This window comes from Girardinichthys multiradiatus, chromosome 4 (genome assembly GCF_021462225.1).
Source record: "Girardinichthys multiradiatus isolate DD_20200921_A chromosome 4, DD_fGirMul_XY1, whole genome shotgun sequence".
Lineage (NCBI taxonomy): Eukaryota > Metazoa > Chordata > Actinopteri > Cyprinodontiformes > Goodeidae > Girardinichthys > Girardinichthys multiradiatus.
Genome location: NC_061797.1, coordinates 1,241,889 through 1,299,249, shown reverse-complemented (window position 1 = coordinate 1,299,249; position 57,361 = coordinate 1,241,889). Strand labels below are relative to the sequence as shown.

The window sequence follows — 57,361 nt, the reverse complement described above, 5'->3', positions numbered from 1 at the left end:
AACTGGCTCAGAGTTTATCTGCTCTTTCTTTCTAGATGAAACAACTAAAGGAGCTACATCCATTAACATTTACTTTTCCTTCCCATAGAAAGTACTCCTGGATCAGTGCTTCTGTGTTCTTTTTGTGTCTCTGCTTTGTTCTTTCAAACCCCCAGTCGGTCGTGGCAGATAGCCGCTCACACTGAGCCTGGTTCTGTTGGAGGTTTCTTCCAGTTAAAATGGAGTTTTTCCTCTCCACTGTTGCTATATGCATGCTCAGTATGAGGGATTGCTGCAAAGTCAACGCCAGGGACTGTCCACTGTCTCTACATGCTCATCCAGGAGGAGTGACTGCTACAAGTCTCTGACTCGATGCAATCTGCTGGGTTTCCTTAGATAGAAAAACATTTTATTCAATTTGAATAAATAACTGAATCTGACTGCACTGTTCAATGGTTAGGATTAATTGAAATGTATGTACCGGACTTCTGTGAAGTGCCTTGAGGCATGTGTTGTGAATTGGCGCTATATAAATAAACTGAATTGAAATTGAATATAAAAACGTATCTGTAAAATATTAATGGATCTAATGTCAGTAGACACTACTGAAATGGTGGAAATAATTACAGGTCCTTCTCAAAATATTAGCATATTGTGATAAAGTTCATTATTTTCCATAATGTCATGATGAAAATTTAACATTCATATATTTTAGATTCATTGCACACTAACTGAAATATTTCAGGTCTTTTATTGTCTTAATACGGATGATTTTGGCATACAGCTCAAGAAAACCCAAAATTCCTATCTCACAAAATTAGCATATCATTAAAAGGGTCTCTAAACGAGCTATGAACCTCATCATCTGAATCAACAAGTTAACTCTAAACACCTGCAAAAAATTCCTGAGGCCTTTAAAACTCCCAGCCTGGTTCATCACTCAAAACCCCAATCATGGGTAAGACTGCCGACCTGACTGCTGTCCAGAAGGCCACTATTGACACCCTCAAGCAAGAGGGTAAGACACAGAAAGACATTTCTGAACGAATAGGCTGTTCCCAGAGTGCTGTATCAAGGCACCTCAGTGGGAAGTCTGTGGGAAGGAAAAAGTGTGGCAGAAAACTCTGCACAACGAGAAGAGGTGACCGGACCCTGAGGAAGATTGTGGAGAAGGGCCGATTCCCCAGGTCAAGCCACTTTTGAACCAGAAACAGCGGCAGAAGCGTCTGACATGGGCTACAGAGAAGCAGCACAGAACTGTTGCTCAGTGGTCCAAAGTACTTTTTCGGATGAAAGCAAATTCTGCATGTCATCCGGAAATCAAGGTGCCAGAGTCTGGAGGAAGACTAGGGAGAAGGAAATGCCAAAATGCCAGAAGTCCAGTGTCAAGTACCCACAGTCAGTGATGGTCTGGGTTGCCGTGTCTCCTGACTTGAACCCCATAGAGAATCTGTGGGATATTGTGAAGAGAACGTTGAGAGACTCAAGACCCAACACTCTGGATGAGCTAAAGGCCGCTATCGAAGCATCCTGGGCCTCCATAAGACCTCAGCAGTGCCACAGGCTGATTGCCTCCATGCCACGCCGCATTGAAGCAGTCATTTCTGCAAAAGGATTCCCGACCAAGTATTGAGTGCATAACTGTACATGATTATTTGAAGGTTGACGTTTTTTGTATTTTTTAATACACTTTTCTTTTATTGGTCGGATGAAATATGCTAATTTTGTGAGATAGGAATTTTGGGTTTTCATGAGCTGTATGCCACAATCCTCCGTATTAAGACAATAAAAGACCTGAAATATTTCAGTTAGTGTGCAATGAATTTAAAATATATGAATGTTAAATTTTCATCATGACATTATGGAAAATAATGAACTTTATCACAATATGCTAATTTTTTGAGAAGGACCTGTATTAGTGTACAATGGGTGGAGGACGTTAGAACTCAGGGTGATGATATGCACAGACTCAAAAGCAGTAGTAGAAAGTATTCAGTCAAAAGGAAACCATAGAAAATATCTAGTTCTAGAAATCCATCAGAGTTTATTCTGTCGGTCGGTCGGTTTTGTCGGTTTTTGTTTTTTTTACCAAGTCCTGTCCGGCAGAGTAGCACTCAGAATTGTTGTCTGAGTGCCAAGAAAAAGCCCAACAGATTTACTTTCACAAGTGGAGCATTACAACTAATGCTTTACAGCTCTGCTTGATATTCATAAAACACTGTAGGACACTGTACAAAAAAAAAAGACGCACAAAAAAGAGAAAGGGGGGCAAAAAGGAAAAGGGGAGAGAAGGAGAATAGAATGGAGGAAAGAAAGAGGGATGAAGAGAATACAAGATAACACCCTGCTTGCTTCTACACCTGCAGAAATGTTCGTATTACCAGCTTTTTTACCGAAAGGTGCACGGTACTTATGAATGCAAGATGTATTTAGTGGTAAATGCGGCTCAATATAGAACATTTGCGTATCTGTTAACACCTGAATCTAAACACCTGTGAGTCTGAGTGTGAGGGTGCATACAAGTTTTCTCCATAAAAATATGCAATAGGGGTCCAGGCCCCGGCAAGCAGCTACCGGGAGTGAGCCAGCACACGCCAAAGCACCCAGCCCCGGATACCGAGAACCACAAGTACACAAGGCGAGCAGAGATACCAACCACCGGCAGGTAGGGTGGCGGGGAGGGAATAGGCCCCACATTCGATGGGGACCTAACTGATCCAGGAGAGGGAGCAGCCCAAGACCCAACCTGACATAGAGAACAGGCACACACAATCACAATCACGCATTCCCACCCTCATGCGTACACATAAAAACACACACCCACGCACCCAACGTAAAGACAAACAACAATGGACGTCGTATACTCACTCACACTCCCCATATATACTCTATACTCCCAGATCCAGGTGCCAATACCCCTTTGGGACAACCAGCCCCTAGAGCCAAGAGGTGGTCCCCTTCCCTCCGGGGGTGGGGACAGGCAGACCGCCACAGCACCTGAACCAGACCCCATCTCCCCACCCCGACCCCAGTCCCCAATCGCACCCATACTCATCCGGGGAGGGGGCCGTGTACAAAAGAGGGGTCTACATGGTATAAACAAGCACACCAACCAGAGCTGCCACAGAATAAAATAGTCCCAACCCCCAATGAATTCCGAACCCAACCCCATGAGCCCACAGGAGAGCTTCATCCCTGAAAAGCCGACGAAGCCACACCCACACAGCGCAAGCGCAAGCTCCAGACACAGCCCGCTCCAAGCATCCCCGCTGCGTCCCCCCCAAGACCTGAACCTCAACCCCAGCCCAGATCCACAAAAGAAGGCCTGCTCCCTCTCCCGGCCTCCAACCCCAAACAGCAAACAGGGGTGTGAAAAGACCCCAAGCCTACCTCTGCCCGCTCAAATGTGGTGTTGATGTGTGTTGTTGTACTGTGCATTTAAAAAGAAAAATATGTGGGGAAGAGGGTCTGCCTTGCCCCCCCCCCACCCCACCCAGAACCCTAAATGTCTACATGCAACTTAACCCTTAGAGGTGAGCGCAAGCACCAAAGGTTAGGGTAATAAAATACCCTGCCTCTTAGTGCCATTGAGCACACTCACACCCAAGGCCCTACATGTGAATGCCATGAAATGTTATAAATGAGTGTCTAAGTTGTACAATAAAATTGGGGCACAGGCTGCCATGGGAAATCCCTTGATGACCCCAATGATGCACCTGCACCTCAAGGCCCTACATGAGTGGTAGTGTGATGAAGTGGGCAGATGGAGGTGTCTGGGGACGGGGAGGGAAGGACTGGGGGGCAAGATGCCCTCCCATGGAGCCAGCTCCCCAGCTGACCCCAATAGGCACCCCTGTTCACCGAGTTCCAACAAAGGATGGAGGCATAGGCACATCCATTGGGTAAAAGACTAGGTACAGGGGCCAGGCCCCGCGAACTGTCCGGAAACCAGGACCAACAACCCCAGCCCCACCCGGAACCATCCAAACCCTCAAACCCCGATCCCCAGCCCCGACACCAGACCCCTGCCCAAAGGAGCCACCGACCCCCAACAAAAAGGAGCCAGCTGAAAGCGTGCACAGCATCGACGAAGAGTGCAGCCCCATCATAGAAAAAAGAGCACACCAGCTGGCCCAGCGCAACCAGCATACACCACACAAAGGAGGGCACATGACCAACATGCTTAACCACCCCCGAATCACGGGACAGAGCCAACACAGTGCCCAGTCCCCGATGCCCGACACCAGACCCCAGCCACCACCAGGCAAGCGGGGCCACAAAACACATCCCACACCGACACCGAGGCCACCAACAAGAAACACCCAACCTAAAATGGCAGGCCCACCCAAATGCAAGCTCTGGGCCAGCACAGGCACATGCACGCCCCACAGAGAAATGAGCCAAGACCCCCCGGGGCAGCCAGGCAGTCAAGCAGACCCCGCGATGGACCACCCCGCCCAACGTGCCCAAGGGAAACCAGCCTAACAAGGAGAAGGGCAGCACAGAAAGACCACTGCACGCACAGCACAGATGCCGTACCCCCCTGTCCACTGTCTCTACATGCTCATCCAGGAGGAGTGAATGCTGCAAGTCACTGACTGGATGCAATCTGCTGGGTTTCCTTAGACAGAAAAACTTTTAATCCTTTTTGAATAAATAACTAACCCTGACTGCACTGTTCAATGGTTAGGATTAATTGGAATGTATGTATCTGACTGTTGTGAAGTGCCTTGAGACAACATGTGTTGTGAATTGGCGCTATACAAATAAAACTGAATTGAATAGAATTGAATATTTTTACTTTAGGTATAGTCTATTAAATTAAGTAATCTGTGTGCATTTGTGGATGAATGCCTCCTTTTTATGAAACCAGTTTGGTCAGGATGCATTATGAGAGGTGTTACCTTTTTTAGTCTTTTTACGAGGGCTTTACAGATTATTTTGAGATTGACATTATTAAGAGATATGGGACAGTAGGTGGTAGGAAGTGCTGGGTCTTTTCCTGGTTTTAACAGGAGAGTGATGTTGGCAGATTTCATATTTAGTGGACGCATTCCATTTTCTTTGGTTTCATTGATTATAAAACTGTATTCCCTGTCGAGTCTTTAACAGCAAATATAGTTGTTTTTTCTTTATTTATTTTTTACTGGTTAGCTAAAAAGCTATGTGATTTATTGCCATGTTCAAAGTTTTCTATTTGAAGTCTTTGCACTAAGAATTGGGTTTTTTTGTCTATAATTTAATTTAATTCTAGTTTGGCTTTATGTAGTTTACTCTGCATTTCCTCTACCTGGGAAGCTTCTAACAGTTTAATGGTTTCTTCTAATTCTTGAATATGTTTGTTTTTTTCCTCTGTGATGAAAATGAGATTATTTTACCTCTCATCACAGCTTTCCCTGCCTCAGTCAACAACGAGCTGCTGACTAAGAAATAATCCAGACGGGAGTAACAGACATGTGAGAAGAAAGTATATTCTCTGTGATTAGGGTGAAGAGATCGCCAGGCATCGCAAAGTCTGTAATCACTCATGTACTGGTGATGCAGCACTAGCGCCAAGATGACGGATCGAGAGCATATATTAACGACATTAAGACATATATAAACTTTTTAATATTACCTGGCTTTGTACCGTAGTTTATTGGTCTGTTTATTTGGCGCTAGTGCTGCTGCTTCTTCTTCTTCTCTTCTTCTGCTGGCGGTTCGCAACAAATTCAGAGGTGCATACTGCCACCTACTGTACATCATTGTATAACTCCACCCACTATATTCTGAGCCTGAGATCACGTGACACCAAGTCGCTGATATAAATATGAATTCTCAAAGAAAAGAAATCGTATTCACAAACTGTTATAGCATATTGTATTCATAATGAATAAACCACAACTGTAAACTTGAACTTTGTGTTTGTAATTTCTTGAAGCTGTAACATTTTATTTTGTATTCTTATAGAGAAAATATACAATACCTCTTTTGGATTTTCCTTGTGCACAACTATTGACTAATATGCACACATTTCCGTCTTTACATACACATTGTTTTTGACAGCGTTCTTACCCCATAGTTTCCGCCTCAGAGTTTTATGACTCTTTGTTCAAGATTTGGGGCAATCAGCTGCTAGTGGCTAAGAGCACAGCTCACCTTCTACCAGCTGATCGCTGCAATCGAGACATCAGCACACCAGGAGGGCTTCTCTTTTCATTTAACCCAAATTGCACACTTTGTCCATAAACTGCTGGTTTGATCTTCATAGACACTCAATGCGCATATATTTTTCTTTTATTATTATTGTTAGGTAGTCGTTTTTATCCCCTTTGTGTAGAATAGTGGTTGTTGAAGGTTTTTGGATCAGAATAATGGCATATCAGAATTATATGGCTTCAATGAATCTTCATATATATAATTAAGAGAAGCTTTCCTGTTTATTTCATGAAAGAGTGAGTTATCCATCAAAACAAGGTCGAAGTTCCCCCACCTTTGGTGAAGAGGATGAATAAACAGTGACATTTTGTGGTTTTGATTAATAATTTATCTTGTTATTAATGATTGGCAGAGGCCGCTCCAAAAGCTTTGTTCCATTACCAATTTTGCCCATACACCGGTGGTTTGACTTTCATAGACACTCAATGTTTTATCTTTGTTTGGTTAGTTATTTTACCCCTTTTGTGTAGAATTTTGCATGCTTGTTTAGGTGAAGATTATTGAATCAGAATAGCACAGTGTATCATGGCTTTTTATTTAAAAAAATTTCACGTTATTTTGTTTATTTTGAGCAAGAGTGATTTATCTGTCAAAATAAGGTCAAAGTTCCCCACCTTCAGTGAAGCAGAATAATGGAGTCCCTGGGAGGGGCACTATCCAGCACCCCCGACATGGGGGACAGGAGCCCCCCAGCTCGAGATAGCTGAGCTGGGGGGGCAACAAGCAAACCCACCCCAGCCCACCGCCTCTCCCCGTGGGCCACTCCAGAGTAGAAGAGAGTCCAACCACTCTTGAGGAGATGGGTTCCAAAGCGCAAGCTGTGCGTGGAGGCGAGCCCGACTATTTCTAGTCGATATCTCTCGACCTCCCACACAAGCTCAGGCTCCTTCCCCCCCAGCGAGATGACATTCCACATCCCTAGATCTAGCCTAAGCCTCCGGCAATCGGGCCGCCGAGGTCTCCACCTTCACATAAATACAGGTTCATATTTTTTAATGCAACCTTTGATGCCAGATGTAACCCTGATTGACTAAAGTCAATCAAGCAATAGGATACCATTTGGCACAAGTAGGTAACTGTAACGTTTCTGATAAATGAAGAAACTTGGGTTCTTTTGACTGGTTCTTTAATGATCACTGCAGCGAGGTCAAACAGCGTTCTTCGTGCAGCAGATGTTACAACTGTCTCTAATCAGCTACAATATGCCTATGGGTTCTGCATGATAAAAGTATATCTGCCCTCTAGTAGTAGGAAAAATAATGACAAATATCACTACATCCCCCTTTCTTAATTAAAGTTAAGCTATACCTGACTGTATTCAACAAAATACAAAGTACCTTGCTGTTCATAACCCTCAACAAACAATAGTTAAACGTTTAGCTTCCCTCTATCTTATTACAATATAATTTTTTTTCAAAACGTTTTACTATATATTTAAAGACATCATTTGACAACAATTCAGTTCAATTCAGTCTTTAGTCTGAAAAGGATAAACATTCCATTCATAGGTTCAGTCTATCAGGAGATCTGACTTTGCAAGTTGATCTTCTCAAAACAGACGGAGAAGGTATCTGCTCAGGTGCTTGGTTTTGTTCAGGTCCCATCAGTGGTTCAGCTGTATTAGTGTTAGCAGATTTTTCTTCCACTGTTGGTTCTTGAACTTTCAGATTTTCTTCTTCTGTTGGTTCTCCAACTTTCTCATTTGTTTTCAACAAGCTTCGACGATTCCTCCTCAGAATCTGACCATCTTCTGTCCTGACTGTGCAGGATCTTGGACTTACTTCTTCTAGCACTGTGGCTTTTTTACTACAGATGTTAGAATCTTGAACTCTTACTGTGTCATGTTTTTCCAGTGGAACAAGAGGTGTTGATGACTTATCATAATATGCCTTTTGTCTCTTTTGCAGATTGTTTGGTTTTTGTATCACCTCTGTGAGTTTCCTTTGTTCCACAGCATTGGGCAGTGTGGTGCGAATGTTTCTCCCCATCAGAAGTTCTGCAGGACACTTGGCATGTTCAAGAGGTGAAGCTCGATAACTCAGTAAAGCCAGATGTGGATCAGAGTTACTTTCTTTTGCTTTCTTAAGTAATTGCTTGACAATTTGAACTCCTTTTTCTGCTTTACCATTGGATTGAGCATACAGAGGGCTTGACGTCATGTGAAGAAAGTCATACTCTTTAGCAAAACTTTGAAATTCTTTGCAGTTATAACATGGTCCATTGTCACTGTAAACAATTTGAGGAATTCCATGTCTTGCAAAGATCAATTTCATGTGCTCTACCACACAGGTTGCAGTCACGTGAGGTAGGAAAATAACTTCAGGATAGTTGGAAAAATAATCAATCACCAGTAGGTTATTTATTCCATGCAGGTGAAACAGGTCTGTCCCAACTTTCTGCCATGGTCCTTGTGGTGTGTGACTGCCATTGGATCTTTTGGCTGGTTTGCTTGATACTTCAGGCATGTTTCACAACTTGAAACCATTCTTTCGATATCTGCATTGATTCCTGGCCAATAAATAGCTGTTCTGGCTCTCCTTTTACATTTTTCCATACCCAGATGCCCTTCATGAAGTTTTTGAAGCATCTCTGGTCGGAGTGACTGAGGAATAACAATTTGGTTCCTTCTGAGTAAAAGACCATTAACAGAACTCAGTTCAGCTCTGACATTGTAATACTGTTTACAGTCATCCATGGCCAACCCTCACTTAAATTTTTGATGACTTTCTGTAGAATCATGTCTTTCTCTGTTTCAAATATGATCTGTTTATATTTCCTTTCAGACACAGGCAGTGACTCAGTTATCAGGTTCACATGAAGTTTCACATCACTCTCTGCTGAAGTCTCAGTCTGTCCTTCACGCAGAACCGTTGCTCTCGACAAAGCATCAGCAAGTACAATGTGCTTACCAGGTGTGGAGATCAGGTCAAAATCATAGCACTGTAGCTTCATCATCAGTCTTTGAATTCATGGTGACATTTCACTGAGATTCTTCTTGATGATGGCTATCAATGGCTTGTGATCTGTCTCTGCAATGAGATTTGATAAGCCATAGACATAGTTATTAAACTTTTCAAGGCCATACACCAGTCCTAAGCACTCTTTTTGCATCTGTGCATATCGACATTCAGCTGAGGTCATCACTCTTGATGCATATACAACTGGCTTCCAGTCTCTTCCATCTGACTGTAGCAAAACAGCTCCAAGTCTATTTTTTGATGAATTTGTGGATATCATCGTCTTTTTGGATGGATCAAAGAATGACAGAACTGGTTCTAATGTGAGAACTTTTTTTTTTTTGTACCCATTCTTCTTCATGTTTGTCTGTCCACTTGAATTCACATTTATCCTGTAACAGTTGTCTCATGTTTACAGTTTTTGCAGAAAGATTTGGAATGAATTTTCCAACAAAATTAATCATTCCAAGCACTCTCAGCACACTCTTTTTATCATCAGGTTGAGGCATTGTTAGTATTGTTTTCACTGTACTCTTGTCTGGCTCAATACCTGCATCAGACATTTTGTCTCCCAAAAAGGTGATATATTTTACTCCAAATTGGCATTTTGCTCTATTGAGCTTTAATGCATACCTCTGAATTCGTCGAAACACTTGGATAAGTCTCTCGTTGTGCTGCTCCAGTGTGGAACCCCATAGAATGATGTCATCCACATACACTCGAACCCCCTCAATGCCTTCTATAATGTGTTCCATAGACCTATGAAAAATCTCAGGAGATTCCAAATGGCATTCTCAGAAAACTGTAGCGACCAAAGGGTGTATTGAATGTACAATACTTTGTGCTTTCTTCATGCAGTTTTATCTGCCAAAACCCCTGAGATGCATCCAGCTTACTGAAAAACTGTGCACTAGCCATCTCACTTGTGATTTCCTCTCTGGTTGGAATCTGATAATGTTCTCTCTTTATGCTGCCATTCAAGTCTGTAGGATCCATGCACACTCTCAAATCTCCATTTGGCTTTTTCACACAAACCATAGAATTTACCCATTCAGTGGGCTCTTCCACTTTTTTAATTACTCCCAGAGACATCATCCTATCCAGTTCTTCTCTTATTGCTGCTGGAACCTGCCTGGGAGCATGGACAACAGTTTGTGCATTATCTTTTAACTGCATCTTATAGGTGAACGGTATGACACCAAACCCTTTAAATATGTCAGGATATTGATCCACTATATGCACTAGACAGCTCTGTGGAGTTGCATTTATGCAGTAAATCCTCTTGACTAAGCCTAATTTTTCACATGCCTCAGCACCTAACAGTGACTCATGTCCATCTGGCACAACTACAAACATGAGGTTATGTTCTTTTCCATTAACTCTCACTTTGAGCCTGCACTTGCCTTTTGTGTTGATGGGTTGTCCATTATAGGCTTTGAGTGAGTATGTAGAAACATCTGAGGTCTTGTCTTCATTGCACAAATTTCCCTCTCATTTATTAAGTTAGCTTTTGCTCCTGTGTCAAGCTTAAAAGGAATGACCAATTACCTGCAAAGGAATGACCAATTACCTGCAAAGGGACCGTCCACCTGTCCTGCTCATCTCTGTTCACTGACTGTTTACTTTTACTTGGCTTTGAATCTTCTTGTGTTACAACACTCACAAAGAAAGTGTCACTGAGAGGAGTCTCTTTCACAGCATGAACACTTTTGTCTTTATTTTGTTGCTTCTTGGAGAAACACTGCTTTCCAAAGTGATTCTGTCCTTTGCATCTTTTACAGATTTTTTCATGTCTGGCTACTGGTGCATGTCGACTACCAAACCTTTTACAATTAAAAGTCTCTGTGTCCTTTTGATGTTTACCCTTTCCATCCTCTTTTTGTATGTTCCAGAAGATATTGTGGAAACTGGCACAACAGGGTCCCTTTGTGCATCTCCAAACATCCTAGCATGCTGAAGGGCTACTTCACTGGCATGGTACATGCTCACGGCACCAGCTAAGGTCAATTCAGTCTCTCTCAGCAACCTGTCTCTCACTTTGTTATCATATATTCCGATCACAATCTGATCCCAAATCAGTAAATCTTGCAGTACACCAAAGTTACATGTTTTAGCTTTCAGTTTTAAGTCCATTAAGAAAATATCAAATCCCTCACTGGGCTGCTGCAAACGTGAGCGAAACACATACATTGGTTTCATTTTTCTTTGGTGAACAGTGTTCATGAAACTTCTTAATGACTGTGTCAAACTTGTCTTTATCTTCTTCATCCGAGTAGACAAACGTGCTTTGGACTTCAAGCTCCAAAGCTTGAAGTCCTGCGACGGTAAGTAGCAGTGCATTTTTCCTTGCATCAGGTTTGTTATCCAGCCCGATGGCTTGCATATACAGCATAAAACGCTGCTTAAACGTCCTCCACTCACAGTCCTCATTTCCAGTCCAGTTCACAGGGTCGGGCGGCTTCAAACTTTCCATGACTTCTGTAGCACTCTTGGTACCATGTAACGTTTCTAATAAATGAAGAAACTTAGGTTCTTTTGACTGGTTCTTTAATGATGACTGCAGCGAGGTCAAACAGCGTTCTTCATGCAGCAGGTGTTACAACTGTCTCTAATCAGCTACACAATACCTATGGGTTCTGCATGATAAAAGGTATATCTGCCCTCTAGTGGTAGGAATAATGACAAATATCACTACAGTAACCAGTGTCTTTAATTTGGTATGCCGCAACAGGAAAAAAATTATATTTAATTCAATTCAGTTTTATTTATATAGCGCCAATTCACAACACATGTCGTCTCAAGGCACTTCACAAAGTCAGCTACATACATTCCAATTAATCCTAACCATTGAACAGTGCAGTCAGATTCAGTTATTTATTCAAATTAGATAAAACGTTTTTCTATCTAAGGAAACCCAGCAGATTTCATTGAGTCAGAGAATGGTAGCACTCACTGCTCCTGGATGAGCATGTAGCGACAGTGGACGGTCACTGGCAACTTTGAAGCAATCCCTCATACTTGAGGGGAATATGACTTAATCTTCAGTTTTCTTAATTAAGTGGCAGGCACTGATGGTCCAGGCTTCGATGGTCAAACAGGAACTTTGTTGTTATATGTCTCTGAAGACAGTAGTGTCCAGAGGCTGAAGAGTTGAAGGAAACCCGGAGACATAAATAAGGTTGATTCAGGACTTCCAGAAGCCTGAAACTTAGAGCAATCAGCTGTTCACCGATCAAGTTCACTTCTGTTGTCTGGATAAAAAGGCTTTAGATGCAATCAGATTCTTAATCTTGAGGCACAGTCCTTTCTGGGCACACGGGTTGATCTTCTTTTTAATGCAGTCCTACAGTTGGGCTGTATCTCTGTTCCTTTTCCATCTAAGCTTCTTTTCTCCGTTCGATCTTGTTCGCTGGTCTTCTGTGAGGAAAACAACCGCAGTTCCCTCCTTCAGCATTGCTTTTATGGTGCTTGATGCTTTAACCAGTCAGCCCCTTATTAGGCTTCTCAGTTATTGTGCACCTATTCAGCTCAGCTTCTTGGTTATTGCTCAATACTTTAGTCATGGTCATCGTGACCTACTGATGCTGTTTTCCGGCCTTGGAGATGCTGGTAATAGCAGGGTATAGTCGCATCCTCCCTTCTTCCCGTTAGCCTTCAAAAGGATCGCTGTCAGCATGCAGCTGGCTCTTGTCACTCCTAGTCATCCTACAGTTCTGTCCCTAATCTGCTCAGTTTTAAACTTAACACAGTATTGCACATTCCATTCATCAGCTTTCAGCATTTACTTTAAAACACAGTTACAAAACCATCACTTCATTCTTTTTATTCATGCTTTACAAATGATTAATGTTATATCTCTTTCATATATAGCTGATTGAAAATGTCAAACCTTAATGTTTTTTACTCTAATTCTCAGTTCTTACCCACATTTCAATCATACATCTTTTAACTTGTTAATCAAAGGTTACTAATTTCATTTAATACATGTGAAAGAATGTAAAATCATCATACATAATTCCTTTGGATATACTTGTTTATATTTTTGAAAAAGATAAGACAGATAATATGTGGCAGATAATATGTGGCTCCACACAGGCCTCTCCAGAATATGAGAACCTGCTTGTTTCACTCTCTACTGCTTCAACTGTGTATTTTAATAATTATTGCATGGATTACACATAAGGATATAAGGATATTTATTGTAACGTTTATGGAGTTAACTGTGAGCAGTTACTAAATGTTGCATGTGAGATGGTGTCAGCAGGGCTATGCAGAAGCAAGAGGATTGGGGGTAAGGGCAAAGGGGGGAAGAAGGGTTGAGGAGGGATTGCCGACATGACCTCGGCCAGCAAGCCATCAGACAGCTGGGGAGGACCCGTCTCCTCTCGCATGGAATCACCTGTTGCAGAAGTCTGGGAGACTAGTTCCTCCAGTGAGGCAGGCTGGTGTTGCTCTTCATCATCACCGGCAGAGGTTTGAGGTCTTGGTGGTGACCGAGGTTTGAGTGCTGCCTTCTGCAGTAGTGATTGACACCTGGCATCTTTTGACATCGGTGCCTGGAGGAGGCGAATCAGGGGAGCTATGGGTGCCAACAGCAACAACCCTCCCATCGAGTAGATGGAGGGTAGGCAACCAGAATCAATCTTTAGGATCTTCCCAGATGTAACTGATGATGGGGAGATACATACCCCCTTGCTGTGTCTTTATCCTTAAATTGTGCGCAGCAGCCCCGAAGGCCGATGTCCAGGTCACCTTGTATCATGTCGAAAGAGATTGGCTCATGGTCATGGAGATATAGGGAAGATCCCCAGGATTTTTCAGGAACATAATGGTGACCCTGGGTAATCACCTCCAGGGTTTCTAGCGGGCGAAAATCAGACTGCAGTGCTAGACTACCTCTCTGTTCTGTCTGTGGGTGGCCAGCCAAGGGGAGCAAAAAAGTGGAGGTTGAGTGTCGGGAGAAGCAGTGGAGTAATGCAAGAGAGCTGCAAAGGTCATAAGCCAATCCATAATGGCTAGATCAGAAGTGAGTTGCAGCCAATAAAGTAGAGAGAGTACTCCCCATCCTAAGCTCCAAGCCCCCAAACTAGCTAATTTTGCGAGCCAAATCCATTTGCCTTGTCCTTTGTAAGAGAGAGTTAATTGCCCTAAATATGCGATGACGCCAAAAGCTAAGAGTGCCTCCATTATTGCAGTTACTATCTTAGCAGGCGCTCGACGGGTGGCATGAGGTCCGCTCAGCAGTATCTCAAGCACTAAGGCAATGGTGTTGACACAAAGCCACAGTGCTACCATCAGGCTTCTCCTCCAATCAATGCTGACCCTTCCCATAAGATAGGACGCAAACAGAGACAACGCCACTTCCCATCTGCATATCCAGAAATGGCCAAAGATTAGTTTAGCATATCCTTGAAGCACGATGAGAAACCATAATGGTTGGCTGACTGACAAGGACTCGGTGTGGCAATAGCATAGCCATCCACAGAGAAGCGCATAAAACGCCACTGTACTCACTTGGACAGGCTCAGAGATAGTGGTGGAATTGGCAGTCATGATGATAAGCGACTGCAAAAGCTTAGGCTCAACTGCTGTCTCCAAACCCGGAACTCAGAGTGACTCAAAACTCCCCAAGCCCTGGGTCTTATACCCAGGGTGGCCCCTCCCTCAGGGGGAGGGGCTGGTAGAAATTGTTGCGCAAGGACTTTACATATTATTACTACAATAATTATTCCTACAGCAGCAAGCAAATAAGGCCAAATCATCGTAAACAAATTAGCGATCCAACCTTCAACTACTGAAACCTCTTCCCCTATAATGTGCCCGGCCTCCTGGGCAACTGTAGTAACTACATTACTGACTGAATGTCCTAATGTCTCATACCAACTACAAGCATACTGCTATGCTCCCTCCCCACAATTCTTCCAGGTTTCTTTAGGTGGCTTACATGTGAGGTTGGAGTAGAAAAGATTATATCCTACCCAGTCTAAAACCTTTTCTATGCTGCCAGAGCATAAATGTTGTCGGAAAGCATACAATTCAGCTAGAGCAATTACTGAATCAGGAATGAAAGGCACAATAACATCCATGATGCTTTTCCTATGCCTGAGATTGTGTCCCGGTACGGTCTCGGCACAGGTCGAGCCTCCACCGAGAGATCTACTCCACACTCCTCCAATTTTCTTCCACACAACTTCATGTGCATAGGTGTTGTACTCATTATCATAATGGGATTGGCATAATTCAGTCCAACCTGTGAGCTCTTGGCAAGGCCTATGGTGCACTGAGTATGGGCAGTGTTAAACTCTATACGCCAGGATCTTGGGTGAACAAATCTTTCTGGCCAATAGAAGGGTTGCGGCCAAATGTCTCGCTCTTTGGAGTAAATTGTTGCTAAATATTGGTATTTAACCCAGTAGTTATCAGTCTGAGATAAATAGGGAATAACCCATTCTTTAACTTCATACTCCTGCAATCCCCACCAGGTTTGGGTCCTTCAGCCCAGGCCTGCAGGAGCATCTTTGCTGTTTTGATTTTATTTAGGACAGAGCAGTCATATCGCCATGTTGACATGACTGAATTGTCAGCTTGCCACAGGTCACATCGGGGGGAAGCTCCATTGCTTGACCACAGAGATTTGTTAAGACTGTCAAAAACATGTGCCACACACTGGTCAATTTTATGAAAATCTCCTGCCGTTACATTCAATAATTCATCTGGCTTAGGCAGTTTTTGGACATACATATCTGCATAATAAGGTCCTTTCAAACCTTCATGTGTTCGGTTTTCACCCTCTGGGAAGTCTCCTTTGAAGTGGGGAACACCATAAGCCTTCCATACCCAGGGAAATGTCGTGTTTGTCATATTGGTTTTAACGGATTTGACCCACATGCAGAAAGCAATTCAGGAGACAAAGTTTTTCGGTGAAGAGTTTATTTACAGTGTAGTGACATGGGCAGGGAAACTGGAACTGGGAAACCAACTGTAAAATAAACAGGATCAAAAACTAAAGAATAATAATTCAGCCTTACTGGGATGATGGAATGATCCGCCAGAGGCTGTAGGAGCAGAGAGACCAAATAGTTGTTTACCCGTGAGGTAGATGATGGTGGATAATGGTGTGCCAGAATGATAAGACGGTCCAGGGTTTTCAGAAGTTGGCGCAGTGGAAGGAAGAGGGTTCTTGAGTGGTAATCCAAGGAGCGAAGAATTCAGGGGGCTGCCAACCGGTGAGGTCCAATGAAGTAACAAGTGGTTAGAGTCTTTGCTCATGGAGCTAGATAGCTTCTTTCCAGAAGTCGTTAATCCAAGTAGAGTTCCACATGACAAGGTCAGGTTCTGGTAATCCTGCAAGGTAACAAAATTCAAATTACTAACAGTTCAAGACAAGAACAAGACAAGGTAATGTGGCTTGAGCTGTACCACTAAGGGACATGACTCTGGCAGTGAATTGTGGGCAACCTCCTCCTAATATGCTCCTTAGTAGGTAATCAAGGGAATGAAAAATACCTGTCACCTCTCCTCCAGGTTCCACGCCATCTACGGGCTAAGTACAGTAAAGGCACCAAACAAACAGACAAAGCACAGATGCTGACAGTGTTCAGCCATTCTTCATGTTCAGTCCAGATGGTTTTTGACCAGGAGGTTATGAAGGAGGGGTAGACTCGAGTGTAAAGAGGGGCTAAGGGCAGATAGTTCTGAGTGCGGCATTGAGTGAATATGTTCCAAAAACAGCTGGGCAAATGTCTGAGCTGGGTTTTAATACATTCCTGCAGGGCTTCTCAATTCCGAAACGCCAACGGGTCATTTGTACGGTTTATGGTTGACAAAGTGTTTTTAGGCCTAGGAGTGTCAGGAAGGCGTGTGCGATTCTGTGCTGTGGTGTTGGACCCTCTTGCGGGGATGACAAGGCCCCAGTTGGTGTGGTTGCTGGTGTGCTGGGATGCGTCTGGTTTAGTGGACACATTCTCGTCACAATTTAACTGATATTTCCCCCAAAATTCCCAAAGGGGAAACCAGCCTGGGCAACTCACAACTCTTGAAGGAGCCTTGTGGATAACTTCAGGCTCCCAATAACCGTGGCCTTTAAACTGTACCAAGGGCCGACAGGCCCAGTCGCAGTGCCACTCCGGGACCCCTTGATCAGGGTGAATCCAATTGCAGCGAATTGTACGGCGGATGAGTTGGTGCAGAATTCTCACCCATATTATTACTCCTTCGTCAGTTAGTTCAAGGTTGGAGATAGACCAGGTGTGATTGACAAGTTGTTGGGTCGTGGAGTCGTTTATCCATGCTGGTTTTCTCTGTAGAACCTTCTTCAGTCTGGTGAAATTGGTTGTTTGGCTTTCACAAAAGAACACAGACTGGTTCTTTAGGGGAGGGTATTCTGTCCAGGGCAAAAAGACGTTCAGAGAGGTTGTGTTCCAGCAAGTTTGATTGGCATATTTTGAAGAACCATGAGCGACCTTAACATGGGTTAAGTTCCATGCTCCCACTCCAGCTTGGTAAAATATAAATAACAAAAGAATAATGCTGACAAGCAAAGCAAAAAGCCTAGGCAAGGTCTTCAAAGAAGACGCTTTATCCGTAATCTTTATCCATTTCCATAGCTTGGGTCGAGTAGAGGGACTCGTGTTGTCAGGGTCGTCAGGAGGCTCTTCGTCTTGGGCATTAAAAATAGCTAAATAACTGAGAGGAATCATGTCTGAATGAGTCTCTGGCATCGTTATCCTCGGGAATAGCCTGCTAATTCCAGTTGATCTGCTTCTTCAGTTCTGTCCACTCGTCCTTTGAGCAGGGTTTGATAAATGGGTGATGGGTAAGGCAATCCAGGTTCCAACCCCTTCCACACCCACGTCCACTGGTAGACTAGCCAGTAATCAGGTTGTATCTGTGGTCCTGCAAGGTTATATCCGTCTATGGCCCGCCTTTGTCTATAGGTCTCATAAACCAACCCCACTTCTGACAGGGTACAGATTGACGTGTACAGTGGGTGGCTGTGAATCAGGAGTTCAACCCAACGACCTGGCCGAGCCGGAATGGTACAGTGTGGGTGTAGAGGGTTAGGGTAGACCGTGCTTTCTCTCACTGAAATGGGTAATTGGGTGTTGTTGAAGACATATCTGCCAGGTTGGCGCTCTTTTCCCTTGACTTCTTTTGACATAGAAGGTGATGTGGCCCAAATTACAGCTCCGGCCATTGAAACTTCATAATACATGCCTTGTAATGGTTCTTGATAATGTGGTCCCCATCTGATTCCCAGAACTGCTCCGTTTACTTCAAGTTGGGCTGTATTGAATATCCATGGCAGGCTTTCAGGCCCCTCTGGTGAGATTATAACTTGGGTATCCAGTGGGTGACGCCATCCGTTGCCAGGCTAGGACATTTTGCAATATGAGAGGAAAAAGTTACATTCCATGGCAAGGCTTGGCATTTTCTAGCATGGTCAGGCTTTTGCAGATATGCTTTTCTATGATACTCTATATTGGAGACAAAATAACTTTCTGAGGATGGATAAAAAGGGGTACAATCCACTCTCAGTCTGTCCAGTAGAACTAATCCTAATGGCAGTTTTAGATAGGGGATTCCCTGCATCAGGCCATTCAGGTGTTAGGTCCAATTTTAACTCTGTCATCAGTGTAGGAACCCAATGGGGAATAACGTTCTTCCTTTTGTGTTTTTCTTTTCCTTTGACGCTTGTCAACTTTTGTCCCTTTTCCTTGTGGGTCCGTCAATTTTTGTCCTTTCTTGTCCATTTCCACTTGTGATTGGAAGTATTGGACCAAGTATTGGACCTACCTTCAGATCCTCTGCCTGCACTAAAGATCTCAGAGGAAGATGTAAATAGGCTCTTTCAGCGCATGAAAACAAAGTAAGCTGGAGGACCTGATACCGTCTCCCCATCATGCCTGAAAGCCTGTGCAAATCAACTTGCTCCGATCTTCACAAGGATCTTCAACAAATCACTGGAGAAATGTGAGGTCCCCTCCTGCCTCAAACGATCCACCATCATCCCGGTGCCCAAGAAACCCACCATCCTAGGATTAAATGACTACAGGCTTGTAGCCCTGACGTCTGTGGTCATGAAATCCTTTGAGCGGCTGGTGTTGAAGCACCTGAAAGACATCACAGGCCCCCGGCTGGACCCCCTGTAATTTGCTTCCCAAGCAGATGATGCTGTTAACTTAGGTCTACACTTCATTCTGCAACACCTCGACCACCCAGGGACGTACGCCAGGATCCTGTTTGTAGACTTCAGCTCGGCCTTCAACACCATCATACCAAACATCCGCCACCAGAAGTTCACCCAGCTCAATGTCCCAGCCTCCACTTGTCAGTGGATCAACAGCTTCCTGACGAACCGACAGCAAAAGATGAGACTGGGGAGCATCTTCTCCCGAACCAGATTAATAAGTACTGGTGCCCCCCAGGGGTGTGTTCTATCCCCACTCCTCTTGTCCCTGTACACAAATGACTGCACCTCATCGGACTCGTCTGTGAAACTCCTTAAGTTTGCAGATGACACCACTGTCATTGGACTGATCCAGGACGGTGATGAGTCTGCATATAGACAGCAGGTGGATCGGCTGGTACACTGGTGCAGTCAGAACTACCTTGAACTCAACCCACTCAAGACTGTGGAAATGGTGGTGGACCTTCGGAGAACACCACCCCCATACACCCCCCTCACCATCCTCAACAACACTGTATCGGCCGTGGACCACTTCAGGTTCTTAGGAACCACCATCTCTGAGGTTCTGAGATGGTCTTCACACATAGACACTGTTCGAAAGAAGGCCCAGCAGAGACTGTACTTCCTGAGGCAACTCAAGAAGTTCAACCTTCCACAGGAGCTGCTGGTCATCTTCTACACTGCCATCATTCAATCTGTCCTGTCTTCATCCATCTCAGTGTGGTTTGGCTCATCCACAAAACAGGACAGGTGCAGACTGCAACGAATAATCAGGAATGCAGAGAGAATAATCAGGGCTGACCTTCCCTCCATCCAGGACTTATACAGGTGTAGGGTCAGGAAAAGAGCTGCTAAAATCTGTGCAGACCCCACACACCCTGCACATAAACTGTTCAGAGCTTCACCTTCAAGCCGCCGCTACAGAGCACTGTTCACTAAAACCAGCCTCCACAGAGACACTTTCTTCCCCCAGGCTGTTTATCTGTTGAACATTCAGTAGAGTACAAAATAACAGCATACAGATGTTGCAAATGCACCTCTTTATTATATATGTGTATATTGTACATTGTAAATATGTATATTCTGTAATACAAAAACAAAACCAAAGAGCAAAGTGTACCGGAGTCAAATTCCTTGTTTGTATGTACGAACTTGGCAATAAAGCTGATTCTGATTTTGATTCTGATATGAAAAAAGGGCTGAACAATGGAGATCATATACTGAGAGGTTTAATTATTTTGTACTCCCCAACAATATTGACCCTGATGTCATTGTACCAACCTTTTTAGCGGTCATGGGTGGGAAAACTTTCAACCTGTTGCAGAGATTGGTGCAACCTGACAAGCCTGGTGACAAGTCCTACGACGAAATAATTCAAATATTAGGGAATCATTATTCACCTAAGCCACTTATTATTGCAGAGAGATTCAGCTATCATAAAAGGAACCAAGAGGAGGGTGAATCTGTTGTACAGTTAGTAGCCGTATAAAGACGTCTATCTGAACATTGTGAATTTGGACTTTCACTAAATGATACTCCACAGGACAGGTTTGTGTGTGCGTTATGCATCGAGGCTCTCCAGAAAAGACTGCTAAATGAGGCTAACTTGACACTAGAATAGGGGCATCGAAGTGAGTACTTCAATGGAAATGGCTGCCCGAGAAGCACAGCAGCTAATTGCATCTACACAAGTACATCAGTTGTCCTTTGAACCTAAGAATAACGCTTAAGGGGACAAGTTGTGTTACCGCTGTGTAAAAACAGGGCAACAAGCTAATGACTGTTGGTGTAAAATCCTAACCTGTTGAAACTGTGGTAAGATGGGCCACATTGAGCGTGCTTGGAAAATTAAGAAAAGTCAGACACAAAAGCAACCTTCACAGAAAAAACAAACTGGATATTTCCCGAACAAGAAAGAGACAAGTGAATAAAATGGAGCACTAACTGAATGACTATGATTCTGATGAAGATACTGTACATGTTTTAGCTGTAAGTCACAGTGATGATGAGTACTGGGCCACAGTTCCACTAGAGGGCCATCCAGTATGGATGCAGGTGTGTCAATGGTACCAGAATCTGTATAAGGAAAGGCTGCATCACCTCTCTTTGCAACAGACAAAGTTAAAACTAAGAACCTACACTGGTGAGCCTGTTCCAGTGTTGGGGCAGGTGAATGCCACAGTTTCACACAACAATCAGGAGGTGATGCTTCCAATTGCAGTAAACAATATAAACACGAGCCCCCTACAGGAGATCTTAAAGAAACATTCAAAAGTATTTGATGGAGAAATAGGAAGCATGAAGGACATTACAGTTAAGCTGACAGTCAAACCAGGAAGTTCACCAAAGTGTCTAAAAGCCAGGCCTGTACCATATGCCATTAAGCCTAAGATAGAGGTAGAATTAGACAGTGAAGAGTGGAATTTTGGAACCAGTGAAAACAAGTAAAAGGGCAATATCCATAGTTCCAGTCATGAAAAAAGATTGCACTCCAAGAATCTGTGGTGACTTTAAACTGACTGTCAACCCTTTCTTGACTCCAGAACAGTATCCTTTGCCCCTTATTGATGACCTCTTCTCAGGGTTAGCTGGTGGACAGAAGTTTAGTAAAATAGATTCATGTCAGGCATATCTACAGATGCACGTTGACACTGAATCACAGGAACTGCTGACCATAGTGACACACAAAGGTTTATATAGATATAAAAGGCTTCCATTTGGAATAACCTCTGCTCCAGCTCTTGAGCGATGGACCAGATTCTGAGTGGTCTCTCAGGTGTCCAGTGCTACCTGAATGATCTGCTCATCACTAGACCAGACGAGGAAACGCATTTCCGGAATCTGGATGCAACATTGAAGAGGGTGGAAAATTTTGGTCTAAGAGTCAGGCAAGGTAAGTGTGAGTTTTTCCAACCATCAGCTGAATATCTGGGTCACATAATCAACAGCTCCAGACTTCACAAAACACCATCAAAGGTGAAACTATCGTAGAGGCTCCAACCGCAAAGAATGTGAGCCAGTTAAGATCCTTTTTGGGGTTGCAGACACATTATGCCAGATTTGTGCCCAACCTTGCAAACAGACTGAAGCCACTGCATGAGCTGCTTAACAAGACCAAGGCAAGGAAATGGACACAGTAAATGGCCTGAGCTTGTCCCTATAAAAACAACTACCTCTGAGAGAACCATCAAAGACTTAAGATCCATCTTTAGCCGTTTTGGTCTGCCACAACAGCTTGTGAGCGATAATGGTCCACCATTAGTGTCTGACAATTTTAAGATCTTCATGGAAGAGAATGGTATTCAGCACATCAGATCTGCACCTTATCACCCTGCAACAAACGAGCTGGCTAAAAGGTTTGTACAAACCCTGAAACAAGTGCTTTCAACATCTCAAAACACACATTCTCTTAAACGACACCTGTGCACTTTCCTCTTGTCATTTGAGAATACACCACATGCTACCACTAAACTCTAACCTGCCATGGCCATGATGAAAAGACAACTCTATACTCGACTCAACCTCCTGAGGCCTTTAAAGACACGGGAGCATGTGCAACATCACCAAAGAGCACAGGTGAATGGACGAGCAAAAAGAAAGCTCTGCACCTTCACAGCTGGAGATAATGGTTATGCTCAAAACTACACCAAATGAGCAAAGTAACTGTGAGCAACTGTGATTGCTTAAACAGTCCCTGTGTCATACACAGTTGAAACAAATACTCATCTCATATGGAGGCGACATGTTGATCAACTTCTCCAAAAATGAAAAGTATAAGTAGTACACAACAAAACTGAAGTAATACTTTTTTTTGGACTAAAGGAAGAGTGTTTAAAAGTTAGCACACAGCTTCAGATAATACAGCTAGAAACCACCAATCAGGCTCAAAATCTGGGTGTAGTGTTGGACTCAGACCTGAGCCTTCAGAGGCACATAAAGACGGTAATAAGGTCGGCCTTCTATAACCTAAAGAACATCTCCAGGATTAAAGGATTAATGTCTCAGCAGGACCTAGAAAATCTAATTCATGCATTTATCTTTAGTAGAATTTATTACTGCAATCGTTTCTTCACAGGTCTGCCAAAAACATCGCTGCAGTTGATCCAGAATGCTGCTGTCCGTGTCCTCACTAAAACTAAGAAAGTGGGGCACATCAACCCAGTTCTAAACTCCTTACACTGGCTCCCCGTATCTCAAAGAAAACGTTGACTTTAAAGTATTTCTGTTAGTCTATAAATTACTGCACCAAAAATACATTACACTCTTGTTGTCAGTGTATCAACCAGCCAGACCTCTCAGGTCTTCTGGCTCAAATGAAATCAAACATGGAGAAGCAGCGTTTACTTCTCATGCTCCACTAATCTGGAATAAACTACCAGAAAACTGTAAAACCGCTGAAACCCTAAGTTGCTTTAAATCAAGATTAAAAACTTATTTGTTTAGAGTGGCCTTTGATTGTGCTATCTAAACATTATTAGTAAATTTTTCAGTCCACCTTTTCTTTCATTATCTTACCAATCATTTTATCATTAATTACAGTGTGAGTAATTTTATTGTATTTTAATATCGTGTTAGAATTGGTTTAGTTTGCTTGCTTTTAGTTGAGTTTAGCTTACAACTACTTTTGTATTTCCTTACATTTATTTTATCCTTCCAATGTTGGCCACAGATTAAAAAGACAGGATGGCCATTTAGCAGGTAGCAGGTGAAGTGGATCTAGCTTCAAAGGGAGACTAAAGCAAACTGACATACCCATTGCCCCTCTTAGCGAGGATGCCCAGATACTAACAGGCAATGCTAACAGCAACATGAAAGGAACTTCCAGGGCCATCAGCAGACCCAGTACAGCTGGCAAACAGCAGGAGAGCAGCACCAACAGAGCAGTAGCAGAAAAAGTAACCAGTGTTAGGGCAGAATCTTCACCAGGAGAGAAGGAAAGGGGCAGATACCAGCTCTCTGACCCCCTAAGTAAGTACTCAACCTGCAATTCAGTCCTTCTTAGTACTTGGTAGAAGATTTTCTGGTGGCTTTCTCCATTTAGAAAGCTGTGCAACAGCTTAATAACTAAAGTGTATGGGATCCCTAAAGACCACGAGGACTCATGCTGAGTGTTTCTATGTTATACGTATTTCAAAGAAAAGACTTTAATTTTGAGTTTAAATTTTCTTTAGTTTATTTTATAACTTTTAGCCTTCATTTTGCTTTACTTTATGCCAATTCACACTCTATTAAAATTACAGTTGTCTTCTCCACCTTTGTCTTAAATTATTTAAAGGAATATTCATCTTTTTTTTCTATGCAAGTTAGGTCATTTTGACATTGACTGTCACCAGTTTATTCAACAGATGCATCTTGTAAAAAGAAGTGGCTTATTGTAAACATTAAAGGGTGTGTCAGTGAGAAAGTTGTGCCTCAAAAACCTTTTACCTATCACAGCTCAGTTCACAAAGTGCATCACAGACTGCACAGTAGATGTTACAATGTAGTTACAACTGTTTAATGTGCAGTTATGCTGTCAAGATTTGTAACGTCCACAGTGTTAAAACTGACAGACCTGAATTTTAACTGGTATACTAAGAGCCTGTTATTTTCAACCACTCTGTGACAATCAGACATCCTGACAAGAGTATATTGCTGCTATTTGCAAATACCAATAATCGATTAAAAACTGAGTCTACAGAGACTTTGTAGCATATGTAGGTTCAAAATTGTATTTGAAAGTTCCGCAGAAAATGCAGAAATAGAGCTTCAGAGTGTGAAATGTTTGCTGTTGCTGTCTATTGTGTGCCACCTTGACATGCAATTGGCAGCAAAACATTTTTACCATGTGATTACAGATTTTGGTTTCTCCACTTTTAGAAACATTCATGTTACTTTAATGTACTACACTGTTCATTTTACTCACTAACCGAAAAGCAAAGAATATATTATGATGAAGTGTGAACATCATGTGGTCTGTTAACATGTGAAGTGCACTCAGTGACTAGTACTGCTTTCACTAGTGCTGTGATTTGTACAAAATCAATCTGTATGAAAGCCCTGCACCACCCACACACAAGCAGCTTTGACCTCCCCTCATGCTGCATTGTGAAAGTGGTCTTTTAACTTTTTTCTTACAAAAAGGTTTTACATCACCTGCTCCCAAAAATACATAAATATTGCATCACATACACCACATATTATTTACAGGATTAAGTACACACGCTCCCCCACCAACATCTTGCATGAGGTTAAAACCTAATGAATTATCTTGCTTTTTAGTGTACCGCTTCTTTGCTCTGTGTGCTTTATAGGGACGAAAGGAGGGTTTGCACTGAAAAACTGCATGGAATGCAAAGGAAATTTCAGGCCATTTGGTGTTTTGGCCAGAGCCTGGATGGACAGTATGCAGAGAACAATGTGGTAATATTCTCTGGCCCTTTCTCCTTTTTACCATAAGTAAAAGTGAGGAAGTAAAAGTGAGGAAAGGCTCTCCAACATCACACCCCTGGTCTGTGCAATGGTAATTGGAATTTCTGATCAGAAATTTAGTTACTGAAAAAGTGGTTACTGGATTATTGTTTTAAAACACAAAATATAAATATGAAATACAATCCCCTTTCTGTTTTGGTAGTAAAAACCAGATGAGCAGAAATTTTGATGTACTCTGCTGGGTGCTGCATGGTGGCGTAGTTGGTAGCACTGTTGCCTTGCAGCATGAAGTTTGTCTCCCACCCAGGGGTCTTTTTCGAGTTTGCATGTTCTCTTCGTGCATGCGTGGGCTCTCTCTGGCTTCCTCCCACAGTCCAAAGACATGCCTGTTAGGTTAATTGGTGTTGTAATTATGAATATAATTTAGTATTCATATTTTATCAAATAATATTTTGATCTGTTAAGGGTTGTTCTGAGAATACCAGCCCAATAAGGCGGTGGTATTAGGACAAAATTGAAAGGGATGAGCCAAGCCTTGACATAGTTGAACAGCAAAACTCTGCACACACATGGAATGAATTCACACAATTTCGTAAAATACAAGAATTTATTAACAAAAATAAGTCACCTCAAGTCAAACATATTTCAATCAAAAACTCTTCACTATGCTAAAACAATCCAACTAGACTACCGAGCAGAATGAAAGAATAAGGAAGACTAATGGGCTATGTACAATATAAACAAGTTGATCAAAGATGGGTAAAAAAACAATGACCAAAAGAGTTATGCAACATTACCTTGCAATTTTATTTTATGTTTGAGAACCAATGATTATCTTGAAGATATATTGAAGTTATGTTAGTCTTGGAACTAGCTTAGGCAATAATTGGCAGACCTTTAGACAACTATTCACAATGCAAGATCAGATAAAATATTTTAATAAAATAATATTTTAAAGAATGATTTGCTGAATAAGACCAACCTTCTGGATGACCAACTCTCAACTGTGTTTAATTAGCTGCCTTTATTTATTAAAATAATATTTCAAGAAATATTATTTCGAATAAGAACCAAATCTTTGAGTAATGGGCTTAATTGTGTTACTTAGTTATCAAGTTTAGTAAAATAATATATAGGGAAGTGTTATTTTCTAGATTGAAAACTAACAACTTTTTTGGGTAAATGATCTTAGCAGGTGTTCTTAGCTGTTAGCGGTTGAAGCTAACAAAAGAAGCTTATAGCTTATCATCAGAATCAAACACATACCTTTAAAATACCACTAGTAAAAGGGTTGAAATGCAGAAGCGTGGACGGCGCGTTATGGCCGATCTTCTGTGTTTAAAATTTCCCTTTAAATAAAGTTTGTCTTAACTTTAAAAAAAAAAAGCAACACAAACACAGAACACATAAACTGAGCACATGTGCTGAGCAGATAATCTGCTAGCACTAAGATGGCTAAATTTAAAAACAAACAAAACCAAACGTCATAAAACGAAAAATGTTTAGATTATTTCATTCTAAACTATTTACCCTCTGCCCAAACACAACCTCTTACGTGAACCGTGCTGAGGAAAAGTTGTCCGGGGACGAAGTTGGAGGAAGCAACCACTGTGAAGGGTTAACTGCAGCTAACCTCCGAAGCTGTGGGTTGGGGCGGCTTGTTCTGTCGGCCGGCCAAACTGCACATTACTGCTGTAACCACGGTGATGCGGTCCCATTGTTCTTCCTTCAGACCGGGAAAACTGCTCCACTCTGCGTCGTAGAGACAGGGTCTCTGCTGGGAACTCTCTGGAACACAGTTTACTTCTGTAGACCTCAGAGAGAAAGTCAAGCCACGCTTGTACCTTAGTTACCCCCATTCATGAATGAATACCAGAGACACAAACAGCAATTCATTCCTACTTAACTTAGTGCATATGATCGCATGATTTTATGACACTCTTGGATCCAGTTTGAAGAGTTATGTCTGTTTGCCTGCAAAGAGACATTAGCGCGCTGTGTCCCTCCGTCCAGTTCCACTGGGGACCTGCATGGAAGAGGTCAGTTTGTGGCAAAAGCGGGGGTTTTATTTGGACAGTGACGTCACGGGAAGTCCGCTGTTACCCCGTTTCTGCCTGTGCTGGAAGTAGGTTAATGCAATTTATTTTGGAAGTTCCAGAAAAGTTCGTACTGGCCTTTCATTTTTTAACCATGGCTGGGGTCCCAACATTGGTCTCTCTAAATTGCCCTTAGGCATAGTTGCTTGTGTGTTGCCCTGCGATAGACTGGGTGTACCCCGCCTCCCGTCCATACACTGCTAGAGATAGGCACCAGCTTTCCCACAACCCACTATGGAAGAAGCGGTATAGAAAATGACTGGCTGACTGTATTTCTGCTTTCATATTCATGAAAAAGCTAAATTTGTCATGGTTTTGGAGTGTGGGTGTGCTGGGTCTGCCTGTTTACCTCTGTCTTCCAGTGACAGCTTTCCACCTGTGGGCGTGGCTGAGGCACTGCCCTCCGGTCACAGTTGAAGGCAATTTTCTCATCTCCTGCTGAGTGTATTACTAGCTGCATGATGGTCAGTGATTAGCCTTTCCTAGTAAAATCTGGCCAAATCTTAGTGTGCAAGTTGACTTTCGTGAAGTCTCATGTTTTCCTGTCCTGCGCCTTTTCAAATCAGATGTGATGGATTTCTTACTTGATCTTACTTGAGGCGACTGTGGCTCAGTACGAAGAGTAGTTGTCTTGCACTCAGAAGGTTGTGGGGTCAATTCCAGCTTCCTGCTGCCATATGTCGATATGCCCCTGGGCAAGGCACTTAACTTCAACTTGCCTACCAATTGGTGTATGAATGTGTGAGCATTAGTGAGTGCGATTGGGTGAATGTGGCTCTAGTGTAAAGCACTTTGAGTGGTCTGCATGACTGGAAAAGTGTTATATAAGTTCAGTCCATTTACCATTTATCTAACTCCTGATTCCTAGAGTCATCGTTCACCTGGTGATCACTCATCTGAAGAAACCAAGCTCTCCATGTCAGCACTTGCAAAAACAGGGGCATGTAAGCATTCCTACTTCCGAGCTGCTTAACCCCTTTGAGTCTGTAAGGCAGCTCCATTTATTTCCTTCAAATATTTCCACTATTGTCACCACACTAACTTCTCTCTCTAATCATTTCAAATGGACTGTGCAACCAGAAACCAGATATTCATCTCATCAGAACCTGTTTGTATTCTCTTGGTGGTTTTTTGCATTTGGGTCCCAAAGTTCAAACATGAAAACATTTACCCATTTTTATTATCCTAGACAGCACATAATATATTATTAATCTTGGAGGCGCTATTTATTCCGTACATCTCGACATTCCTTCAAAATAAATCTGCACTAATATGCACATTTATGTGAAAGCTCTGTGTCCATATGCAAAATCACTCAGGCCATCACAGTATGTGTAGAGAAACCAGCTTAGTTCATATGATGTTAATTTCCATATATTAAAGCACCAGATTAAAATATTTCACTGCAGATTCTCTATATACTGCTATATTGACGCCACTCTGTTCACCAGACAACACATCAGTTAGCTGTAAGACTGCTAAACCCCACAGAACATAAAAAAAGCAACTTTGAGTGGGCCACGAGGGTTGCTGTAAAGTCCAGTTAGTGACTGGGTGAAAGAAGATGAGGCAGGCCGGGCTGCGTGCTTATGCACTCTCATACAGCCAACAATCTGTCTTCAGCCATTTTATGTGTGCGAGATGGTGGTGCAGTGATTTAAATGGTCTCATGCAGTATCTGTAGTAATAATTAATGCCACCACTGACAGCAGGTAAGTTAAACTAAATTCAGCACTGCCTTTGTTCGAGTTTATGAATGCAGTCAAAGAGTCCCATAATCGCATGTAATGTGGTCCGCAAGTTACAAACAAGCACTATACAAACAGCATGTTGCAGCACCACATAAATTAGTTACTTGAGTCATGGAGGAAGCCCCTCAGCAGCAGCTCCTGCCACCACCCCGGGGTACGGTTAGGGAGACTGGAAGGTCACAGCCAAGCAGCAGTCTGAAACCGTTCACCTCAAAATGGGCAGGTAAGATCACTTAGTGAATATGATGATTAGGCATATTATAAATGACATTGTGTCAACCTAATATGAAAAAAAAACATGTATTAATCTCTGAGCACTAAAACTTAGTATACTTTGAGATTACTGGATTAGTTGGCATTATAATTACATCTAAATTGATTTGGTAGAATAAATTTCTAACATAGGCTTAGGAGGGCCTACTGTCCCACCAGTTTTTTACTGTCCTGTATAGAGCAGGGCCAATAGGAAATGTGTTTAGAGAAACATCAGCTGTCACTGTGAAAGGCATAGTAAGTTATTATATTGGATCCGTTAAGCTTCAACTACCTTCAATATGCTCATATTACTACTGTAATATTACCATTGTAATATTAGCTTTGTAATATGAGAAATATAAACTGTGTTACATGTCTGCTGGACTGTGTGCTTTTCTCCCAGCATTGTTTCAAGGTTTGTGGTGGGAGTTTGTGGGCTAGGTAAGTTTGGGGTACCCTGTACATTTCCATCACGTAGTTTTTTCTCTGTTATACACACTAGGTAAGTAGGTTGGTGCCACCCATGTAATGTTTTTGGCTTGTTTTGTTAGTCTTGAATAGCAGAACTTTTTTTCCTTTATTTCTTCTGGCTTAGTTTAGGTGACAGTTACGCCCTGTTTTGTTTTATTTATTTATTTGATTTGGCACAACCTAACCGCTACTTTCCCCCCCACAGGTTGTTCAACCCTTTTGGGGTCTGTTTTTTGAAAAGAGAAAAATAAATCCCATTGTACCATACTTACAAAGACTGACATTTTATTATGGTTGTCCTGTGTGTTCTCCCTCCTTCAACTTGAAGGGGGGCCATAACAAACTGATAATACACTTTTGAATCATGTTTGAATGTAAATAGATTAATAAGAGAGAAAATTCTGAAAACTGTATTTGCAAATTCTGTAAGGTTAAGTATATACACACACACACACACACACACACACACACATATATATATATATATATATATATATATATATATATATATATATATATATATATATATATATATATATAATGTAAGGATATTTGTCTTTCAGGTCAAATTTACAAAAACTACATCTCATGCTGTTCACAAGTGAACTTGTCAGCTGAGGCATGGTATCCTATTGTTTTTGAAAGGTGGTCATCAGATCATTGAGGTTCTGGGATACAGAGTTGTGAGGCTCTAAACGCTGACTAAGCTGATCAAATAGGTTTTCTGTGGGATCAACTGAGCCCCTCCCCCCACAGAGAGTGAGTAGATACCAATCAGCAGCAGGAGGGGAAGCTTATTACGTATTATTTTGTAGTAATATAAAATGGGCATTGCCTTACATTTAAATCAATGTTACCTTTTCCATTTTAAGAGTAAATAGTAATATCTACTTTACATATAATTATAATGAAGGTGAATTTTTTCCTGATTTTGTGGCGCCCCCTGGAGACAATGAAACCCTTAGCATTTGCCTTTATTTCCTAATGGGCCAGCTAGTTCTGCCCAGACTCCACATACAATGGTCACAGAATTAGGTGCCTGTCCAGGAATATGAAAATGGGTTATTTTTTGTTTCTCTGAGCCCAACATGTCATGCTCTTATTATTGTAAACATGAAAAGAAAATTAACCTAAATTTACATTGCTCCTCATTCATTATTAACCATAACAACAAATAACTGTTCATTTTTCAGTTTCATATTTTGTATTTTAAAATTTGCATTTGTATTTTAAAACCCACAACCACACACATCTGTGGTAAATTCTCTAAATTACAGTAGTATGTGGTGAATAACCAGCAAAGAAGAAAAGCAACACCTACACATATAGTTCTGATTATTTCAGATTATTTGCAGAGTAACAATACGTTGGCACCTTATCTGCAGTAGACAAAGGTTTTATAAAAGCTGGTTTTGTAGTATTGCATTATGGCAGTGTTGCAGTAGAAAGTCTGAAAGGTATACTGGAGCTCCTTTTTGATAAGTAATAATAGATAAGAAAACTAAATGTGGACTTGACATCCATAAATCAAATGTGGTTTCTATTAGTAAAAATACCTTTAGAACATTGAAAGAACTAGTTTAATTCTGTCTTTTTAGTGGGTTTTTTTAGTGTTCAGGCTTCATCACCGAAACAAAGTGTAAAGGAGGTGTGTAATGCCTTCTGTTTATCTCTACAAGTACTCAGTCCACTTTTCCTCTGCCCTTCAGGAAAGCAAATGACAGATATATAAGTAGGCAGTGTGACCTGTTCTGCTGCAGATGGAGTTTATTTGCTATGGTTTTAGTTGTAGCTTTCCACCTCAACCCCCAAGGTACAAATATGTATGTGGTACTCCCTCCCAGACAGCAGCAATCTGACAAGCAGCACAGACCTAATCCAGGCCAGGTCTAGGGCTATGTTTGGTATGCATCCCCTAGGTATGGAATAAATACAAGGCCAGTAAGCAGATCCGCTTGCATGAACAACCGCAGGGGAGTGGAGGGCTTTCCAAACTTATGATACACGCCTTGACGGGATATCTCTTATCTTTATATGTAACCTCATAACATTTAGGGCTTTTCAGAAATAGGAACACCTTTGATCTCCTGTGGAAAGTAATGCAGTTTTAAAGTCTGACTTTAAGGACCATTAGCTGCGTTTTTATCTCGTAGCAAGGCTGCTTGGCAAATTTTTCAATATGAAGTCAGGGGGTGTAGCTACCCTTGAGGTAAGAAAAGCAGGCTTCTGATTGGAGAGTTATTAGGTTAAGTTGCTCTCAGGAAGAAGGTGGGTGGAGAAAGTGGACAAGTAACTATCTTCCCTTCCTTACAGCACTTCAACTGATTTACCTCTGAGCAAGGCACTAAGCATCTCGCATTTGGCAAAGAAAGAAATTTGATAATTTAGTCTAAATGAGGAGAGGTCCCTTAAAAATCTAGTTTTTCTATTTTTAAATGTTCTATTCTTAGGATTTCCTCTATGGTGGAATCCCCCACCTCCCATCCCTCTTCTTACCTTTTTGCCTCCACTAGTAGAGCACATCAGATGTACTTGTCCAAACATGCAGTGAAATTTGTGGATTAGCAGTTGCCTCTATTGCTTCAAATCATCTCAGCTTTCCCTCTGCTGCTAAGGGGGGAAAGGGCAGAAATGATAAGAAGAAAGACATGGAAACACATAAACACATGCTGCTTAAACTTCCTTAGTCTGGTCCTGCTGGAAGTGTCAAAATCCCTAAAACAGGTTCTGTCATTCATATTTTGCAATGCTTTTATCAGGCAAACTGGGACTGTGGTCACTTTTAAAACAGTACAAGGTGGGTGTTCCTCTTTAATTAATTCCAGATCTGTTTAAGCACATCAGCTGACTAAACATCCGTGCTGTAATTTAAACTGCTTAGCTGTACTATGATCTAAGAAAAGTTAGAAGTGAAAGAATGCATTAAGGTGCAATTTCCTCTGCCCGTTACTGCCGGAACATTCCAAGTCAAAAAAAAAAGAGGAGAACAAGAAAGGAAAACAGTTCAATCTATTACCTTCAATGGTTGGCCATGAAGCTTGCAGTTTATATTTTTAAGTTTAAAGGGAAGCTGAAGACATTATAATCAAGTTTTATCTGAACATACACTCACCAAATACTCGCCCCTAAAAATGCAGTATACATTTGTCATTCACCCCCAAACAGAGCACTGTTTGTTGACATCAGGATGAGTTGCACTCATTTCAGGTTTGTCATGTAAAAATAGCTTAATTCAAAATTGGTTTGTGTGACATAAACACACGTGTAATGATAGGATGTCATTGAATATTCTACTCTGTGACATATTCCACAATCATTCTCTGTAGACTTTTGTTCATTGTCCACCAAACAATCTAATTGTTGCCATGGATACTGTATTTTTTATCTACATTGAATTAGGGATTTAGCCAATTGTTGCTCTGTCAGTTTGTTTGTTTTTATTGTTAAACTTTAAGGTGGTTTGTCTTAAAGACACTTGACAGTATCTTTTGGTTGCTTATATGAACATTTTTTTCTCTGTTCCAAAATAGGACTAGGGATCAGAAATCACTTAGAGTGTAGTACACATATTCTTAAAGATAAGAGATTGAGTGTTTGTAATGTGTGAAGTCCCTTTTTCCTGAGAAATGTTCAGCACAGACACCTACACATTCCTGGCAGCACAAGGCATAACTTGTTACCGAGGCTCTTCACAGAGCTGTGTTAAGGTGAATGCAGGCGCACACCAGACTGTGTGCATCGAGAGGGGCATCGTTGATTTAGGACATTACTCAGAGGGGGAGAGACGGGGGGAATGGGAGAGTCTCCCCTGGCTGCATTAGTAGAGCCTCCAGCCTTTGTTATTCCTTTTGATCAAATCTCTGTGAAAGATGAGTGTCATGCCCTCTTCCAGCCAGCTGTGAGGGGACTGCCCTGTGACTCGGAGGGGGTAGACATGTCTGAGTCTGCTCGTGTGAAAGGACACACACACCTCTGTCTGTGTACAATTGTGTGTTTTTTTTTCTGTGTAGGCTAGGGAGAGAGCAGGCAGCTCCTAAGGTGAGAATGCTGAGTGGGAGGTTCTCATTCCAATCCCCTGTGCCCAGTTTCAAAACACTCCCCTACACACCCACTCACACACACACCCACACACACACACATTTGCACTGAACATCTTGAGTAGTTTAGAGGGAGTCCGCTGCAACATTGGGGGTGAAAAAGCAGAATAGGCGCATGTGTATATGCATTCCAGAATAAAGCATAGTAACTCCTTTTTCTTTTGAGTGAACGCTTGTGGCTGTGTATGAGGGCGTGTATGTTCTTATGAGCGAAGAAGAGAGAATGTGTGTCTGTTGCTGAAGGAGCCGCTGCTGGGAGTGATAGCTCTTTTGCTTTAGTACTTGTGCGGACAGGAGAGCTGGAAGTAGTTGTTTTGTGGAACTCTCAGAAAATGGCAAACTGCACCGTATCCTTCGAATCATCCCACTAAGTGACAATGGCCGAGGTAAGAGATGGACTGCTTTTCACTTTAATCCTCTGTCAGCTCTGGCACTTCTCAATTTGCCTGCTCATATGATCATGATTTGTTCACACAGTTTCAATTCTTTACAACAAAAAAAAACACTGAAAAACTCTGTTAATTATTAATAAATGTTCTCCTACCAATTTATCGAATGTTAATTGCTTCCTAAATATGAGCAGCTTAACAAAACCTTAGAAAAAATTTTAAAAGAAAAAAACGGTAAAAGAATGAACAATCTAATGGATGCAGCTGACATTGCAGAATTCTTTGAAAGTCCCTAAAAACACATCTTTATGTGTTAGAGGCCTCACATATGGTACCTTTACATATCAGAAGAATATAATAAAGTAATTTTAACTACTATGTGCAGATTGGGTGGATTCTCTCAAAGGTTCAAGAAAATCTCTTAACCTAAATGACTAGTCTGTTTCTGTCTTTACCACTAAAGTAATTTTGTCTCTATATTTGTTATTTTTATTTTGCATTTTGTTATTCCATTCATTGGTTTAATAAATGTGTAATGTATGATTTTGTAGTTACGAATTTCTTTACTTAGTGATGTTAGCAATCTTTAATGTGAACAACAACTTAAGTCATTGTTTAAAATCCTATGGTTTGTTTGTAATAATAGTAATAAAGGGGAGTGTAACACACACACTTCTTACCTTGAACTGTTTGTTATCTGACGAATCTTCACTCAGTCTGCTTGCAGTTTAGACAGCAGAGCCACTTGGGCTCCTGTTGCCTCTTGGTCACTGGGCACAGCTTGTGGATATGTATTTATTTGGTTGCAGACATAATATAAAACATTTCTAAGCTGTCTGCATCATAGTGAAACACTCCTTATGCCCATCTTTGTTAAAGCAGCAATGTTTCATTTGCTGTCAGAAGTTAAAAGATACAACAAACTGTGGTAACGATGGATTTATTATGAAAATGTTGGGAATAATCACTGAAAATAAAAATGTTCTTTCTCTGATCTCTCAAATACACTTAATTCTTCAATTACAAATTTAAAATATAATAATGTAAGTTTTAGCCATACCTCATTTTTAAAACAATCCATTTATAAATTCCTTAAAATATACTGATTTTGTTTCTTTGCACCGTGCTTTTTAACATTTCAGATAAAAACAGAGGAATTCTGAATATTTAACAAAATTTCCCCAAAACGGAGAAACACAAGAAAAATTTATAAAACATGAGAAAATTGTAAAAATGCATTCTGGTCACCAGGTTGCCATTTCCACTTCTCAGAGTCTAATATTACACCGATTCACACAATGTTTACATAATTGTAGGCGTGAGAGAGAAAGTAAGAGATGTGATTACAGCTGCCTCACATATTTTATTTGTCTCACTCTTTCCATACTTGTTTTTTGGGTGTGAAAGGCGGCTGATGTTGACTAAAAACTTCATCGGTGAATGGATGAGGGGCAGTGCATTTGCTCCAGCCTTTTACCCCCTCGAGCATCTCCTTGAGCCGTTATCTGCCCCCACTGGCCCCAGAATAACTCTGTAACACCCCCCACATACACACACACACAGATTAAGCTCCACACGGGGTTTGTGTGTGTGTGTGTGTGTGTGTGTGTGTGTGTGTGTGTGTGTGTGTGTATTTGTTGCATCTGCTCAACGCTGCCACCAAAAGGCTTGTAAGGCTTTGTCAGCCAGATGTGATAGGATTGTCAAGAGGCAGGCGAGGAGAGGGGGAGATCTGATGTAAATAAGAGCATAGCTGGAAACCAAACTCTTGCAGACTTAGTGTACTAACATGTTCCCCTCATTTACTCTTTCTCTGAGCCAAACACTCCCTCCGCATTCCTAATGACAAGCAACCAACACCAGAAAGTCATCCAAACTTTGCCTTGCCCTCTTTCATCCTCACACTCATATCTTTGTCTCTTTTAAATTAGTTTTTTTGAGGAGGCCAGTTTTTTTTTCATGGATCTTCAGGTAAATCTGTGCTGTCTTTTGTCTGTTTCAGTTTTGGAGCACGTAAAGATTTATTTGTGTGTGTCGGCTTGTGCTTGACTGCAGGATAAGTTTGAAATAATGAGTTTTGCATGCAGTCTATAGGCTGTATGGACTGTTAGGCATAAATGCAGCCTGTCACTACTTGCTGTTGCCCAGGCTTTACTGGTTTTGTCTTTTTCTTCTTTCATTTACTCCTTGTGTTTTTTACTAATATCAATACATTTTTTTCTTGTTTTCTTTTATGCAGTTTTAATGCAGGTCAGAGATAGCCAGGCTGAATGAGTTTTTATATATAAATTATATACACTTTTGTTTTTGTAACTGTTCTAACTGTGAAGTAAAACAAAAATATAGATTTAACCTGACTTTAGCTGTCCTTTACATTTACTACAGTAAATACAAATATCCAGTGGGACAAATGCATTTATCATTTAAAGGATGGTACTAATGTTTCCTAGTTTGATAACTAGGATCCGTTAGGAATCAATGTGTTGATGTGGATGTATGATTCAATTGAATTTACCTTTCCTTTTTTTATAAAGTGCTTTGAAACAAAGTGTTGTGAATTGGTTCTATATAAATTAACTGATTTGAATTAAATTTGGAAATGTATAGTTTTCAGTTGATCATATAATTTTTTGTTATTTAATGGCATGAAATATAGACAAAGTTCCTGCACAACATCATAATATGATGGCCTTATGTAAATAATTATATAAGTCTAACTTAAAACTTTCAAATTTAGACAAACAAATCTGTAAGGTTTACATTATACAATTTTAAACTTTATTATTATTGTAATTCCTATTTTTTAATACATATGACAACAATTTGGATTACTCATCTGTCAGATTGCAATTTTCTGTACAATTAATTATTTTATAACTGTAACCAATCCATATTTTAGTGTTTAAAAATAATGTACATCTAGAACTGCGTTCTTAGTTCCTTGTTTATAGCAAATCTGTAACTGTACAGAATCTAATAATAACTTACTTGCATCACTTAGTTTAATTTAATTAAATTGTTCTGTTGGTTGTTTAATTGCCTTTTAACTGGTTGTAAAATGTGTTCGGCTGTGTCTGTGTTCATCTTCCTCTGAACTGCTGGGTGTCTTAGTATAATTTATTCTATGGCTTCCTCACCTCTGTTTTCCCATAGAGAGAAAGGTGATGTGAAGCTGGTGCTTACTGATTAGACTTCCACCACGTTAGGCCAACAAGTCCCTGTCTATTTGTTAGCTGTCTCTGTCCAAGCAGCTGTTTACTTTGCTTGACTCTCTGAAGTTGTTTACAAAGATTTTAATAGAAACGTGCAAGACCCACAGATTGTAAGGTATCAGCCACAGGTGGGTCATGAACATATCAGGATCTTTTTATGGCATAATGTCCTTTTTCCACCTTTGACAGTTGTTCATTATTAACCATGGTCTCCAGCTATCCATCCGTCCATCCTACACAACATAACCCGTGTGCAATCTCTCAAAAAGAAGCTTTTGCCTGCAACAAAAACGCAACCATTGACAGTTTCAAGATTAGCAGCACTGAGACATACATAAAACCTGGTTACTTTTTCCTCTTAAATATAAACAATAATGCTGAGCATTTGGATTAGATCTGCCAATTCTGCATAAATATTTCACATAAACTATAGAGATAAAGACATTCTGCAAAGTCAGGACTGTAACACCTAATAGTATAAGACAGAAAACAACAACTGACAAAATGCTATTTTATTTCTCCACCTTTTAAACAACAGGATATCAGTGTTAACATTTTTCAATGTCTCCACACACACACACACACACACACACAAGGACATTTAATAGACTTGCATTCAATAACTCCATTTATGCCTAACAGTGATACTTAGCCTAACATAAACCCTAAAAGTTTGATTGTTTTTATTTCCATTTTTCTCTTTTTTCAGTGTTTCTGCTTTTCATTCACTGATCACAGATTTACTCCAGACACTGATTGTCATTTGTTAAACAAACTGTAGACATGTCTGTGATTAGTAGTACTGTTAATGACAGATATGCTTAATGTGACCAAGGTGAATGGGGGGTGGGGGTAGGGTCTTGCTGATGTACTTCAGTGATGTAAAAAAAGCTGCACCAAGTTAGGTTTTGAAAGTAAAGAAGGACCAGGATCATTTTGTGCAATTAGTCTTCTTGTCATTAGCTTCATTGATGCATATGAACAGCTATGGCTTTGTTGTGACAATGACAAAGAGAAAGAGACAGGGCAGGACATTTGCTGCCATACATCATTCTTATCTTCATCATCTTCTTCTCCTTCAGCTCAGGAACTCATGAAATGAATCACTAATTAAGACAAAACATCTGTAAGAACACAGGTTTATAATGTGTGTGTGGGGGTGCTTGTGTGTATGGGACCACAAATCACCTGATTTAGTTGTATATTAAAGGGGAGCAGCAGCACGGTGTGTGTGCAACTGCAGTGTTTCAGGATTAGTCTAATTGGGCTGTGTTAGGTCTGGCTGCTCTGTAATGATGGGATTACGCCTCTGAGAGATGAGCAAAGGTGGTTTTACACCTCACCAGTTGTGTCAAGTAACATCGGTTTTCTAGGCCAGACACAGAAACTGATCAAGAAAAAAAAGAAGGTTGCTACTACTACTACTACTGAAAGTTACTCATTGTATATCAAGGCCAGGCATCTGCCACCAACTTCATCCTTGGTCAGTTTTATGCACACTAATGATCCAAGGTGAAATTATGTGTCTTCAGATTACAAGGACAAGCCCAGCTTCAATGACAGAACCAAGTTAATGACTAAATGAGAAGGAGGAGGTTCCCAACCCATCCACCCACACTTTACTCTTTCTCTGGCTGGGAAGAGAGATCAAGCACCAGCAAAGAGCTAAGCATTCTGCTCATGTATACCAAAACTCAACTGATCATCTATTATAGATGCAGAGGGAGAGAGGGGCTGGAGTATAGCCATCCCAAGGTTTTCAGCATGTACCGCTAAGAACATCAGCTTTAATCATAAATCTGATGATGCTTTCTCACTTCCTGCTATGGAATAGTTTAGAAAAAGAAAAAAAAAATCTTTTTATTATGGCATCAGAATGCAACTCTTTAAAAGTTGCTTGTATATAGCCTGCTTTTAATTATATTTGTTTCAGTTCTCTCCACTTTGCTTTCCTAAAATAACATCCTGAAATATCTGCATCAGTCATAAAACAGATTGGCAGAGAAGCTCAAAGATAAAATGCACAGAGCTGCATGTATGTATGTTCAGGAAGTTTTGTATCTGTTTGTTGCTGCAAAGAGATGTCCTGCAGTAATCCTGAAACAATTCTTCTTCCACTCTTAGAAAACCAAGCAATGAGCGATCCACACAGGAAACTAAATGATTTGAAGCTTTTATGTCCTTTAGCAGTCTGATAGCTGTACATTTTTCATGTCACTTTGTAGAGTAAGCACTACTACAGTCACAAACACATTTTTCACAGCAAAAGAAGGAAAGGAGTGCTAGTATGTTTCATTCCCCCATCTTTATAAGTGTGCCTTCTGGATTAATTTAAAATAGATTAAATCTCCAACATTATGTCCACAATTCATAATCTATTATTTTGGGGTTTTAGGATGGACTCAAATAGAGGCAAAACAGAGGTAAAAAGGTGAAGTTAAGTGTCTTTAACAAAGAAATAATCTAAACTTACACTTGTGAATGGATGATACAAAGGGAAAACAGGACATTATACTGGCATGGAAAAAATGAGGCAAAGTAACAGAACTTGGAGCGGGCAGACAAACAGGAGTGAAAACAACCTGAGAGCTTATATACAGTGGAGAAAAAAGGAGAATGGCATAGCATGCAGGTGAGAGTTTACAGTTGGACATTAGGGACAGCTTAGACCAATGAAGGCTGAGTGGACTGGTGGAGAGAACAGTAAAAGAATAAGAGCAGACAGAAATCTAACATAGAACAACAATATAAAATTAACATAAGAATGAACCGAGAGCCTAATCTACAATGAATGAACTAAAATGGCAGCATTAAGAGAACATAACAACAGGGAAGAAATAGAAATAATAATAAAAAAAACTAAAACACCTAACACTGGAGGATTATGACACAACACTGATCTTTAACAGAAATAACTGAACAAATTGATTTTATATGTGTTTACTTTTTAAATTTTTGTCATTATTATAATTTACAGGCTATCTGCTGTACCTTGGTGAACTGTAGCTGTGACAACTTTAAGTCCGGGAAGCTGAAAAGGAGGCAGTGTGAAAACTGCAAACATGGCTGGGTAGCACATGGTAAGAACTGGAACAATAGTTTTACCATAGAAAAACCAACATATTAGAGATAAAATACAATAGAAAATATATGCAGTTGTCATAGTTTGGGGTTTGTGTGGACCAAAATGCAGAGACAGGCGAGGAGACGGCATGGCGAGCAGAAATATGATTTATTTTAAATCCAATCTCTGGCAAAGCAGAACGCAGGCAGGCAAGGTGTAACAGAGAGTATGCAGGAGTCCAGGTCAGACAGAGTACAAGAAACAATAAACGAGTTTGACTAAGGGAAGTTAACGCAACAAACCAGCAAGGAACAAGGAAAACAGACCAACTAATATACAGAGGGTAATCAATGTGGAACAAAAGACAGGTAATCAATAGAACATGGGACAGTTGTGACATGGGAAGCAGGGAGGCTGAAGGACAGGTGAAACTAATACAAAGACTAAACCATGGGAGAAAGGACTAATTAACAAACTCAGAGAAACTGACCTAAGCAAACTATAACAACCTGGCAAATAAGAATTAACAAAAGAAACCCTAACTACAAAAGTAAACAAACCTAAACCAACACTGACTGAACTAACTGGGAAGGAAGCAGAGAAAGCGAGGACTAGAATAAATGTAAACCCAAACGTAAACAATAACTAAAGCTAACCTATCAGGAGGGACTGGAAGAATAGAGATTAACTTGAGGAACTAGGCTAGAAAGGACTACAATTATAAAGGGAACTAACACGTAAATAATAACTGAAGGGGGAACTAATGACAAGGAGTAGCAGAGGAAAGAAACTAATAAACTAGAAGATTACAAAGAGAACAAATACCTAACCATAAATAAACACAGAGATACTAAACGGGAAACTAAACTAGAGAACCCAAGGAAGCCAGAGAACTATAATAATAATAATAATCATCATCATCATCAAGAGAAAACTATACCAGTAATAAATAAATAAGAAAGGAACACCAAGGGAACTATGGGGGAGGAGAGAGAGAACTACAAAGAACACTAGGAGGCAGGAGAGAGAAAAAGCTATCAGGGAGCAGAAATAAATAAACAAACATGACTACAAAACCCAAAATAGAAACATCTAGCCGAAAAGTAAACAAACACAAAACCACAAAGACCAAAATGGCAGATCCTAAAAGCAGTATATTTTGCGAGTCTTTTAGGTTTCTCTTTAAAAAAGAGAGAGATGAATGGGACATGGTTTAGATTGTTCACTGGTTCTGTCAGCTGGTCACTTCTTATATAATGTTCACTTTAGTGGTTACTTGTCACAAAATACTCTTCAGCAGGTAGAAATATGCACTTTAAATCCAACATGATTGTAAGCAGAAACCTTTTTTTGAGAGCATAATTTAATATTTATCACAATGCAAATGTAGCCCTCTTGAAGATTTACAGTTTTATACAATAATTCTTTCTTAGAGCTACAACTGAAAAGCAAATAAACATGTCATGGAAAAAGAGCTGTTGATGGAAGCATGGGATCTTTCTGTCTTCCTGCACTTTTCTTAAAAGCACCCTTCGCTATTTTAACTGTTCAACCACAATACTACAGTTTCCACGGCATCTTTACTTAGCAATTTTGAGATTCATGTTTGACACTGATGAGGAGGAACATTTGAGTATTTATCTCTTTGGGATTTCATATGTGATATGTAAGAAACCAAAGTGCTATACTGCTAGTATTACATGGGAAGAAATCTCATTAGGTTTTGGACACAACCATATGAATTTTGCAGTGTATTTTAAAAGGCCCTACAGAATTTCCCAACCATAAAGGACTATGAAATGAATAAGTTGAAAGTTCAAACAGCCTGAGTAAAGATTCAGAAAAAAGGCATCTGCCCTTTTTGTGAAAATAGGTCATATATAGTGTATATCATTAAAACTATGAAAATGCATTTGTAGTGAACTCTGAGCAGTGCAGAGCATTTTGCAGGAAAAGATGGTGGACATCTTAGGCTGAATATATGTTTATTGTTTCTTTCTTTGCTGTACAAAAACCTTTCAGGATACAAGTGGCCCCTTTCAATTAAGCTAAAGTTTAGGTGGAATTCTTTAGTATTTCTGGACTGACACAATCAGTATATGATGTTATAAGGGGTCATGAGGCCTAAATAAATATGATCTATTCATAGCTCCTAGTAAAGTACACATTTCATTGTCCTCAGTTTCAACAAAATTTTCATTCAGTGCACTTTTATAAAGTAAATACATTTAAATAATTTATGTTAATAGTTTATGTTGCATACATTTTTGGTATAAAGTGAAGTATTTGTACTCTGATTTTTTTTACTTACTATCTGAAACATTTTCCAACACTATTATTTGTTGCTCTTTACTCTTATTTTATGACAATGTTTGTTGCAGAATTATTTCATTCAATCTAATACAGTAAAATTTGATACACTTATTCTAGCCCTGAGCAAGCTGAAGGTGCACCACATGTTCCAGAGCAGCCAGGTGGAGATCGTGCACTCCAATGTGGTGTTCGATATCTGCAGCCTGATGCTGTACGGCACTGAAGCCATCCCAATCCGGCTCAAAATCCTCCTAGACCGTCTTTTCTCTGTCCTCAAACAGGAGGAGGTCATTCAGATCCTCAGTGCACTGGACTGGACATTCCAGGACTACATTAGAGGATATGTGCTCCAGGTAAGTGGTGTGGAGAAGGCCTTTCTAAATGTTGTTAGGTGGCTGAGTGGAAACAATTAATTTAATCCAATTTCTGCAGACCGACAACTAACAGAGTAATTTTACCTCATGCTCAAGAACAGCTTAGGCGCCTCACTTATAGGGATGTCACCATTAGTCGGTGTAATCGACAAGCTCAACTGTTAAAAACTGTCTATGCCAGATTTTATTGTCAGCAGTTATATAGTACCATGTCAGTGTAGCTTTTATAACTGTAATACACCTCAGGAAACTGGTGAAAGCATCGTGCCAAAAGACAGTGCTTTTGTCTGCTAGCAAGCTAAATGCTGACTTTACAAAGCACTGCTGCAATACAAGAGCATCAATGCAAGAGCTACGGAGTTATGCGCCAACTCTGGAATGCTAAGTTTTGCTGAGTTAAAACTCACTAGAAAACTCACCATAGAATTATGCACTATGTGGTGCATAATTCTTTGTGCCGCAACTTTTACTGACACACATTGGACATGTCACACTGATTGCAATGAGACAGATCAATGAACTGTGCTGCTGTGGGTAGGCTAGTTTTATGTTTAGAATGTATGGAGCTTGCAAATAGAAAAAGTCGAGAGAAGAATCACTTGGCACACCGCCTTGAAGAGGTGCTCGAAAGCTAGACTCCTCCGATGTCAGTTGTTGTACCATAATAGATATATTATTATACATATTTTTTGACATGTGACTCTCACAGTGACTCTCACAGCCGATTTTCTGTGGGTTGAAATAGTGCATCAACCTTTTAATGTTCAGTTCAATTCTGTTTATATAGCGCCAATTCAGAGCAATTGTTTTCTCAAGGCACAAGAAAATTCAATTAAGTCGAATCATACAAACAGATTCCAAGGAGTGCATTGAGTTGTTAGCAGCAGCAGCTCAGCCGATGTCCCCCTCCAGGAAGATGTCACAGCTAAACACAGAGCCAGGTCAGATGTAGCTTCTAGAAAGAGAAAAAACAGAGAGAACATAAAGTTAAAAGCTGAAATAACAGCAAATAACACAAAATTTGAGAGTAGTATGAGAGAGAGTAGTGAAGAGAATGAAAGTGGTCATTGTGTTTTTATATTCTCTAGGAGAGAACAAATAAGATTTAAACCAGCCTAGTGCTGTTCCTTTGATCCCTACAGCATATTCCAGCCTTTCCAAGAGAATATTGTGATCGACTGTATCAACTAAAGCACTGAGATCTAACAGACCTGTGCAATGATGAGCTCTGAAACCTGACTGAAACTCTTCAAACAGATCATTGCTGTGTAAATGCTCACACATTTGAAACTAATTTCTCAATAATTTTAGTTATAAATGAAAAATTGGATATAGGTCTGTATTTAGTAAATCATCTTGATCAAGTGAAGGTTTCTTAAGTAAAGGTTTAATTGCAGCTTCCTTAAAAGCTTGTGGTACATATCCATTTACTAAGGATAGATTAATTATATTTAAAATGGGGCTGTAATCAAAGGGAACACTTCCTTAAATAACTTAGTTGGGATTGGGTATAAAAAGAGAGCATATACAGTTAGTCACGGTGAAAGCTCAGCCAATGGCAAGGTCTAGGAGAGAAACAGGGTTAAACACTGAAAGACGGGGCCAAGTGTATCATCTGTAGAAGTGGGTCACGGGGGTAGCTGGTGCCTATCTCCAGCAGTCTATGGGCGAGAGGCAGGGTACACCCTGGACAGGTCGCCAGTCCATCGCAGGGCAACACACATACAACCATGCACGCACTCATTCATACACCTAAGGGAAATTTAGAGTTACCAATTAACCTAACAGGCATCTGTAGAAGGAGAAAATAAATGCCCCTTTGCCACAAGCTCTTTTTAGGCGGCACAGGTCCACTCTACTTGGTCTCACTCTACTCGTACTTTGCCGCTATTAACATTACTGTGTGACATTGTCACACAGTAAAGTAAAGTAATCTGCATGAAACAATAAAAAATAATTAATACATCGAAAATAAAAACATAAATACACAAAACAAATAATGTTTGTATTATCGTCTATGCAAGAATGTCATATATGTTTTTTTCATGTATAAAATGATCCACTGGCATAATTATCTGGATCACAGCCCAGCCAGAACTTATAAATTAAGGCTCAGGGGTTCTGATGTGAAGGGGTGTGGCAGAAGGGAAGAGAAGAGATGCTGCTGTCTGGACTGGTAAATCTCCAAAGATTGCCAGAAGAAGTTATTATTTTAGGCTTTATGAGGAAGTTTTTGTCTCAGCCATGGCAACAACAGGGAAAAGACTTTAAAGCGTAAAACTGGGGACTATTGACCGTTGTAAAGTTAGTTTTAGGTTGGATATTCGATATTCATGCTTTGCAGATTCACCATGGTCTTCCTCCCGTTGGACCCGATGCAGGCAGTTTGATTTACGAGCAGCTGCTCTCTGCCTGTTCCCTCTTCCTGCAGACACTGGTTCACTAAAGGACCATAAATACATTTCTGAACCAACCATGCTGTTTCATGTTGGTATTGTTTTGTCTATTTTGGGGGAAATGTTTGTGCATCTGAACAGCTGGTTTTATGTGTGATCAGCTGATTTTGGATGTTATTAAATACAGCGCTCTGCCTGCATGTAATTCAGAAAGCTGATGTGTCCTTTTTCGTTCAGCCTTCAGGCATGGTATATGATTTATAAATAGGAAAACTATACTTCGATTTGACCTGCTCCAGCCATTGTGGTCCTTAATATTATTGTAGTGACTTGAGTTTTTATTGCCTGCACTACCTCTTGAAAACATTCTCATTTCTCCTAGACCCATGGCCAATCTGTAAACAGCAGTCTGTTCAAGTCACATGTAGTGCCTACTCAGGACTGGTCATACCAGCCAGTGGAAAAGGGGTCATCAACCAATGTCCCCCTCCAGGAAGGTATTACATCTAAACACAGAACCAGGCCAGGTGTTGATTCTAGCAAGAGAAAAAATAAAGAGAGAACATTGAGTTAAGGGCTGTAGAGACAGCAAATAATGCAACATTCGAGAGTAGTAGAAAAATGTGGCAGAGTGAGGGAAACTGGTTATTATGTCCTCCAGCAGCCTAAGCCTATAGCAGCATAACTACAGAGATAGCTCAGGATAATCTAAGCCACTCTAACTATAAGCTTTATCAAAAAGGAAAGTTATAAGCCTAGCCTTAAAGGTAGACAGGGTGTCTGCCTCACGGACTAAAACTGGGAACTGGTTCCACAGGAGAGGAGCCTGATAACTAAAGGAACAAATCCATTATCTGAGGCTAGGAGAATATCATTAGTGATTTTCACTAGTGCTGTTTCCATGCTATGATGAGCTATGAAACCTGACTGAACCTCTTCAAACAAGTCCATTATCTCAAGCCAGGAGAATATCTAAAAGCAAGCTAGTTGACAGCGTTGCCTGGGTTAGGGACAAAGTCGTCTTAGATGGGCCCCCACCCACAGAATTCTATAACTAGTAGAAATGCAACTAATATTGTAAGAAATGATGATACAGTATTCATACATAAATCACATACTGCACTTTAAAGAGTCTCCTCCTACCATGTTTCCAAAATGACTTTGACAAAGCAACTTTATTTTATGATAGATATTTTTATTTGAAATGTGTAACTGCAAGAAACATAGTGAGATAACTGTTCATGTTAATTTATGTAAGAATGGAGGGAATTACTGTTTTAATAAAACTATTGCATGTAAACATATAGCACGGACATTGTCTCCATTTTAATACATATTTCATTAATATATAGCCATACATGGTTCATGCATATATAGCATGAACCATGTATGCATGGTTCATGCATATATTGCAGTATATTGAAAAATATAAGCACTACTTTCCCATATATGGAATTGTATTCTGTAATATTTTTCTTCATATTATACAATATTGCAACATATTTTTGTTTCGTCCCTAGACACATAAAATATGCTTCCAGTTTACTGCTGTGCAACCCTCATTTCAGGCAAGTCTCCAGGCTGAGCTGATAGATTTGTAAATATGTCTTTTGCTTCAGAATTTCACTGAAGCTGAAGCCAAGCCGACTGAGAGCCAGGCTGCCATCTCTTTTACAGGACAAGATCTCACTTCAATTTGTGCATCATCAAGAATTCAAGTTGGGCTACATTTCATTTATGTTAGCTCATTTAATCGCAAATGTAGAGTCCAAATCCTCAACCAACACCCAATGAATGCACTGTGATAAAATATTAATCCCGGTTATGGCATGAGGCCACTCCTCACTTTCAAAGCTTCTCAAAGTCACATGTGATTTATGCTGGCTTGAGAAAGCAAGGAGACCTGCTTGATCAGTGATGCTCTGTCTGATAACCCATGTGGTAGCATGTGTTTGTGAGGCATGCTATGCACAGTTTTACTTTTGCATGTATCTAGGAGTGTGTATGTGCATAAACATGGTCCAATGTTCCAGTGTGTGATTGTGTGCATTATTTGGCGTAACAGTGCAGATAATGAAGATAAATGACCTGAAACAGTTTGTCTGTGTAATGAGGGTTTTCAGGGGTCTGCACTGCCCACTTATTCTAATTCCGTTCTCTAGCCTTGCTGCCAATCTTTTTTGTGTGTCATATAAGCAGCTGCATGAATATCTATGAGCAATTCAACATACAGTTTTAATGGTGCTGATAATATCACTCTCTCCCTTTTCACTTTTTTCTTTAATCAATAGGATAGGGATAATCAATATTATCCCTCACCCGTTTCCAGCACCTTGTTCCTTGTTTTTCTGCTCTGTCTGTAGGATGTTGCTGGCAAGGTGTTGGACCGGTGGGCCATCATGACCTTTGAGGAGGAGATTGCAACACTGCAGCAGTTTTTGCGTTTTGGTGAAACCAAATCAATTGTGGAGCTTATGGTTTTACAGGACAATGAGGGGCAGGCAGTGTTGGTTCCAAGCACACGCACAAACTCAGATATCCGCACCTTTATTGAGCGGAACACTCCTCGCTCCCCTGCCAATCTCTCCACAACTAAAGTTGAAAAGATTAGTGGCAACAGCATGCATCACTTTGAGGACTTTATCAATAGCATGGCCTTCATGCTTCCATTCCAAATGTTAGGCTCTGTGCCTGCACCTGTTTTAGGCTCTCCACTGGGGGCAATGCAACATCAACACCAGCAATACCAACTGCACCAGCAACCACATGGTACTTCAGTTGAGCAGCAGATTCAGACGAAAGATGAAGTGGGGGACAATCTTGGTAGAGACAACCCCCTGTATCTTTCACATCCATCAGAGAGCAGCCTGCTAGGTTCCAGCTCTATCTCATACACATCTGATTTGGACCAAACTGGAGAAAGAACAATAGACACATACTCCACAACCGCAAAGATTGAGGCTGAGGATTTCACCAACAGTGACAACTACTCAGATGGATCATCCACACCATGCACGCCATCAATGACGTCTGATGTCCCACAGATTTCACCTGAGGGAAAGCTGCGCTCTCTGGACAGTAATGGACGCCACACTGGAGGGGTCTTAGGGGGTGGAGGCTCTGTGAAGAAGGGTCGTGTATTTTGTAATGCTTGTGAGAAAACATTTTATGACAAAGGCACACTGAAAATTCATTATAATGCAGTTCACCTAAAGATTAAACACAAGTGTACCATTGAAGGCTGCAACATGGTGTTCAGCTCGCTGCGCAGTCGCAATCGGCACAGTGCCAACCCAAACCCACGGCTACACATGCCCATGAACCGAAACAACAGAGACAAAGATTTACGGGGAAGCTTGTCTGCTGATGAATGTTTACAAGGAGAAAAGAGAGCTGACTATAGCAATAACATTTCCATCTCTTCCTCAGAAAGCTGTAAGTCACCACCCAGCTATGTGGTGAGCCATGTAGACTCTGTTCCTAAGCTCCACAGCAGTTCCTTTTCCAGCATGGGCCAGACTGGCATCCTCTTCCCTAACTTGAAAACAGTACAGCCAGTCTTGCCTTTCTACCGAAGTCTGGTAACCCCAGAAGAACTTGCCAACACCCCAGGGACATTACCTTCTCTTCCAATTTTATCGTCTTCTGTATCTGTTAAACCCATCTCAGCACCTGAACCCTGTATGGCAGATGTTATACCAAAGAAAAAATCCCGGAAGTCAAGTATGCCGATAAAAATAGAGAAGGAGATAATAGAGCAGGATGAGCACATGGGTAAGGGAAGCAACTCTGAGAAGGAGGTTCCCCTGCGGTGTAGAAACAAAGATGAGTGTGATTGTAACCAAGAAGAACAGCATATGTGTAATAAAAAGCCTGACAAACAGACGGAGGCAAGAGAGGATTTTGCTGACAAAGAAAAGGAAAGGTCCTTTGCTAGAAACTCAATAGAAATTAATGATAAACCAGACAGACCAGGACAAAATGAAACAGGGGTCATCACCATTTCACCATACCCATTAGAAAAGAGGCCCTTGGGTAGCCACAAAACCTCGGTAGGTAAGAAATCCACTTGCAGTGAAGAAAGAGCTGATGGGGAACATTCAGGCTCATTGCATACACCCAACAAGATCCCAGATCATAAATGGAAGGAAGTTAGGCACATGTTGACTAATGGGGTTGGTCTCCTGTTAAATGAGAAGGAAGGGGTTGAAAGATGTACAGAAGATTATGGGGTCTCAGGGTTGTCCCACCTTGAACCTAATGCTAACCTGCCACACCACTGTGAGATCTGCAGTAAGACCTTTAAAAATCCTTACAGTGTCAAGATGCACTACCAAAACATCCACTTGAAGGAGATGCACATGTGCACAATGGATGGCTGCAATGCTGCCTTCCCATCCCGCAGAAGTCGAGACAGGTGAGGCGACCTCGTGTTTTTCTTTGTGTTCTAAGTGAAAACATCAAATGGGTTCTAGTTAGTTCAGGGGGGAGAAACACCTTCATTTTCCTAATCTAAATTGTGAAGTTCCCATTGTGCTTTTCCATGTTCATGTACACAAAGCTTGTTGTTCCTTGCTGATAGGCATGTGTTTTGTGTATTTTGGGATGGATTGCATTACATTATACTGATTGCTTCTATTTCCATAACAAAAGGGGGAAAATATGTTGGTTTTTGTACTAGTTGAAAGAAAAAGAAGAAATAAGGTTATGGAAGTGCCACAGAAATGTCGCAGCAATGACCTATAATAATGCTATGCTACGCAAATGTCTGTATCGTAAAGGTCAACTAACCTGAGTATGCTGAATTTACAGCAATACAGTCTAGTTTCTGTTCAGTACAGCTAATTTGATATATTTGGGGGGATTAGACCTTAGGTTCCAGATGGTCAACTGATCATTAAAAACATACAGTTTTAAATAGAAAATGATGCCATAGCAAACGTAATCCTGTCCTTATGCAGTACCACACTACAATTTCTACACCATTCAACTCAATACATAACCCCATTAAAAATGGAGGCACATCAACAGAGACGCATATTTCAAAGACATTACTGGACAAAGTGTTCCACAAAATGCACTGCTTTTTTTCAGGTTTCCCAAGTGTCAGAGGCAGCTCAGAGAGGTGTTGGTCTTTGCAGCTTTATAATAGAACTTCATTAACTCAATTCACTAAGTTAAACACAAATTAATATTTGTTACACAAACAGTTTTTAAGCCTTTAAGCCTTTAATTTTAAGCCTTTAATTATGATGATTTTCTGCATCCAGCCAATGAAAACACAGCATTTAAGATTAGAATTTAACATCAGATGAATAACATTTTTAATGCAGAAATGTGGGCTTACAGGTTGTATTTAAAAAAAAAGGCTCTTTTAATCTGAGAAGCAAGCCTCATCGAATGGCATATTGTAATTTAGTGACAATGACAGTGTATGTGCACTTGAATGAAAAAGGTGATTCTATATAGGGTTCTTGAATAGAGAATTCTGGTCATCAATTTAGGTTTTCCAAAGCACAAAACCCTCCATCAAATCTGTAACAAGTTTCAGAAGAAAATATAAGAATTATTTGTCTACATATATAAAATGTCGTATTGTCACAACTGGTGCTCAGGGGTAAGATTTGTGGTGTCAGGATACTGGGGAACCCAAGCAATTAAGTAGATCCCCCATGAGTTACCCAGAACGCAGTTTGTTTTTATATCTGGGGTCCCTGAAGTTCTGCAAAAAGTCTTTTGAGTAGAAAAAGCTTCCGTTGAGTTCGGGGCAAGGTTATCGGCACCTTATAGAAACTGTGACATACAGGTCAGCCTAAATTCATTCCCATGGCAGATTTAGGTTTACAGGTAATTTTTTTTTTTTTACCAGCATATTTCTTTTTAACAGTAACAGTAATGTTTTGAAGTAGCCCAGCCAGAGTCCCACCTTGAATTTGGTAGAGAAACCGATGTTGAGGGAGCTAAAGATGTATAAACATGTTTTACAAAAGTTTCACTATTGAAAAGACACATAAGTTTAAACGTAAATAAAAACAAAAAAATCATTTTGTTGAAAATTGTTTTTTCTTTTTTTTTGCAACACTATGTTTTATTATGTTGAGAAAGATGCCAGTTCCATTTCCTCTCAGAAACAATCTTCTCTGTGGAATGAAAGTAATTTTAGGAATAAATTGTCCAGATGTGTGAATAATGCTTTACTCAATGACTGTTAGCTTACCTAAAATATGTGGTTTTATAAGATGAAATTGTGAACAATTATGTATCACTAAAACATTTCAGTGTGTTAGCGGTGAAAAGAAGCTTGGGTCAATACACTCAAATTCTATTCTTTATTAACAAAACTACGACACTGATGTCATCTGCACAGAGTTTGGATAAGCTGGACATGAAAGATAGCTAATATGAAAACACCATGGGATTATTTACATTTATTTCTTTATTTACAGACACAGTGCAAATTTGAACCTGCATCACAAGCTGCTGATCAAAGACTCACTCAGCCTGGACGCCCTCCCCTTCTCACCCTCATCACATTGCAGAGACAGAGACTCTGATGGTCAGGAGCCTTGTCAAAACCAACAGGACTTGTTGCATCAAGACCCAACCTGTCAGACCTCTGTCATCACCCAAGAACACAACTGCATGGGACTGGGGTTTACTATGAGCAAAGCACCTGCTGCGCTTACCAGTGGTGAGACATCCCCTATACCAGAGTTGGAGGGACTTGGAGAAGGAGATGGTGGTGGAAATGGGAATGATGAGACAGTCCTTGACCTGAGCACCTCAACCTCTGTTCTATTCAGTGGCAGTGGTAGCGCTAAGTCTTCCTGGGACTCAGATGGAGCTGAGAGTGATGAAGGGGAGGCAGGTGAAGCGGATGAGGAGGTACTCCCCATAGAGGAAAGTGATGAAAGCTGTGATGGGATGGGTGTGGGGAGGTCAGAGGGTGATGAGTTGGCATTTGGGGGACACAGGAATCTAGACTGTAGCAGGAGCGGAAAAAACAGACTTCATGGGGGGGGTTCTCCGATTACATGCCACATCTGCCAAAAAGTGTACAGCAACAAAGGTACATTCAGAGCTCATTACAAGACTGTCCATCTGCGACTGCTTCATAAATGTAAGGTCCCTGGTTGTGACACATCCTTCTCCTCTGTACGTAGCAGAAACAGACACAGTCAGAACCCAAACCTGCACAAGAATCTATGTGTTAACTCAGGGGCCATAGTCCAATAGGAGTAAAAATCAGAGCTCAAATGGCAGCAAACTGGTGATCTTTCTTTTAATTTTATGGGGAGGGGGGACAGAGTGAAGGCTCACTAAATAGCACTTTTTAAATATTAACATCACAATTCACCAAAATACTGTACATTTGGAAAACGAAAAATTTGGTGAAAATAATATTCAGTTAGGAATTCATTTGTTGTGTAAAATGAAAATAGATATACATTCCTGCCATTGTTTACTCATCAAGCAAAGTATAATCAGTGTCTATAAAGAATCGTCTGCATTAGCATTTGTAGTCTTGTTGTTAAGTGGAACTGATCTCTCTTACTGTATTCTTTTATCCTGATGTTCCAGTTGAGAGCATTAAAAAATGTTTTCTGTGCTGCATTGTCCCACTTGTTCTCCCCATGATAGCTGAATCAGGAAACTCTATTACTGAAGGGAATTGTTTTGCTATAAATTTATTAAAATTGTTCTTTGGTAGCTCACACATGTCATTTAATTAATCAGAAAAGTATTTCAAACAGTATTTTAGTTTAAAGGTTCTAGTGTTGTGGGTGTGACCATATTTGCTGTTATCTGATAGATCTTTACAGTTCTGTGTTTTATGCTGCCTACATCGACCAAAGATTTTCCTTCTCCTTCATAATCTCTTTCATATTTTCTGAGGCATATGCAGGATTCAAGGGGCTTCATTAATTAAGCCTGAGCACTGAGAGCCTGATGAAATTCAAGTGCTCATTTACTTTGTGATGAACAACAGTAATAAAGTGTGCCGATTGCTGGAGAACAATAAAATTAAGAAAGAAATGTAGAAAATTGGTACTAGGGTAAACAATCCTCTCTGTTTCCGTGGCATGCTTGTGAGGAAATCTACTCCTTGGACTGTTTTAAGCAGAGGTGTGGCTCTTGTATAGTTTGTGTTTCACAGTAAGCTGACTGAGTGGACAATCTGCAACAAAATGCTGGGTCTAGAGGCAAGAAGCATGTACTGTGAAGTCGAACACTGAACACTGAAAATAAATATGGGGAAAATACAATTCATCACTGGCCCCACTCACCCTATAAATAAATGGAACTGATGAATAAAACATTTACTAAGTTGGATATTCTGCGAATAGAGTAACTTTTTGTCTCAAGAAATCAAAATATATACTGCATTATCAAGGAACAGTGTTGTTCGGATAATTCCACAATAGTTTTGCTCTGTTTCACACATTTTTGTATTCTGTATTTAAATTCAAAGGACCAGATTGAGATACCATTCTTTTCTTTACAGGGATTTGTTTAAAAATGAGAGAGCAAAACTGATAGTTGTTACCAGTACACAGTTAAATAAAAAGCCATATGTTTGGAGGATTCACTTTTCTTTTTTATTCATAAGATTCTGAAATCATTGAATAAACACCATCGCTTATGAGCTAACAGGTATGCATTCACACCCGCAAACACATTTAAAAATAGAAAATTGTGCATATAAATCAAATGAACATAATGTTTTGTTGAAAATTATAACTTACTTCTCCTCTTTTGGGAGCTCTTTTATAGTGCTGGATCACCATTAAACTTCTGTTAAGCTTTTCCACAATCATTTCATCAGCCATAATGTTGTGCATCAAGGTCATCGCTGCAACGACTCTAAACTAGGACATTAGCAGCATGATGTTTTAGGACACCACATGTAGTGAACCATGTCATCACAGAAACATTCATCTGCAATAAACATTTGGGACCACTTATAGAAACAGAATTTGTTTCTATAATTTAGAATTAGGTGACCAGCATGGAGTAAGAACGTTGATGTTATGTCAGACATAAACAACAACAAATTTGCATTCAAATCCATTTTATTTGGCATTTCCTGAAAAATTAAGATGTCCACAGTAAAGTCTGAATAGAACTTCAGGAGCAAAGGTGAAAAGAAACATTTGAAGATCAGTGTCCTGATTTTACATAATGTACTAACAAAATTTTGTGAAACGCATGTTTTCATGTCTTACTATTATTATTATTTATGAGGCAGTGGCCTTTATTGATGTAATTAGGTTGAAAACAGGCAAAGACGAAAGGGGAAAAACACATTCTCAAGGTTGGGACTGAAACCCTGGATGGCTGTGGAGAAGACTAACAGCCACCATTCTACTGCTACACCACTCGCTGCCCCCATAATGTTTTTTTTTTACTTAAAAAAGAGCTGAAATATGTACAAATTTTCATGCAATATTTTTATCATTTTTTTAAAACAATGTTTTTGGGTCTTTTTAACTTAAAATTCAAGAATAAAGAAACAGAGTAGATCACAATGTTTTTATAGCTATATGGTCTTACTGACAAGAACAAAAAGGGGATGAGATGTTCAACATTGACACCTTCTGTGCTACACCAGCAGGGCAGGTAAGGAAGATAGACATAGCAGACATAAAAACATTTTATTGCACACGCATAAATACAGTAGATAGGACATTACTTTTTTTTCCAGAACTGCAACATCCAGCAGAGCCTCTGCCTTAATATTGGGATTCAGGACCACGGGGCAGTAGCTAGAGTCAAAAATGATTTTGATGATTATTTTATGAACTACAGCAAAAAAAAATAACTTCTTGAAACTAAAACCTTCAGCTGAATGACACTCCTCTCTTTTTGCAGATTTCCTCATTCCCACAACCTTCTTGCCCTACTTGTTCTCCCCCATTCTATGTAGTGTTTGGAAGAACAGAAGTAATTTGCTGTCCATCTGGTTCCTGTGCTGGACAGTAACAGCTCAAAATATTCCTCAGCTTCCTAAGTACCCATGGGTGATCCATTCTATCTGCTTCTCACTGCATAATACTCCAGTTCCACTCCCTCCCCCCATTGATCCTCAGACCCGGGTCGAAAATAGGATCTGGTCTCAGTGCCCCAGAAAGACCCCTCTCTCTTGTGGAAGATCAGCAGTGGTTGTCCAGAAGGTTCTGTTTCACTGGGAGGGATGTCCACTGAAACATTTACATTTTCTGTGTTGTCCAGCTGCTGGTTTATATAAGAGCATATAAGAAAAAACAAGATTCTTCACTGTTTTCAATAAAACAGATGAGCAAAAAGTAATATGAACAGGAGCATATGTTTTATCACAAGGTCCAAGCAGCTCGCATACATGCCTGACAGAAGTAGTTTCTGAAATTTAACTGAGATGTACATCATTTTTTTCCTGTCTGATGTCAATCTGTGTTTTTTCTATGACTGACTAGTTCAAATTTTGTTTTTAACACATAGAAGAAAAATGCACAGCAGATTATTTTTTTCTCTTGTCCTGTTTTGACAGCTTACACAAACAGTATGGTGGGTCTGGTTGCCTTTACAGTGTTAGGGCAGGATAGTGGAATTGACTTTATCCAATAAAAAGAAATGATGCACCACAAGTAAAGGCAACCCATTTAGGACATTTATAAGAAGTAAAACATTGTAGAAGGGGAGAGAAGAAGGGGGAAATGTGGGACAAATATTGTGTACACGCCAGCAGACAGGGCAGGGCAACCAGGACAGTTATCCTGGGCCCATGGTAGAGTGGGGCCCAGAACCTCCAACTAGTAAATTATGGACAAAAATATACTTTCCTGTCACCTGAGGAACAGGTCTCAAGCTGCAGGTACAGCCTAGCAGCTTGACCTCTTATTTCTGTGTTTTCTGCTCTGATGATGCCAACCAGCTCAGCAGTTTCTGTCAGAGACCTGTTGTGTATTTCTGCTATTCAATTAAATTCAATTCCGTTTTATTTATATAGCGCCAATTCACAACACATGTTGTCTCAAGGCACTTCACAACAGTCAGGTACATACATTCCAATTAATCCTAACAATTGAACAGTGCAGTCGGAGTTAGCTTTTTATTCAAATTGGATAAAACGTTTTTCTATCTAAGGAAACCCAGCAGATTGCATCCAGTCAGTGACTTGCAGCATTCCCTCCTCCCGGATGAGCATGTAGAGACAGTGGACAGTCACTGG

The 57,361-nt window shown here is 40.6% G+C and overlaps 1 protein-coding gene across 3 annotated transcripts; it reads left to right on the top strand.

The window, feature by feature from the left end:
* Positions 1-34,468: 34,468 nt before the first annotated feature.
* bnc1 (basonuclin 1) lies at positions 34,469-54,742 on the top strand. 3 transcript variants are annotated; one of them, XM_047362668.1, is made up of 5 exons: positions 34,469-34,790; positions 40,983-41,085; positions 43,500-43,735; positions 48,516-50,569; positions 52,599-54,742. In XM_047362668.1, exons 1-5 carry the CDS (start codon positions 34,782-34,784, stop codon positions 53,386-53,388), a joined length of 3,192 nt encoding a protein of 1,063 aa, XP_047218624.1. In that variant the 5' UTR covers positions 34,469-34,781; the 3' UTR covers positions 53,389-54,742. The 3 variants fall into 3 exon arrangements, with proteins under 3 accessions (XP_047218624.1, XP_047218625.1, XP_047218626.1); XM_047362669.1 differs by lacking the exon at positions 34,469-34,790 and having other exon boundaries at positions 41,026-41,085; positions 43,664-43,735; XM_047362670.1 differs by lacking the exons at positions 34,469-34,790; positions 40,983-41,085; positions 43,500-43,735 and adding an exon at positions 46,546-46,649 and having other exon boundaries at positions 52,599-54,486.
* The last annotated feature ends 2,619 nt before the right edge of the window (positions 54,743-57,361 follow it).

Excerpts from the sequence above, each read along its gene's own strand:
- bnc1 (XM_047362668.1), top strand. Across the intron at positions 41,086-43,499 it reads ACATGGCTGGGTAGCACATG|CCCTGAGCAAGCTGAAGGTG; the intron begins GTAAGAACTGGA and ends CACTTATTCTAG. Across the intron at positions 43,736-48,515 it reads TTAGAGGATATGTGCTCCAG|GATGTTGCTGGCAAGGTGTT; the intron begins GTAAGTGGTGTG and ends CTCTGTCTGTAG.